The sequence below is a fragment of the Mastomys coucha genome, unplaced genomic scaffold, assembly GCF_008632895.1.
Source record: "Mastomys coucha isolate ucsf_1 unplaced genomic scaffold, UCSF_Mcou_1 pScaffold22, whole genome shotgun sequence".
Lineage (NCBI taxonomy): Eukaryota > Metazoa > Chordata > Mammalia > Rodentia > Muridae > Mastomys > Mastomys coucha.
In genome coordinates this window covers 31,179,483-31,250,433 of record NW_022196905.1, presented here as the reverse complement: position 1 = coordinate 31,250,433, position 70,951 = coordinate 31,179,483, and the positions used below count along the sequence as shown (strand labels likewise).

At 50.3% G+C, this 70,951-nt stretch overlaps 2 protein-coding genes across 3 annotated transcripts in view; one reads left to right on the top strand and one right to left on the bottom strand.

Annotated features, from left to right (window-relative positions):
* Ppp2r2c (protein phosphatase 2 regulatory subunit Bgamma) overlaps positions 1-9,580 on the bottom strand; it is an 89,677-nt gene extending 80,097 nt beyond the window's left edge. Inside the window, exon 1 of one of the 2 annotated variants that reach the window (XM_031341895.1) lies at positions 8,983-9,580. In XM_031341895.1, coding sequence (XP_031197755.1) covers positions 8,983-9,010 — 28 coding nt within the window. In that variant the 5' untranslated portion in view covers positions 9,011-9,580. The remainder of the gene's footprint in view (positions 1-8,982) is intronic. The other variant, XM_031341894.1, reaches the window with a different exon arrangement.
* Positions 9,581-44,219: 34,639 nt separating this feature from the next.
* Positions 44,220-70,071, top strand: Man2b2 (mannosidase alpha class 2B member 2). The gene is made up of 19 exons (XM_031341893.1): positions 44,220-44,422; positions 45,065-45,211; positions 46,842-46,947; positions 50,256-50,428; positions 52,706-52,821; positions 54,853-55,030; positions 55,842-56,040; positions 58,113-58,303; positions 59,095-59,236; positions 60,978-61,111; positions 61,584-61,858; positions 62,674-62,865; positions 63,227-63,479; positions 63,826-63,936; positions 64,026-64,239; positions 66,507-66,623; positions 67,834-67,946; positions 69,023-69,140; positions 69,775-70,071. The coding sequence occupies exons 1-19, from the start codon at positions 44,285-44,287 to the stop codon at positions 69,867-69,869; spliced, it is 3,012 nt and encodes a 1,003-aa protein (XP_031197753.1). The 5' UTR covers positions 44,220-44,284; the 3' UTR covers positions 69,870-70,071.
* Positions 70,072-70,951: the final 880 nt, after the last annotated feature.

Below are 70,951 nucleotides of genomic sequence, written 5' to 3'. Positions count from 1 at the left end.
AGAGCAGCCCAGCCTGGATCATGAAACACTTGAGAGGCCCAGCCAGTTGCAGGCATGGGCCTCACATCTTGCTCTACATCAGTCCACATGAGAAGGTTTGGGGGCAATTGTGTGGCTCCACATTTCCAAAGCCTCCAGCTGAAGCCTGGGTGGTTGGGAGCCCCTATGCTCTGAAAATAAGGAATGCATCTTGGAGTTCAATGGCAGCAGACTCCCACCAAAGCCGATATTCTGACGGCCACACTCTGGACAGACAGGATGCTGTATCCAAACTGGGTAATCCACTTACTCTGATTTTACCAAGGGGTAAACGGAGGCGTGGGCACTTGCCTAGCATCTTGAGTTTCATGGGGAATAAAACTGGAGTTTAAAAGCAGGCAGGCCATCTGCCCATGGGCTTGGCTACCACATTTAGTAACTGGGACCACCAGGGCAGGGACAGCTGGCCTGCTCACTTCTGATTACACGCCATGCCTTAGGAGGTAGAGTTCGAGAAGTCTGTGCAGCTTGGCAGTTATGGACTCCTTGGAGAAAAGGCCCCTGCGGTGCAGAGGGGAGGAAGGGAGGGTCTACAGAATTCTGCCTGGTAGCTCTGAGAGCTGCAGGGTGACCATCAGTCCCGGGTCTGGGATAGTGATGCAGTAAGCTCTAGGGCTTTAGTGCTCTTCAGGCAGGACAGCCAGCGCACAGCCAGTGTTTGTGCCTGGCAGTGTCTGGGCTCCTCTCCTGAACACAGAGAGCGGGACCCACCCAAAGAGCCACGGTGACCCTGACCCTGACACAGTAGGGCCATTGTCCTCCAGGACATGGGCTGAATGGCCCATTGAGGCAGAACAAAGGCTGCCCACAGGCTCTGGCTTGGCCGCGTGGGTTGCTCCTCACCACGGATGGGGTCCTCAGCCAAGGCTGCTTTAGGCTGAATACACAGGTGATCCAGTAAAGTGAACCTGGAGGGAAAATTGAAGCCTGGCCCAATTCTGCCACCTGCCTTCAGGAGTGACGGGGTTAAAATTTGAACTCTAAAATCAAAGAAGCTCTAAAAGCTGAGGCAGGAAGAGTCAGAGTCCAAGACCTGTCTGGGCTACAGAATAATGAGTTCAAGACCCATCTAGGCAACTTGGTGAACTGGTCTCAAAATGAAAATAAAAAACCTATTTTTTATTAGGTAGAGTATTTGCCTAGCATGTGCAAAGAAGAGAAAAAAGTGGGTGTCCCTAGCCCATGTCCTCACCCTTAGTTTCTTAAATGCTATTATCTTGAAGGTAGTGTTTCTGGATGTCACTGCTTAGACACAATATCTAGCAGAGCTGGCTCCTTCAATAGAGACATACTGCAGGCAGAGGGCCATGTAGGGTGACGAGTGGCCATGTGAGGTCCACAATGCTGGACATTGAAGGGGAGGAGCCTGTTCCAAACCTCGCCTCCTTAGAGTCCCCCTCCATCCCCCAGAGCCTCAGCTCCAAGAGACATGCTTGGAAATTTCAGGACAGCACAGCTAGATTGGCCCCACACACTTGGTACGGGGTCCTTGCAGACTGCCCAGGCTGTGCACCACAAGACCAGCCCTGCAGCCAAGCCTGGAAAACCACATGACCTCATGCTAAGTTAGAAAAGCAGCTTCAATTTTGTTTCTATAATGACATTACTGTTGTTACTCAAAACAGACCCAGGCGTAGAGACAGCCTCAGTGGAGGCTTGCAGGCTGCTGGCATGGACAGCTCCTATGCCCTTTCATCTGCCAGTCCCCACCTTCCACACCTACCACCCTCCCCGCGGAACCCCAGGACTTCACCTGGTAACACTGCTCACCTCCCAAGCCCCGGAACATCTCTCATCAAAATGTCCCTTAGACCCTGGAGCCTTAAGGACAAAATCCAAAAGCTAGAGGGAAAAAAAGCAAGAGCCAGGAGCCGGTGAGGGAACACACTAGAACTTGAGGAGGAAAAGGCACAAAGCTACCATTTGTGCCTGCTCAGCTCCAGCTGAGGGGACCCAGGAGTCAGGTGTGATGGTAGCACCTGTAGCCCCAGAGACATGGGAAGGAGGGTCAAGAACTTCCACTACACTCATGATTTGAAGGCCAGCCTGGGCTACATAAGACAGGGCAGGCAGAGACAAGGGTTTAGGGAAACTAGAGTGCTGACTTCCTTCCCCACATTTAACTGTAGTATCTACACAGCACTTTGATCACTGAGCATTATGACATGTAAGCTACCAGGCAACACAGGGAAACTGAGGCCAAGAGATGTAAAGGATGTGACCCTACCTCCCCCAATCCCTTAATGGGAGGCTATGGAGCCTAGGAAGGCTCACTAAGCCGCTCCAGCAGAAACAAGGGGAGCACCAATCTAGCAAACACTGGCTCTTCCTGGACTACATGTCAGCACCACTAACCCCTCCCCTGAACTCAGTTTCCTCATAGGTGGGGATGGAGCTTTGGCTTGCCAGACTGATGAGAGTTCTGGGGGGCAACTCTGGCTTTGGCCATATCTCATTTGCCGATGCTATTAGGAGGGGGCCCTTGAGCTCCAGTGCCTGGTGAGCTGGGAACAATTTTTCCAACGGCAGGGGGAAGCTCACAGAGACAGAGACATCGACAGCAGTCCATGGAGGGAAATCCAGGACCAAGCAGCCCTGGCTTGAGTTGCATAAAAGACACAGTAGGGGCTCCCCAGATAAGGAGCTGGTGCAAACTGCTCCAGGTTTTCCTACCTTCCGTCTCCTGAGTGTTAAAGGCTCCCTCCTGGGTTTCCTGACAGAAAGCCTGAGGGTCTAGACATCTCCCTCCTGACACAAACAATGCAGGCTTGACAGTCAGGGTGCCAAGATGGCTATGAGAAACTATGGGGCTTCTGTATTCTGTCAAGTGGGCCCCACTTCCAATATACTTTATCTTATACTCCTTCTCCAGAACTAACCCCTGCTCCCATTCTGGAAGCTTCTGGGAGAAGAAAATACCCTTGGACCAATCAGAGGAGTCACTGTCTGAAGTCTTCTCTTTCTAGGTGCACAGGTCAGGGAGGGGAGGCTGGCCAATGGAGGGATCAGCCTAGACACCGTACATTCGATGGATGTGCTAGACCCCACAGGCCAGACCCCTGCTCACCTGAACCCTCTGGATTCCTTCAGCTATAAAGCCAGCACAGTCCTGTAAGGACAGACAACTCTAACATCACACAGAGTACACAGGCACAGGTAAAGAGACACCTACATCCTGGAGTGACGCCTGAGGGATTTCAGGAACCAAGAGACCATGCTCCCTCAGTACGTACCATGTACAAACAGGACAACTGGTCACCGCTGGGACTGCCCCTAGGCTGAGCGCCTGGCCCAAGACCACAGCTGCGTGCTGTGGAAAGCCCAGAAGATATGCTGGACAGCACACTACGAGAAGGATGGGTGTGCGGACTAGATCTAGCCAAGCTCAGATATATCCATCTTAGTCTGTAACTGAGTCTTGGGCCTGTCTCAAACAGAGCCAAGCAGCATCCTTTGGGAGATCGATGTGGTTCTTGAAAATGTCTGATAGACACTTGCCAGTACCCCATTCTAGAGCTCTCCCTTTCTTAGGTTCAGATCCCTCTATTGCCCTGATAGCTTCTTCTTCATTACTTTTTCCTGCTTCCAAGCACCCCCATCCTACAACCTCCCTCTTCTTAGGCTCAAGGCCCCCCACCACCCTAACAGCTTCCATTTCCCAAGTTCTCTGTGCCCTGCACCCACAAGCCAAGAGCATACTAACCCTCAACACAGCTGAGTTCAGTCAAGAGCATACACCAAAAAACCCACCTAGCTATCCTAATTCACACGAAGGTGTGTTTGTGGCCTGGGGTGGGGGCTATAGTGCAGCTGGATACTCAGATGAGGTTCTGTGGCCCTCCCTAACCCTCTATGAGGGACATATAAACAGCAAACAAGCCCATCTGAGGTGATCTTTTGCAAGTGGGCACAGCTGAATGTCACAAGGTGGCTCAGAGTCTAGTCTTGTACAACAAAGGATAAGGGGATTATGTCCAGGGAAAAAGAGGTAAAACTTGTGGTTCTGACTTTAGAATCAGAGAACACTGAATGAGAAGGACACTTGCAGGTCACTGAATTTGCCTTCCCTTCACTAGATGAGAAGGTGGACCTGCGGCTTCTCCACACTGACAGCTAATTAGCAACACATGGCTGTCAAAGCCACTCTCCCTCAGACAGCCGAGGTCTCTGAGTCAACATGAAGCTCTTGAGTTTTCATCTCAGCAGCTTGTGAGTCAGGCTGACCCAAAGACAATAAAAGAAGTCATGGCACCGGGTTGTCTGGAGAGAGCTCTGGGAACAAGATTCCCAGAGCCGGGCTGGGGCTGGGGCTGGGGCTGGGGTGGGGTCTGGGACCTCTACTTCAGAATTAGAAGGATCTCCATAATTAGGGGAAAGAATGGAATCATCTTCCTAGCTCCTATATTCAGTTGGTAGAGTGACATGGAAACATGAGGGTGAGAATTCAATCTCCAGCGTGTACATGAAAGCCCAACATGCACACAGACATACAAGTAACCCCAACAGGGTTTGGGGAGCAGAGATAGGTGAATCCCTAGTGCTCACTGGCAAGTCAGCTAGCCCTAACAATAAGCTCTGGGTTCAATGGAAGATCCTATCCTCCCAAAAGAAATAACTACGGGGCTGGAGCAATAGCTCATCGGTTAAGAGTACTTGCAGTTCTTCCAGAGGACCTGGGTTCAATTTCCAGAACCCACAGAGTGGCTGAGAATCACGTATAACTACCGTTCCAGAGGATCCAATGCCTTCTTCTTACATCTCTGGGTAACAGGCACACCTTAGGGTAGCAAAAGAGCTAAGACATATGCCTGTACAAAAGAAAGAAGTATCTCTATGTGGGCAGATCATCCATTCCAAATGGAGGAGAGATGGCATAATGAAGAAGTGCTAAACTGAAGCAAGCCCTAAAATCAGAAGTGCAAACCCCTGACTCTGCATCTCCACACGCACACAGTGTCAATGCGCTCTTCAGAACTTCAGCTCCCTCTAGCTCTGTTGACTGCAACACACTCCATTCTTTTGGGCTCCTTTCACACCTGGTCTGCAGCTCCCCTCAGCAAGCATCACATGACCCTGGCATCTCCAACATCTTGGGGTTTCCAAAGCAATCTAGGCTTCACATTCACAATATCATACAATGGGCTTTCTGGGCCTCCACTCAGTGACACCCCTGATGCATGGCCTCAGTAGCTTTCCTTAGCCACAGAGAGACATCCTACCACTCTTTCCTTATATCCTTGGCTCTAAAGCCAGAGCCAGTGGCTGAAGCTCCCAAGTTCTGTAGTTTGATGGGGCTGAAACTTGCTCCCCTTGTTCAATTACATCTGTATCAACTTTCCTTCTGTTGTAGATGGTTTCCTTCTGAGCTTAAGCTTTTCTTTAATTCCTTTTTACAAATTGGAAGCTTAACTGGGTGGGTCTTGCTCTGAAGTCATCACTCCCTTTATTTCATTTAACATCAGACTTTTCTTTATTTTTTTTTTAATCTCCTTGAGCACTGGACTTGGCTCCATTACACTTCCTGGTGCTCCTTTTCTCTTCAAACTGTACATATTTTATATATCTTTGTCCCGCTTGATCCTTTTCATGATAGATCTGCGTAAGAGTGATTGCCAATAACCACACAACAGAGTCAATACTAGGCTGTCTTGAAATTTCCTCTGCTAATATCATGAATCAAAAAAAAAAAAAAGCTTCAATTTGGCTTCAGGCAGACTTTTAGGGCAAGAGCAAAAAGCAGCTACATTCTTTGCCAAAATATCACAAGAATGCTCTCTAGTCTCTAGGCCACTTACTAATAGTATTTTTCCCCTCTGAAACCTCTTGAGCTGGGCCCCCACAGTTCAAAATTGCCCTTAGCATTGCCTTCCATACTTCCATATTCCAATTAGGCCCTGCTTAAAGTGTTCAACCACCTTTTTAGTGCAAAGTCCCAGAGTCTTCCATTTCCCCCCAAACAGCATAGTGAAGCCTGTCACAGTAGTACTTGCTCCCTAGTACCAACCTCTGACTTAGTCACTGCTCTATTGCTGTAAGGAGATACCATGACCACAGCAACTCTTATAGAAGAAAGCTCACAGTTTCAACGGCTTGCTAAGTCCAGTATTGGGTGGCACACAGCATGGCAGCAAGTATGGCAGCCATGGTGTTGGAGAAATAACTGAGAGTTCTACATCCTGATCTGCAGGCAGAGAGATGGAGACTGAGTCTGGCACAGACTCGGTTTTGAAACCCCTAAGCCCACACCCAGTGACACACTTCCTCCAACAAGGCCACGCTTCCTAATCCTTCTAATCCTATTATATAGCCCCACTCTGGAATACTAAGCATTCAAATATAGGAGCCTCTGGGGGCCATTTTCATCCAAACTGCCACAGAGTGAACAGAACTCAAACTGTTCTGAGGATATTTAGGATTTGCTAAAGGACTCAGCTCTCACTAGCAAAAGATGACACTGGACTGGGAATTCAAGGGTTTTGTAGGAATTGGTCTTCAGAAGGGGTAGGATGTCTTGGAGAGAAGAGAGAACCAATGAAGCACCCCAGCATCAGGAAGAAAATGCCTAGCTTGAGGAATAGCAGTAAAGGACAAGGCTGAAGCGTATAAGTGAGCAAGGAGCCTACCTGGGGGGGGGGGGGGGGGGGGGGGGGGTCGTTTGTAAAGCAAGTCTCTAGGATATTTAGCAAATGCCTCCAGGAAGCCCAATCCTTTCTGTGAGCATTTTACACCCTGGGGGCCAGGCCACGGTCATCTCAACAATCCTGAGCTAGAGGCCACTGTGATTTCTCCCTTTACAGAGAAGCAAAATGAAGGAAGCCCAGTGACTCATCCACGGAGGCTGAGCAACTCGAGAGTCATAAGCAGGACCTGAACACAATTCCGTACACCAGGTGACAAATCTGTGACCTTGAAGTCAGGGTGTAAATCCGTCAGGATGCTACAGTGTGCTGGGGGGAGGGAGGGCTTCATTTAGGGAGATCAAAATTCCTAATTCCTTCCAGTTAGATTCTAAGGGAGTTTCACTCTATAACATTACTCTTCTACATCCCTGAAGGGTAGGGACATCTGAGTCCTGTATCCTACACACACTGCTCACTGCACAGGGCTCATGATGAGACTTCCCACCAGGCCCTATGTGAAACGCTAGGACACAGCAGGTGTTCAACACATTTCAGCTGTCAATCACTTCTACAGGTCGAAGATCCCCTCGGACTACTCAGAGCCTGAATGGGGAAGGGGGCCTTGTTTCCTCACATTGTACAAATAGGGAAACTGAGGCATATGAAAACAGGCTTCCCCACAGGTCACAGGGCTCTTTGCTATATAACACAGGATGAATGAGGGCAAGGGACCTCCACCCAAGCCCAGCATTGGAATTCGAAGATTCAGCGGATGGCAGTAGTAGCCACGGAACCATGAAAGTACTTCCTCCCGCGAACCATGCTGGGGTGAGTTTATTAAAGAAGAGGAAGTAGGATACGGATGGGAGCAACACTTTGAGCTGTCCTCCTGTGAGGTGGGCACCATGCGTTTGGGTTTGGTACACATAAGCTCGGAGGCCCGCTGGATCGTTCCCAGTGTGCAGATGAGGAAACTGAAGCTTTCCCCCTAGAAAGCCAGAGCCCTGCACACGATTCCCTGCCAAGAAGCCCCGCAGCCGACCAGCCACGCAGGCTGCCTTCTGCCGCTAGGCAGGCTGTGAGCAGAGATAATCATCTTCAAGAAGAGCGACCCTCCTCCGCATCACCCAGCGGGCGACAAAGGGCTGAGTTCTGCACCAGGAGCCTCCCAAAGCCCGGTTAGGACAGCGCCGCCACCCAGCCAGGGCTTGGCAGCCCTGCCCCCTCTCCCCGCACACCCCGCGGCAACGTGTGACTCAGCGGTTCTCCTCGGCGCGCAGAGCCCGGCTCTCAGCATCCAGCACCCGCACGCCCGGGTCGCACACCTAGCCTCTGCCTCCGGGGTCCGCGCGCCCGCGGGGAGTCGCCGCGCCCGCCTCATTTCCGGCGGAGCTCGGCACAGGGGAGGCCATGCCCACGCAGGTTCCTTGGAGCAGGCACCCACGCGCGCCGGGCCCCGGGTACCAGAGCCCCTCCCACCGGGCCAGCTACCTGCTTAAACCCTGGACACCCTCCCCACCGGGCCCGCAGCCCCGGGGAAGAGGTGCCTACACTGCCGGGAGAGGTCTCCAGCACCCGCGTGCCTGCGGGCTGCTGTGGTCAGGTCTGGTACTCCCTCACTGCAGCCTATTCACTTCTCCGGCCCCTAGCTGCGCGCTGGAGCTGTCCCCACGGTTCCTGTGGCCAGTCAGGGCCTGGGGACTCCGGAAGTTACTATCACATTAGCAAAGGACACCGATCCTCTGCATCCCAAGTAGCCTTTGGTGGGGGCTGACGCGCAGGGCCAACTTAGGGGGTTTTAAAGGCAGAGCCTGTTTGGGGGAGCATGCCCCACTTTTCCGGAAAACCATGACGGTCTGGCCCAGCTCCTGTCTCAGTAGCACTACCCAGGAATAAAATAGTAGCCTCTATGAGCCTCCTTCCCCCTCCCATGCAGGGGACCTGCCTCTGGAGGCCAGGGAGGTGCCAGGGCAGCTGAACCCTAGAGGATCTGGCAATGGAATTTTTCCCTCCTGGGTCCCTCTCCAGGGAGTGGACAATCTAGAAATTTCTACGAGCTTTGACCCGGCTGAAAGGGCAAATGAAGGATTTTTAAGCCTTTCCAGGTCCTGGAGATTTCCACACCAGATCTGCTGCAGCCTTAGGCTTTGTAAATGATAGTCAGGGCCCGATCCAGTGCCACCCGGCGGGGGAAGGACAGATGCGTTCCCGAGGGCGGCACGGAGGAGGGTGCTGGGCAGCCGAAGCCCCCGGGTTCCCTCCCTCCCGGCCCGGGGTCGGATTGGGGGTTGGGGGGACACGACACACAGCGCGCGGTCCAAACCTTCGGAGGGCATTCGGTGCGACGGCATCCCCACGCCGCGGCCGGCCGGAGGGGGTCTCAGACAACACGTACGTTACCTTCTGTCACATAGCTGTGGTCCCGCAGGAAGCTGTGGTTAATTTTCCGCGTGTCCGTGTCCTCGCCCATTGAAGGCCGCGCCCGGTGCCCTGGGCATGCCCCGCCGCCGCACACCGATGCAATCCGCAGAGGTCGCGCCGGGCGCGCGGGCCATGCCGCCGCAGCCTAGCAGGGTCTCGGGCCGCCGGGGCCCGGGAGGGCGGGCATCGCGGTCGGGTGGTCGGGGACGGGCGGGCGGGCGCCGCACTCAGGCGAGCGTGCGGCGGGCAGGCGGCAGCCGCAACGTGGGGCGGGCCGGGGCCCGGGCGCGCATCCCGGCCGCTCCGTTCGCGCTGCGTCCGGGCGCCTGGCGGTGGCGGTGGCGGCGGCGAGGGGACGCGCGCGGCGCTGAGCCGGGCTGCGCCGTGGCGGGGCCGTGTCGCAGGCCCCTCCCTCCGCTGCACGCCTCTCCGCCCCCGGCCGCGCAGCCACCGCGCAGGTGGAGCTGATGCGCCGAGCCCCGCCACAGCGGTCACCTCCGGAACCAGGGACACCTATCTAGAGTGGAGGCCACCTTGGTGGCCAGGTGTTGCAATTAGGGACAAGGCGGTTGGAGGAGAGACTTAGGGGGGTCGGGAGTGAGAGGACGTCGCGGCCCTTTATTAAGGAAAAGACGGGGGTTGTTCTGACAATTGCGGGGGCCGGGGGAGGGGCGCCCCGCCCAGCGCGCCTTTGGGGACGGAAGGTCAGCACCCCACAAGGCAGAGCTGGATAATTCGGCTGAGGGTGAGTTGCCCTCTGTCCTTTCTACTCAGGCACCTGTATGGGAGCATTGAAGCTGGTTGGCTGTGCTTGCTCCTTAGAGCATCTCTTCAAAGCGAGGGCTTCTGTCTTCCTCCCCACCTCTCACCTTCCTCCCCTCTAGTCCTCCTTTCTTCCTTCTCCCTTTTCCTCTTCTTCCTCCCCTCCCTCACCTTTCAGTATTTCCTTACTTCCCCTCCCTTTTCTCCCTTTTCAGTACAATTTCCTTGCTTCCTTCTTCTGTTCCTCACCCCCCTCCCTTTACTTAAGTCCTCCCTTCCTTCTATAGTCATCCAAGTACTTCCAGCATCCTACAGGAGCCAGGCAGAAGGGGCGGTTGCGTCGAGAGGGGTGTGTGCTCACCTCTTTAACCAAGCAGCCACCCCCTTCTACTGACTTCTAACTTGAGGAATTTGGAGCATGCATAGGCCTTGAGTGTGTTGATCCTTGGCCTTCCTGGGTTCTCAGTAAGTTCTGCTGTGACAGGAGAGCAGCTTCAGCCTCCTCTGGAAGAGGCTAGGCATTGAGGTAAGCAGGGAGAGTGGCCTAGAGTCCACGCCATGGTGTTAGGCACAAGCTTGGGAAGAGAGATACTGAGGCTGCTCCCGCTTTAGAGGTACTGTTTCAGGCAGCCTTTGGGGCCCCTGGCACCTCCCCAGTACAATCCAGAGGATGTTGGAAGGGAGGGGGCGGGCTAAAGGGACTCTGGTTTCCTGCAGGAGAATGAGGGCATCCAGAGCTAGAACTGATTCCACAGAAAGGCCTACTGAGGACTGCAGGGAGTAGCAAGTACCCCAGAGTCCTGCAGGGAGTCCGGGGAGGGGAGAGGGAGGAAGCCTAGACCCCCTGAGGCCTGGAGCTTGCCCCAGCCTGGAATTTTCTATGGTAGAGCAGGCCACCATTGCCCACCTCCTGGCCTGGGTTTAGATTCAGAGCCAAAATACCCAAACAAGCTCACTCCCAACAGGAAGGTAACTAGCAAATATATGGTCTCACCCTGCCCTGGCATATTCTCCCCTCCCAGCACCTGCTCTGCTTATCCACTCCACATCCCTACCCAGGACCGCACTCTGCAGCCTGCCCTCTTCTTACCATGGTGATGAGCAGCACCCTCCCTGTGTCCCATTCCAATCCCCTGTCTTAAAGAGATACCCACATCCACCCTTTTGCCTGGCCAGCTAGCATTACCTGCCTGGATGTGCTGGACCACACAGAAAACAGCCTGCCGTGACCTAATGCCACAGTCATGGCTCTGAGTCATGCTGAGGATCCCAGATCCCATGGGTTCTGAGCTATCATCAGCCCTTCTGCACCTGCAATATCTTTTTTTCTCAGGGCTCACTTGCACTGGCTCAGTGTTGGGAGAATTTTCGCCTGGGGAAGTGGGGGGGGGGGAAACTATGCAACATTCCCATCCTACCCCACAAGGTCCCAGTGACAAAAAGTTGGAGTCCACCGATGTTCACCCGGGAACCCTTGAATGTATTAGGCTTGTGCATAGAGCAATGAATGAGGGGTATGGACGACCTTCAAGCAGCCACACTGGAAGGTCTGCACCCAGGAGAGATGGTGGAGACCCATTCCTTAGTCCTACCCTACCTATATACTCCAGCCTCTCCCTGAGAAGCCCCCTCCCCTTTAAGCCACTAGAGTGGAATCACATGCAGCTGATTGGGAGTGGCAGCTGGATACACAGGGGAGGGTCCTAGGACTCTCCCACCCCTCATTTTAGGAGGAAAGTCAGAAGTCAAGCAGCCTGGGAGGGATGATGTTTTGAGAGCAGGCCCACAACACTCCCTGCACAACACTCTCCAGTACAACGCTCCCTGGCTCTTAGTCAAAGCCAGGCCTCCTCCCGCCCTTGGAGCTCGTGCCCAACACCTGTACTCCTCTGCCACAGAACCCTCTGCCCCTCTTTCACTCCTGTGCGTGTCCATCACTGCCTCTGGAAGAAGCATGAGCCCCACATAGTCTCTCCACAGACTAATGCCTTCCTGCATTCACAATGGATGCTGCTGTGCCCGTACTGTGCAGTCATGTCCCCATAGAGGCATGATAGGGCATGAATGGAACAGATAAACACCTTGTTTCAGTGGGTCATGACGATGAAGAGACAGCTGGCGCTAAGCTAGAGATGGGCCTACAAGGTCTATTTGAGCATCCATCTCCTCCACATTGAAGAGTAGCCTTCACTCCACATCCCCTTGAACGACAGCCTCTTCATGGCCCATGCTAGGAGAATCTATGCAGATGCCTTCTCTTCCTTACTCCTCATTCACTGTCACAGCTCTCCAGTGGCTCCTTCTAAGAAAGTGTCCAGTGTGTGTGTCGCCACCCAATGAGTGTTTCCTGTGTTCCTTCTGACATCCAGAGGGCCAGGCTGGGTCCCTAATCCTGAGGCCTAGATCCCAGAGGCAGGCATCAGGGGGTGGGGGGTTAGCATTTGTGATGTGGATAGTAGCTTTACAAGAAGAGACAAAAGAGCTTGCTTAGCTCCTCTCACCTATGGCCTTTTAGGTCACAGGGCACCAGGTAAGAGACATGAGCTACCTCCAAGCCAAGAAGAGAGCACTCTCCACAGAATCATATTGGCCAGAATCTCCATCTTGGACTTGATCTTGGACTGCCACCTCTAGCTGTGAGAAAATACATTTCTGCTGCTTGAGGCACCCAGTCTGTGGCATTTTGTCATAGTGACCCAAGTTGACGAACGTGCACAAAGGTTTTATGCCCCCAGTGGGCAATCATAAAGCGATTAGACTTGCTATGTCCTCTCTTCTGTAACTGGCCCCTCTGACCGGAGGGAAGATAGAACTAGCCTCTCCAGGCCTGCCTCATTCCACTCTCCCTGAATGTGAGGGTCTGTCTTGAGTCACCTGTTGAAACCAAGGGACAATATCAGGAAGAAGTGAAAAAGTTTAGGTCTGAAGAAGTGAATATTCAGTTAAGAGTATTAGCTGTTCTTCGGGAGGACCCAGGTTCAATTCCCAGCACCCACATGGCAGCTCACAGGTACCTGTGACTCCAGTTCCAGGGTACCTGACCTCCCACAGACACCTGCAGGGACAGGGTACACTTATAGAGAAGTGGGCACATACACGTTCATAAGTATCATGTTTTTAAAGTGATGAGGTGGGGGAAAGGAGCCCTTGTGGTAGGATTAGTGCCCTCCAAGGGACAGCATGTGGCTTCTTTTCTTTTGACCTAGAGCACAGCAAGAAGGCAGCTAGTCATGGACCAGGAGGCAGCCTTCTTGGGCATCAGGCCTACTGGCACTTTGCTCTCATGACAACCAATCTCTAGAACCTCAAGAAAATGTATGTGTTCTTTAAGTGATCCATCCCATGGTGGCTGTGTGCGTCTGTGCATGCCCACACACCGGGTCTTACTTCAGGACCACATATATGCTGGCTAAGCACTGCCACTGAGCTGTCCCCCCGCCCCCCATCTTGCGATGGTCTGTTTTAGTTTGCTTTTCTGTTGCTGTGATAAAACATTCTGGCCAGAAGCGACTTGTGGAGGGATTTATTTCCTCCAGGTCAAAATGAGGTAGAGAACACAGAGGAGTGCTGCTTGTTGGCTTGCTCCCCTCAGCTTAAAGTGTTATACAACCCAGACCCACCTGACGAGGGATGGCATTGCCTGAGTGGGCTGGTCCCTCTTACATCAATTAGCAACCAAGAAAGTGCTCCACGGATAAGGCTGCAGGCCAATCTGATGTGGACTATTCTTTCTTCATTTGAGGTTCTCTCTTCCCAAGTTACTCTGGGTTCTGTCAAGCTGTGGGCTGAAGCTAACTATGACAGGTGTCTTTGTTGTAGAGCCATAGAATACCCCAGAGTGACTTCTGGCTGCTTTTACTAGTTTGGGAGCTTTCTATAAATAGACTTAGGGCTCTGCCTCTCTTACTGGATGTTATGTTTCTGAGACTCACTGAGGCTCTTGGGTATGGAGCTGTAATTTGTTCTTTGTTTACTGCTGTGTGGTTTTTCCATTGCAGAACCACGCTGCACTCCGCCCAGTTTTAATGGGTGTGCAGGATGACCGTTAGTTTAAAAGCTGTGTTGCTGGGTCTCCTGTATCTCAACGCTGGCATGGCCTGTGAGTGTTTAGCTCAGTTGTGGATGCTTAAGGACTTTCCTGAGAAGTATGTGCCTGTTGCTCAGCCTCCTTCAGAGAGCTGTTGCCCTGGCTTCTGGGGTCAGCTACTCACTGCTTCCACTGCTGAGTCCAACACCCTCTGAAGCACTGAGGATGACCTGGGGTGACGACTCTGCACCCCACGTTGTCCCAGCCTCACCCTCCTCTAGAGAGCTTCACAGTCCTCTAGACTACAGGGTTCTCCTCCCTCAGATACTCCAGGCTCCAAGCTTCCAAATGCTGGGTCTAAATTCTGGAATCTCACGCTGTACATACAAACTGCACCTTCCTGAATGCCTCATTTGCTCCTTCACTAGACACTGGCAACTTCTGTGACAAGGTGAAAACCCCTCAGACTCTGAATTGTACAATCTAGTCACTGCCTAGCCTATTATCCCCGCATCCTCCCTCCTCCTCTCCTCTGTTCAGAATCTACAAGCCAAATGACTGTTCCAGTGGCAGCCAGTGAGCCCTGGGGAAGATCCTTGACTCTCCCTGAAGCTCACATCGAGTTTCTTGCCTTGTGCAGAAGTACAGCTTATCACTTCTTAAGTTAGGAGTGGCTGCAAGGCATGTGTTGGGCCAAGGGCCATGAAGCATTCAGTGTTTCTTTTTATTAGTCTTCTTTTTCAAGTCTGGGAATCTCAGAGGAAGTACTCATCCAGGTAAAGCTTCTATTGGACCCCAAGTGACTACAGATGTCAGGGCCCCCATCACATGTGTAGGGCTAGCAAATATAAACCAGGGATGTAGTCACTAAGTGGTATGTGGTATGGAGTCACTAAGTCCTGAGGGCTGTTTGTTTCTGCAGCACACCTTTACCTGTCCTGACTGCTATATCCTGTGCAGCAGGTAGAGGCTAAGCTTTCCCACATGTTTTTCCCTCCTGTCTCTAGGATGGACCAAGCTACACTGTACCAGGTAAAGTAGTTCACAAGTACCCCTTGGGTGAGCCACGGGGCCAGCCAAAAAAGAGTTGGTTTTAAGGACTAGGGGCATGGCTTAGTGGGAGCTTCCCAAGCAATGTGCATGGCCCTGGGTTTGATCCTCTGCAATAATCAAAACACAAGGAATTGGCTGCCAGTCTGGCCCTCACCATCTTCATCCAGGACCTAGGCTGCTAGGTCAGTGTTCGTTACAGCTCCTTTTACTTAAGATATAAATCCAAGACTCAGGATAACCCAATGGGTGAGAGTGCTCAACTGTGCAAGCATGAAGATCTGAATTCAAACCCCCCAAAAACTGTGTAAAAAAAATAGGTCTGGCTGTTTTCCAGCCTATAACCCCAGCACTCAAGAGGCCAGAGACAAGAGGAGATTGCTGGCTGCCAAGCTGGTTCTAGGTTCTAGGTTCAATGAGAGATGCTGTCTCCAGGGAATAGAGTTCTGGTCCAGTGTCTCTCCCCTGGCCTCTGTAGACACAGGGAAGCACATCTGCACACACATATATACACATACCATATACACAAACCACACTCTCTTATTATGCACACTGAAAGATGAGAGAGAGAGAGACAGAGACAGACAGACAGACAGACAGACAGACAGACAGAGATGGACTTTTACATGCCTCCCAGTCATATCCCTTTCCTTCCCTTCTTCCCAAAGGCAGGCACTGTTCCAAAGCTAATGCTACACTATTCATTTCTACCCTTTAACATATGTGCACATGGTTGAATCATTTTGAGTAGTTTTAAAATGTATGCAAACATTATCATATAGACCGACCTGAGCTCCAAACTGCTTTCTTCTTCCCATCTTCTGGGCATTGTTCCTTTAAGCCCTATGTAGCTTTCCCCATTGATCTTGAGTGCAGGAAGGAAGCAATCGATGGTGTGCTGTACTTGCTTTAAGGACCTTCTTGACAGAACTGGTTGCAAGCATCAGGCCTAAGTTTGTGTTCAGTGATGTCATGGGAATGTCAAGAAATCAGCCACAGTGAAGAATTTACATCCCAGAAGCCGGCCAAAGCTACAAGTTTAAGTGATTGCCTCCAGACGGAAAGTTGTTAAATGTTCATCTGTGACCACAGTAAGCTGTTATTTCCCTAGCCTGGCTTCCACCCACCCTGATGGATGTTCAGCTTGTCTCCAAACTCTCAGGGCAGCAAACAGAACACAGGTCTCCACATCTAAAGGTAAAGTTCCTGGGGACGTGGACGGAGCCCCGGAGTGACACTGGAGTACATAGTTAGCATCTACTTGCTGCCGAAGCTGAGAAATAATGCCTTCCTGCTGCAGGGCACAAGTCTCTTCCACAAGAACTCACAGAAGATGCTGATCTTCATGCAGTGAGATTTATTGGTGCTGTCATTTGTGTATGTCACCTTCTGTCTCCTGTTGGGTCGATACACTACATCCCTTGAGCTGTGAGGGATGTCTACAAAGTGTGTGTGTTCTGTCCATGTTGGGGAAGGAGCACACTAGCTCCTTCCCCATATAAAGAACCCAATGTCCAATCCATCCATTGGACAGTGCACATGCCTTCTGCACATACCTATGACATCACTTATCTTCTGCACAGGTCCCTGTATAGATGTGAGTCTACTTCTGAACTCTGTTCTGTTCAATTGCTCTTTTATTCTGATTTGTATGGCAGTACTGTAGAATTATAGTAGGTATGTAGTGTATAAGAGCTATATAGTACGGTCAATATCTGATAGACCAAAGGCTTCATCTTGGCTTTTCTTCAGAATTCTCTGAGCTACTCCTGGGCTTTTGCTCTTCGACATCAGTTCCTAACAATTCAGATCCCATTACAAGTACGTTTGAGGGGCTGGAAATATGGATCAGCAGTTACAAACACATACTGGTCTTGCAGAGGACACAAGTTCATCCACAGAGCCTAACTCCAGCTCCAGAAGGTCTGATGCCCTCTACCGGCCTCTTCAGGTACTTCACTCATATGCACATCAGCCGTACACAACACACAGAGACACATAATTAAAAGTAAACTAAGTCATAGCCATGCAGTGGTGGTGCATGCACTTAGCAGATAGAGGGAGATGGATTTCTGAGTTCAAGGCCAGTGTGACCTACAGAGCAAGTTCCAGGACAACCAGGGCTACACAGAGAAACACTGTCTTGAAAAAATAAATAAATAAATAAATAAATAAACTAAATCCTTTTTTAAAAATAATAAAATAATTTTTGCTGTCATTTTCATTGAAATCAATATAAATGTATAATTATCCAAAAGAAAGTAACTTTTAGGGCTGGAGAGATGGCTCAGCAGTTAAGAACACTGACTGCTCTTTCAGAGGTCCTGAGTTCAATTCCCAGCAACTACATGGTGGCTTACAACCATCTGTAATGGGATTCAATACGCTCTTCTGGTGGATCTGAAGACAGCAATAGTGTACTCACAGACATAAAATAAATACATAAATCTAAAAAAAAAAAAATAAGCAATCATGGAGAAGAGGAAAAACATCTCAGAAGTTAAGAGTCCTATAGAGGACCCAGTTACAGTCTGAACACCCACACAGTGGATTCAACATCCACTTTGGGCTTCTAAGGACATTACACACACACACACACACACACACACACATATGCAGATATGCATACAGATAAACACCCATACATATAAAATAAAAATAAATCTTTTTTAAAAATAGCACTTAGTTAGATGTCTCTTGTGTCTGGTACTGTTCTAAACACTTTACATCTCATTGAGTCTTTCCAACTCTCCTGTGAGATAGCGTTATGATCTCCCTCTACATATGAGGGAACCGAGGCACAGAGTGATTGGATAATTCGTGAAAGCCAGCAAGCAGTAGGGCTGTGACCTAGATCTGGGAAGAGAGACTCTGTTCTGACTACTGAAGCTCTCTCCCCCGCCTCCGCAGGAAGCTGGGACAAGCTCTGTTAGAGTTGTTCTAAGTCTCTGTGGGAAGGGGTTGGTCTCACCCTTCTCACTTGTTCTAATTGGTGACACTGTCCAACAGGAACACGGCTGATTTCTCTGTTGTGTAGTGCCCAGCAGCTATATTAAATTGTCACATACTGATAATGGCTTGAGAGTGAGGTTACCCGCTCCTTCATGCCCACCCTTTTTCTTTTTTAATGTTTGTTTGGTTTTCTTTAGTTTAAGACAGGATCTCTTGGAGCCATACCTGTCCTTGAACTACAGATAGATCACCTACTCCATCATCTCCTAAGTGCTCAAACTTCAGCAGTATATCACCAGGCCCAGACTCCTTAGGTTTTCTATATGATCGTGTTATCTGAAACAGAAGACAATTTTGGCTTTCCTTGGTTGCGGTGGTTTGAATAAAAATAGCCCCATAAGCCCATAGGGAGTGGCACTATTAGGACGTGTGGACTTATTGGAGTAGGTGCAGCCTTGTTGGAGAAATTGTGTCACTAGGGGGCGGGCATGAGGTCTCAAATGCTCAAGCCAGGCAAGTGTCTCACTTTTGTCTTCCTGCTGCCTATAGATGTAGAATTCTCAGCTACCTCTCCAGCACCATGTCTGCCTATATTTGTCCATTCTATGGTGGTTTGAGTAAAAATGGCTCCCAAAGGGCCATAGGGAGTGGCACTATTAGGAGGTATGGACTTGTTGGAGTGGGTGTGGCCTTGTTAGAGGACGTATGTCACTGTGAAGGTAGGGCTTTGACGTCTCATTTGTGTGTGTGTGTGTGTGTGTGTGTGTGTGTGTGTGTGTATGTGTGTGTGTATATATACATATATATACACATATATATATACATACATATGCTCAAGTCTGGCCAGTGTGATCCAGAGCCTCTTCCTGACTGGCTGCCTGTGTAAGGCATTCTCTTCCGCTGCCTGTGGATCCAGATGTAGAACTCTCAGCTCCTCCAACACACTGCCATGCTCCCACCATGATCATAATGGACCAAATGAACCTCTTAAACTGTCAGCCAGCCCCAATTAAATCTTTTCCTTTATGAGAGTTGCCATGGTCATGGTGTCTTTTCACGGCAATGAACGCTAACCGAAAGACTTGCCATTCTTCAACACTTAGCTATCTGCTCCAGTCAATTTAAAGACAACAAAGTACTGAGTAGTGGTGGTAACAGAGGAGCCTTTGTCTTGTGTTTAGAAATGCTTCTAATGCCTCACCATGGAAGGCGATGCAAGCCGTTGAATTTTAGTCCAAGGTTTTGTCTTAGTTAGCTTTCTATTGCCATGATAAATATCATGACCAAAAGCAACTTGGGGGAATAAAGGAGTTACTCCATCTTATAGCTTACACTCTACCATGAAGGACAATCAAGGCAGGCTCTCAAGGCAGGAACTGAAGCAGAGCCCATGAAGAGACACAGCTTATTGGCTTGCTCCTCCTGGATTACTCAACCTGCTTCAAGCTATCTAGGGCCATCAGCCCAGTGGTGGCACTGCCCACAGTGAGCTGGGCCCTCCCACATCAATCATCAGTCAAGAAAATGCACCAAAGGCTTGCCCATAGGCCACGCTGGTAAGTGTATTTTCTCAATTGAGGTCCCTTCTTCCCAAACGACTCTATATATAATAAATAAGTTACCCTTATGGGCTTTTTTTTTTTTTTGACTTTCTGTTTGGTTGGTTTTGATACCGTGTCTCCTGCAGTCCACAATAGACTCAAACTTGGTGAGGATGGCTTTGAACTGCTGATCCTCCTCTCTTTGTCTCCAGAGCTCTGGGTTAGAAGCATGCACCACCACGTCTGTTTCCATGTGATGCTGGGGACTCACCACCTGAGCTGCACCCTCAGCAATGGCAGGGACAGGGGAGTAAGCAGTTCACTGTGGCTTTAGTGCCTTGCTCTGTGGCCATCCTTGCAACAGCTTTGGTGAAGTGTCAGCTCTGGCATTTTGCCCACTTACTAATTATTCTTTGTTTTCTTGTTATTGACTTTTGAAAGATTTTTTTTCCCTATGGTTTGAAAACAGCTCACCATCAGATACAAGCTTTGCAAAGATTTTTCTCCCAGTCCAGCACTTGTCTTTTTGTTTGTTTGTTTGCTTGTTTTGTTTTGTTTTGTTTTTCGAGACAGGATTTCTCTGTGTAGCCCTGGCTGTCCTGGAACTCACTCTGTAGACCAGGCTGGCCTCGAACTCAGAAATCCACCTGTCTCTGCCTTCCAAGTGCTGGGATTAAAAGCGAGCGCCACCACTGTCCGGCTTTTGTTTTCCTAATATGGCCTCCAAAGGCCGTATCTTCATTTTGAAGAAGCCCAAGTTACTGGGCTTTTTCTTCATGTCTGGATCTTGCTTCAAATGCCAAATCTAAGAAATATTTGGCTAGTTCAAGTTCACAAAGGGTGTGTACCCTGTTCTCTTCTACAGCACAAATCGGCAAACTGTTGCCTAGGGATCAGCTGCCTATTTTGAGCTGTGGAGTGTCAGAGGAACACAGCTGTCCCCATCCATTTATGCATCTCTTACAGCCTCTGTGACAGATTTGTAGAGACCCATCAGCCACCATAAGACCCACAATCCTAAAATACTCTGCTCCTTTAAGAAAAAGTTCCCCACAAGAATGTGCTTTTAAGAGCTATGATTCATTTAGATTTCAGTTTAATATGGTACACACTATGAACTGACGCTCTGTTTATATTACCTACAATTATTTTCTAATGTGCAAGTGTATGTTCAGGTGTGTATGAGAGAGAGAGAGAAAGAGAGAGAGAGAGATCAGTGCTGAACATCTCCTCTATCATTTTCCTGTCCCTCCCCCCTTTTTTTTCCTTTTTTGAGACAGAGTTCTCTCAGTGAACCCAGAGTTCTCTATCCCACCTTGACTGGCTGGCCACTGAGTCCCCAGGATGCCCCTTCTGTGCCCTCTCGATGCTGGGGTTCAAGCACATTGGACTACCAGCTTTCACATGAGTTCCAGGGATCTGCAATGACACCCACACACTTGCATTTATCCTATTATCTTTCCTAAAAATCAGGCATATAAGGCACAGTAGCATTCAAATCCATTTCTGGTCTCTGGTCTCTCCTACTGGCCTAGTTATCTGTCCTGGCACCAGGAACCCTGGAGTTAGTGAGCAAGCACTTACAATTTTTAAATCGTTAGTCCTCTGGCTTTGGTTCTTTATTTCATTGTTAGAGTTCTGCCAGGACCTTTGTGTTTGTATACAAGTTCTAGAACTAGCTGTCAAATTCTCTTTTAAAAAAAAAAAATTCTCCTGTTCTGTTAACTTACGGATTGAAGACACATTTGACATATTAGCAATACCCTTACCCAGTCTTCCAATCCACTAGTATAATCTTTCTCCATTTACTCAGATCTTCTGCAACTTAAGTTCTACCATCCATGCCTCACAGTCTTGAATACATCACTCCTTCAAGACATTTGTGTCAGAAGTAATGTTCCCACTCTATGTAAATCAGGAGTTTTCTCTGTCTGGCTGATGGGAGGAGGCACTGTCCCAGTCAGGTGAGCCCCACACACCATTCCCTGGGTCTTTCTGGCTCTTCCTCCAGCTGATGCTAACAAGCCCTCAGAGAGCTCAGGCTAGCCCCACCACCACCACCTACCATTGGAATACTCACTCTCCTCCCTCCATCTGCCTGATGACTCTCCTATCTCAGCTTCAAGGCACCACGTGGCCCAGGTGGCTAACAGGTAATGTCTGCCTGGTGTTCAGCTGTTGGAGAATGATAGGAAGTTTCTATGCTGTTCCCTAAACTCTGCCCTTAATGGCCCCTCTTGGCCAGAAGCCAGAATTTGCATTCAGCTTTGGGTATGGGGGTAGCCAAGCACTCTGATTCCTCCTCCTTACAAGGTGAGATTCTAGCACTGCCTCTCCAAGTCGTACTCCCTCCAAACCTCCCTCATTGCCCCCTGAAGGCGAAAGGATCTTTGCCACAGCGCCAGCTTGGCTAGATTTCTTTGGGAATCTGATTTCTTCCTCTTAGCATTATCAGAGTTCATTGATTTAACTGAGAAGGAAAGGAGACCATGGGTGCTACTTGGGGGCCTAGGAGTGCCTGGCTTTGCCATATCAGGAGATGCAATTCAACTCCCCCTTCCCAGTCCTTGAAACTTAAAGCTCAAGGTGTCCCTTCATCCTTGACACATTGAGGTCAAGAAAAATGAATGGGCACATAGCTAATCCCTCCCTGAAGCCAGCCCTAGGGAAATTTGGAGAACCAGCCATTAAGCATGATCGAGCAATTTGGCCTAGGAGAGATGCCATCTCCGTCTATGTGTGCCTCTCTAGTGATCAATAGCTCACAGCACTTAATGGCTCAGCAAGCATGGAGCCTCCACATCCTGTCCGGCCTCTCAAGTGACACAGTAGGTCCGTGCTCACTCTGTTTGTCACCTGGGCCTGGTGACATCAGGGACACAAGACAGGTCCCCAAGGTAGGCCTCGTGGAGTTGGTACAATGGCCTAGGGCCCATCCTGTCATATGTGGTCACACTCTGCCCATTGATGAAGTGACCACTCTGCCCAGCTGCATCCATGGAGAGACATTTCTTCCTCTGAGACTTCCTTTATTACCTCAGTGCTTAAAGGCATTGCTAAGTCCTTACTAAATTAATTCTGTCATTTAAGTTTAAAATGATTGTTCAGGGCTAGAAAGATGACTGGTTCAGTGGGTAAATGTGCTCACAGTGTGATCACATTGATCTGGTGACCTGAGATCAATTCCCACATCTCACAGTGGAAGGAGAGAACTGATCACACAAGTTGTCTTCTGACACACACATACACACAACACATGCACACCCACTCCTAACATACATTATGACACATACACCACACACACACACATATACCATACACACACACACACACACACACACACACACACACACCATGGCACATGCATCCCCACAACCGCAAGCACATTCTAAATAAGTAATAAATACATGTAAAAACAAAACAAAACAACAACATAGTCCCTAGGGAGATTGCTGGGGTTCCAGAGGGTGGAGGTGAATAAAGGAACATCACAGATCATAAATCCCCAAGAACAAGGTGTGCCAAACCCCAGCTCAGCATCCTAGGGAAAAAGGACAGTGTTTGACAAGTGGCCCAGGCTGAAGAACCATGTCCACCCTATGAATGTGCAAATGCTCCAAGTCTCCCTCTGCCTTTAGGCCCTAGAGGCTGGACTCGGTATCTCCATGTCACTGATGGGAAACTACAGCCTAAAGACATTAGATAATCTCAGCCCCAGGTGAGCAAGGACCAGCTCTAAAACCAGGCGCCTGATTCTAGAGCAGGCGACAAAGAGGCAGGACCAGTCTAGACTTTCAGCCCCACCTTGGTACTATGCATTAGGTGCCCTTAAATTTCAAACCAGGGACAAAGGGTTGTGGTATCTATTTTACATATGAAAGCAGATCTGGCCACCAGGTCCCGCCCCACCCCTCCCCCTCTCCACCACATCCCTCAGTCCCTACCTGTTACAGAGTATGGCTGGCATATTCAAACCCTTCCCTAAACTCCATTCCAGGGGCTGAGCTGCCCTTCCCCCAGAGGCTCTTCTCTATATAATCCAGACATTTTGGTTACCTGGCTCTTTTGTACCTTTGACTTTCTAGCTGTTGTACCTCATTTTTCTCTATTCCCTCTCCCTTGCCCTCCCCATTTCCCCACATGGCTCAGCTCCGTCTCGTCATGTCCACTCTGGACTCTCTCGGATGTCTCTGCCTCTGGCTATGCTCTCCCTTTATCTAGAATAAACCTTCTCCGCCACACCTAGGAGCAGGCGTGGCTTTCCTTTCTGTTTCTTTTTTCATTCAGTGGCCTGCTCTGCTTCAGCTGACCTTCAGGGAGCAGAGTCAGGGAACAGCCCGGGTCAACTTCACGGGCTGGCTCTGTTATGGTGCTTGGCAGCACCAGAAACAATGAAGAAGCTTGATCTGAGCCAAAAAGTGGACACGGGCCCCAGAGAGGCCTGAGGCTTGCCCAGAACACCCAGTGTCTTTCCCACATCCGCTCCTAGGCATTTTCTGAGATCACTGGGTCCTGAGCATGTCCTGGGTAGACCATGAAAAAGCCAGAGCCTCCAGGGCAACCTGCCTCCAGCCTGAACCCAGAAGATGCAGAAGTCTGCAAACTTCTTGATGAGCCGGGCCCCCTATTCCCTAGATCAAGGACAGAGAGGTCCTGGGGTCATATATAAACTACCCACACCTCCACACTCTGGGAAAGGCAAACACCATTGAGAGATGTCAGCTGCTCTTCACAAGCAGGGCCTCTGCCTCAGGACCTAGACCCCAGCTGTAGGACTGGGCTTTGGAACTTATTTCTTTTTATTTTATGTGTCTGGGTGTTTTGAGTGCATGCACATCTGTGTGCCACACACAAACAGGCTACTGGATCCCCTGGAACTGGAGTTACAGATAGTGTGAGTCTCCATCAGGTGCTGCGAATCAGTCCTTGAGGCTGGTGCTCTTAACTACAGAGCCGTCGCTCCAGCCCTAGGAGACTAGATTTAGAAATTGCCATTCTGACTTGTCAAGATGACAATGATCTCCAGTGGCCTGGGAACCTTGTAGGACCCCCTCCTAATTCCTGACACACTGCTTCCCCAGCCCCATTATTCTTCTAATAGAACATGCATGCTCTGCCTCGAGCCTTGGTACCTGCTGTACAAAAACCCTATTTTATGTACCCACCCCCAAGCCCATTGGTAATCCTTAGTCCTTGCAAGGATAAGGACTCTGTAAGATATCCTTGGATGTCACCTAGTGAGACTAACCAGGTGATCCTACTTAGCAGTTTTCTCTTTTTAACAACCTAAAAAGGCTGGAGGGGTGGGGTGGCTCTGTGGTAAAATGCTTGCCTGATGTTCCTGCGGGCCCAACACAACAAAGGAAACACATTAAAGGACACCATTTGCTCTTTAACCTTAGCCTTCCTTGTTGCTGTGGTTCTCAACCTGTGCATCAGGACTCTTTGGGGGGGGCCACATATCAGATATCTTGCATATCAGTTATTTATATTGTGGTTCATAACAGTAGCAAAATTACAGTTAGTACATAGTTATGAAATAATATTATGGTTGGGGGTCACCACAACATGAGGGACTGTAGTAAAGGGTCGCAGCATTAGGAAGGTTGAGGGCCACTGCCTTATTGTCTGTCCCCTCTTCCCAATGCCAGCCTCATGTTTGTATATGTGACAGCCATATTTTTCTCCATTGTCCCCAGGCCAGTTCCTTTGTATTACCACCTGTCTTGCCCATGAATTGTGCTATGGGGTGGGAGCTGTGTTTGATGACAAGGCAGTCACCAACCCAACCATCAGAGTAACATGCTACAGATCAACACACTGGGGAGTGACATCGGAAACCTAATACATGGTGCATGGATTCACTGCAAAATAGAAGATGCATCCACACTGGGCTTTTCCAAGAAGCATCAACAGCCAACTCAGGGTACCTGAAGTTGAACTTGCCTTAGATGGCTTAGAGGATAGGAGGGGCAGAGACCCTGTCTCCATTCTAATGGTTTCTAACATCTCAAGTGCTCCGGGCTTCACTAAGCCCTCTCCCCTACCCCCCACCCCCATTAATGATTTTCATTTTGGTTAGGAGCCATAGCTTTAAAATCACACCCACTTCAGTGTACTCTGTTGCTTAGCAACAGCCATAAATCAACAGAACATGCTGGAATGTGCAGGCAACCCTGCCTGGCTGCTAGATGCATTGGTTTTTTTAAAATCCAAATATGTCATCCACCCTGAGTCTTGGCTGCACCTAGTTCTTGGGCTCCTAGATTCACAGAGCTCCTGTAGGCATCTTCCCAAACCATCTCTTGACTGCTGAACTTTTCACCACGAGTTTTTTGTGATTTCCAGGCATTCTGCCCAACACACAGGGATAGGACAAGTCAAACCCTCTGCCATGAATGGAAAGGAATCTTCTACACAAACTGAAGGCCACTATTTTTGCTCTACTCCTGACCCAGGTTGCCATGTATGTGTCTTATGAAAAGACACCATGACCAAGGCAACTCTTATAAAGAAAACACTTAGTTTGGGCTGGCTTATAGTTTCAGAGATTCAGTCCATTATCGTCATGGCAGGAAGCATGGCAGCACCCAGGCAGATGTAGTGCTGAAGAAGGAGCTAGGAGTTCTACCTCATGGTCTGAAGGCAACCAAGAGGCTCACTTCCACTGGCAGTCAGCAGGAAGGTCTCTCCTGTACCTGGTGGAGCTTGAGCAAAGGATCTCAAAGCCTACCACCACACTTCCTCCAACAAGGCCACACCTACTCCAACAAGGACACACCTCCGAACAGCGTCACCCCCTGTGGACCAAGCATTCAAACACATGAGTCTATGGAGGCCAAAACTATTCAAATCACTATGCTGTGGCTGTGCAACAGTTGGGCACAGAAGATGTTTCCTCACCACAGATCCCCAAATAGCCCATGAGTACAGTGCCCTGGGTCTATCATACAGGTGTGATCTGCTTCCTTGAGTAACCAGGGGTCCGCACATTGACCCATCTTGCTTCATTCACCCCCCATCCACTCAAGCACTCATTCGATCACCCCATCGGTTAACAGTCTAGATCACTTCCTGCACGCGGGACCCCTCAGAGACCTGACCCCAGAGAGCCTGGATCCCTCTTGAGGACAAAAACAATACTGATCCCCCTAAGTAGGGACCATGTAGGCCAGGGTCAGTGCCAGAAGCCCCAGCTACAGGGGAAAAACCAAGATCAGTCCTTGCCTGTGCATCCAACAGTCCACACCATGGCTAGCAAAGGTCCCAAGGTACCCAGCAGCACAGGCAAAAACCTAGGGCTCCAGGAGGCTAGGGTGGACAGGGACAGGGTGGATAGAGAGGCCTTCCTACTAGAAATTGGCTGGATGGTTTATATTCTAGGTATATAGGTGATATAGGAAGGAAGCAGCCCCCCTGCTCGGCCTCATCATGGTGGTGACTAGGGAGGTAGGGAACAGACTTAGCCAAAAAGCCATCCCTCTCTCCCTGCCCCTTAACCTCTGCCTGCTTAGCTTGCTCTGCCCAGCACAGCCATAGCACTGGGCAAGGGCAACTCAGAGCTCTTGAGTACTCATGGCCAGAGCCTGTGCCCATACCCTTCCTGCCATTCACACATCTGCCACTCCAGAGTGGCCTCCCCACCCCCTACCCACCGCCAGTCCCCAGGCAGCAGTAAGCTGGTCTCAGCCTCACAAATGCCACAAATGGCTAATAAGGGGCAACCAAGTATCGGGTGAGGAGGACTGTATTAGCCACTTTTCTCTTTGAAGTGCCAACATACCACAGAAGCAGCTAAGGGGAAGATGGGTTTCCTTTGGTTCAGCCTGAGGGCACAGTGATCCTAGCTAAGAAGATGAGGCAGCAGGAGCTTCCACTGGTCACATGCATCCACCCTTGGGAAGCAGAGAGAGATGAAGGCTGGTGCTCAGCTCACTCTACTTTGCATTCAGTCTGAGACCCCGCCCCATGGGAAGGTGGGGCCTACAGTTTCTCTTTGAAAGCATCCTTAAGGTAGGGGCCACTTCCTAGATGGAGATAGAGCATTGCTTTTTCTTTGAAAAAAGAAAAGAAAGTCTCGCCCCATCTCAAGCACTACACAAAAATAAATGATGGGTAAACTCAAGTGCAGACCGGAAAATCAAATCTCTTTTGGAAGACATTACGGAAAACTACCGCCAGGAGCCTGGGGTAGAGCAGGACTTGGCAACCAAATCCAAGGCACAAATGGCCAAGGAGCAATGGTAGCAAAGTCTCAATAAACAGGTGCAAAGACCAGCCTAGAGGAGGAAGAACACATTTGATACCCACGGACAGAGCAGCTGACAGACTGAAAAAATACGAGGGATTCTGGGGTCAAGTAAGAAATCCAAGGAACCAACTAAAACATTTGCAGGAACCAGAGCGTAACACTGCCCATGAAGTCAGAGAGAAACACCTAGAAACGGAGGAAGGCTGCCAAGGACTGGAAATAATGGTCCCAGGAGAGGTTTGTATCAGCATCCCAGACCTGTAAAAGCCAAAAAGCTGGCCAGGGCCGGGGCTGTAGCTCTGCTCAATTGAGGTTTCTTATTTTCAGATAACTTCACTCTCTCTCTCTCTCTCTCCCTCTCTCTCTCTCTCTCTTTCTCTCTCTCTCTTTCTCTCTCTCTCTCTCTCTCTGTCTGTCTGTCTGTCTCTCTCTCTCTCTCTCTTTCTGGGTTGTTAATATTCTTTGCTTTTATTGAAAATAGATTCTTTTCTCACATAATATATCCTGATTACAATTTCCCCTCCCTATACTCCTCCCAGTTCTTCCCTACTTCCTTTCTCTCCTGTCTGGGTCAACTTCTTTTTTTGTCTCTTATTAGAAAAGAACAGGCTTCTAAGAAATAATAATAAAATATAACAAAATAAAATATAACAAGACAAAGCAAAAAATCATCACTGAAGTTGGACAAGACAAACCAACAGAAGGAAAAGAGCCCATGAGAAGACACAAGAACCAGAGACCCACTCATTCACACACTCAGGACTCCCATAAAAACACTAACATGGCCAGGTGGTGGTGGCACACACCTTTAATCCCAGCACTTGGGAGGCAGAGGCAGGCGGATTTCTGAGTTCGAGGCCAGCCTGGTCTAGAGAGTGAGTTCCAGGACAGCCAGGGCTATGCAGAGAAACCCTGTCTCAAAAAAACCAAACCAAACCAAACAAAACAAAACAAAAAACCACTAACACATACGCTCAAGAGGCCCAGCAGCAGACCCATGCAGGCCCTGTACTTGCTGCTTCAGTCCCTGGGAGTTCATATGAATTTTGCTCGAGTTGATTTAGAGGGCCTTGTTTTCTTGGTGTCCTCCATCCCCTCTGGCTCTTACACTCTTTCTGCCTTCTTTCTCTTCCACAGGGTTCCCTGCACTGAGGTGAGGCACTTGATGGAGACATTGCACTTCGGAATGAGTGTTCCAAGGTCTCTCACTCCTGAGTAATGTCTGGCTGTGGGTCTCTGTATTTGCTCCCGTCTGCTGCTGGAGGAAGCTTCTTTGATGATGAATGAGTAAGGCACATGATCTATGAGTATAGGAAATTGTCTTTAGGAGTCATTTTATTGTTAATTCCTTTTGTTAGAAGACCAGTAGTATTTTGTTTTGCCCTAGATCCCTGGGCTATCTAGTCTCTGGCTCTTGGTCAGTTTTCTTACTTGAAGTTCACTCCTCTCCGATGACTTTAGCTCGGGTCAAGTTGACATAAAAATACCCAGCCTCCTTGCAGAGGCCCATCCCCTCTAACCTCATACCCCTCCCCCATCCTCTCGATTGTCCTTCCCTTGGTCTTCATGATTCCAAAGTGACCAGGCCAGTCACAGCCACAGGCCTTCACATACATCTCACCTCTGCGTGGAAAGCTCTCCCTATGGCGACTTTGTCCTGGCTGTGTTTCCTGGGGCATTAGGTGGCACCTTCCCAGACTCCTACAACTCTTCCCCCATCAATCCAGCATACTCTTGCATGCTCTAGCCTGCTCTGGATCCACAAATAGACATGATCAAAATAACGCTTCACTCAGCTCCTAGGCACTGCTCCTTTGTATAACCTAAAAACTGTCCCTTAAAGTCGCCACCACACCCAGATACCTGAAGGCTCCCCATCTCTGTAATACCCACCTCACGCATGAGCCACCACCACCTTCTTCTCCTTCACAGTGCTCCCAGTCATGACACACAGGAAGTTGCCTCCCCTCCCACAAGATGTGAGCTTCTAAGGTGAACCACTTCTGTGGATCTCTTCACTGCATCTCCAGACTAGAACTGTAGCCCAGAAGCTTGGATGACAGGGTGTTTTGTGGAGAGTCCTCAACAGGACAGAGGGAAGACAGGAAGACGGGGTCATCTAGGACTGTGCACTTCATCTATCCAGGGCTGTAGACTTCAACAGCATCATTTGCAAGGGACCCTACCCCCCCCCATAGGACCCCCATCACCCTAGAAGGGACACCAGTCATCTTCCTAGAGGCTGCAATCTGCCAAACATATGACCAGGAAGAAGGGGAGTGTGTGCTGGCTAGATTTATGTCCACTTGACATAAGCTCCAGTCAGTCTGGAAGAAGGTACCCCAACTTAGGTGTTGCCCCCATCAGATTAGCCTGTGTGCAAGCCTGTGATGCCTTTTTTTGATTGATGATTGATGTGGGAAGCCAGGCTCACTATGAGTAGCGCCACCTCTGGGCTGGTGGTCCTGGATGCTACAAGAAAGCAGGCAGAGCGAGCTGATAAACAGCACCCATCCAGGGCCTCTGCTTCAGTTCCTGGTGCCAGATTCCTGTCTCCAGGTTCCTGATCTTTTTGAGTTCTGCTCTGACTTCCTTTAGTGATGGAGTATGATGTGGAGCTGTGAGCACATGAAAGCCCTTTCTCCCCTCGAGTTGCTTATTGTTGTGGTGTTTCATCACAGCTGTAGAAACTCCAGCTGAGACAAGGTGTACTTCAGCCCGGTGCCCACCCACCAATGACAAATAGCCTAAGGGCCTGCATGGCCCCTGTTCTCAGAACACCCCGGGGGGGAAAGCTGCAGAATCCCAGACACAGGATAAATGGCTCTAATTTAGGAGATCATCTCTAATTCTGCGGGGTCCTGGGGGAGCTGGGTTTAATGGTGACAAAAGCTGATGCTGGCAAAATGGCCACATTAAGCACAGTCATCCAAAGGCACGCACGCATGCACATCCTTGTGTGTTGGGGGCAGACGTCAATAGAGAAGACGGCGGTGATGTTCCTGCTGCCTCCCAGATGAGCAGGACTTGTCTATGCAACTCTGGAGGAGGAATAATCATTGCGAAGGAGGCTTTTTAAAGCTGGGATAGTGAGCTATAAATTATTCAGCGATCCGGATGCTATTTTCTGACAAACGCTCAGACTCTGCACCTCTTTTTGCACAGGGCCCAGAATACTGGGCCTGAACTGCTGTGCCTTGTCTGCCCAGGGGCTGCCATAAAATGTAATTGGCTGGTCCTGGGAACAGAGAAAGTAATTACCATGGGGCCTGGGAGCTTCTCTGAAAGTGACATAGTGGATGGACAGAGTGCACCCCACAAGCACACGAGCCCCATCTGTACCAGGGACACCAGCCTAGCCAACTGGGAGTGAAGCTAGAGTCTCATCTCTTCCACCACCAAGGCTTACAAAGCCTCCACCCCTGCCAAGAGTGCTCCAGTCCCATCCTCAGGTTTGACTTGGGAACCAAGATCCCCTGCCCCTGAGCACTTAGGGCACATGTGTGCCCCTACCACCAACCCTGTGACACTCCATCATGTGTCCCTTCTCAGATATTGCTGGCACTGGCCTATATACTACAGATCCACAGTGGAGGAGAAGAGATGGTGTGCTCATCCCCAGGAGGAAAGATTGACCTACTCTAGAGTGGGGGAAGGCCCCAGTGGTATGGGACACTGAAGAATCATCATGGGTCACTGCATTGGTCGCCTGATGCACCTGAGCCTTGGGAGATGTTGGACACTAGAGTGGAGGACACACAGGGTCCAGGCCTCATCAAGCCATGACTGATGGCTGCAAAGATAAGTGTTTAGAGCTCCAGAGCTCAGCACAGGGCCTGGCACAAAGTGGATCAGGAATCTCCTGATGAAAAGAGAAATTCAGAGTCAAGAATGCCAAGAAGATGGGTCTAGGAAACAAGCACAGAGAATTTAAGGACTGCTACTGCAGCCACTGATGCTCAGGGGTAAACCAAGCAGTATCCTCACTAGGGGGTCCAGGCACCTCATTACCGGAGACTGTGGCACACAGTGGTGAGTGAAACCAGCTGTCTTAGTTACTGCTGTGTATTGCTGTCAGGTTGTTTTTATTATACAGCTATCACTGGGAAGAGACTCCATGACCAAGGCACCTTATAAATGAGAGTATTTAATAGGGGCTTGCCTAAAATGTCAGAGGGTGAGTCTATGACCATCATGGCAGGGAGCATGGCAGTAGGCAGGCACAGCACTGGAGCAGCAACTGAGAACTTACACCTGATCCCCAAGCAAGAGGCAAAGACAGACAGACAGACAGACACTCAGTCTGGTGTGGGCTTTTGATATCTCAAAGCCCACCCAAAGTGACACACTTCCTCCAACAAGGCCATACCTCCTAATCCTTCCAAAACAGTTCTGCCAACTGAAATGTATATGCTCCTATGGAGGCCATTCTCAGACAAACCACCATACTAGCTCTGAAGAACAATGTGTGGCCAGGAGCCTGTGGTTTTAACTGTGAAGAACCATTGTTAAGTCTTAGGAGAGGTTTTGTGGTCTCTAGACTGAGGCACAGGAGGACCTGTCCTACTTTTGTTTCTGTCTCTATGATAAAAACACCATGGTTCCCACCCCCAAATAAAAGGTTAGGGAAGGAAAGGTTAATTTAGCTCACAGTTCCAAGTTGTAGTTCCTTGTTGGGCAGGAACATCAGCTAGGCACATCACACCCACAGTGAAGAGCAGAGAAATGAATCTACAGATACTCTCTTGCTTGCTTGTGTACAACTAGTTTCCTCCTCTCTTACATAGTCTAGATCATCAAGCCCAGGGAATGGTGCCACCCCCAGGGGACTGGATCTTCCCATATAATTAACAATCAAGACAGTCCCACACAGCCATGCCCACGAGACAACCTGATCTAGACAATTCATTGAGACTCTCTTTCCTGGTAATTCTAGGCTGTGGCAACTTGAACAATTAAAAACCAGCTATGGCAGGCCTGAAGCCTAGAAAAGGGGGAGAGGGAGGGAGAAAAGGGTCATCTCTTGAAAGATGAGTCTGTATCTGCAAATAGACTGGCTACTGGCCTCAACAGAGAAGCTGAGTGGAGCAGCTAGACCCAGGTGGGCACTTCCTTTGTTGTGTTTTATAAAAGAGAAGGAATATATACTTGGTGGCTGTACAGTCAGGTGTAGAGGAAGGGGGTGCCTCTGCAGGCTCATGCTGAGGCATCCCTTCCCCCTGAGGAGCCAGCCACATGATGGTATAGTATAGAATAGAGTTTATTCAGGACACGGGGAGGGGAGTTGAGAGAGTAGTAAAGACAGAGAAAGGCAGAGAGAAAGAGAGAGTAGAGGAGTAGAGGCCAGCCATAAGCACGTGGATAGAGAGAGGGGAAAGGGGAATGGGGAGAGAGGGGAAGGGACTAGAGGACAGAGTGAGAGTAAGAAGGCAAGAGAGCAAGAGAGAGAGGAGGGGACAAGTAGCCCCTATTATAGTGAGTCAGGTGTGCCTGGCTGTTGCCAGATAACTGTGGGGTGGAACTTAAACAAAATGCTAACATCCTTCCTGAGGGCTGGCAGGGGTATCTCTTTCATGCATGAATATGAAAAAGAGGTCAGACCTGAGGGTGGACCAGACAGAACCCAGTTATCAGGGAATCCTGCCATACCAGGGTTCCCAGCTCCATCCTGTCTGTGATGCAGCTTCAGAGGAGAGGAATACAGAGTACCCCCTAGGAGCTCTGGAGTGGGTGCTAGAAAGGTAGGCAGGCCAGGAGGGCAACCCAACCCCCTTCTCTCTACTTTGATTGGGGGCCATCTCCCATACAGGAAGCCCCTGAAGGTACCACCCACTACCCTCTGGAATGATTTGCCTTGGTTCAAAAACAACATAGGAAAATATTTCACAAATCCCTGGTGACAGTAAATTAAGTCAACACTAGTTCTGAGACATGCTAAAAATATTCAAATACAGATGGGGTGTGGAAAACAGGCCTCTTAGACTAGGCAGCTTAGAAATACAAAAGCAGCCACATGAGCGAGCCCTGGATTTACTTTATGTAAGGAAAAAAAAACTCCTTTTCCTCCTTTTCACATTTCTTTTTTGTCTTTTCAGGGAATACAAAACCTGTTATAATTGAATTATTCTTGTCCTATTTATCTAAGTAGCAGGTGGAAAATATCCTGCAATTAATCTTCTCAATTCTCTGAACCTATGATTGTAAAAGAGGTTTAATTTCATCTGCTGAATGAACCAAGTGGAAGGTTTGGTATTCTATCCAATTGAAGAAGTATTTATTACAGGCTGAAGAGAGAGGTTTAAGAGAGAGAGTGATTAACAGCACTTGCTGTTTTTGCAGAAGACTGGAGTTCAGTTCCCAGCACCCATATCAGACAACGCACAACCACCTGCATGTAATTCCAGTTCTAAGGACGCTGGTGCCTTCTTATGGCCTATTCAGGTACTGCATGTTGGGGTCCAGGAAACACCTCATAAGCCACCCAATCACCAATCTCAGTCAAACAGGGCTAGTTTATATGCTCCAGGACTGATCTTCCAGAGCCACAGTCCAGATTCAGGAACTGAACCGTGGCCCCGAGTTAAAGTCATTTGGAGCTTTTTAAGCCTGAGACCTGCAAACATCTGTGCCAAGCTTTTCTACCAATCAGGATTTAGGGATAAGGGGATTTCCTTAGGAACGTGTCTTTGTTATACTTTTATCCTGCTCCCAGTGGTTGAGGTATTCAACTGTGGCAGGGGACTTGCCTTGTCTAATATTCATGGGTTTTTTTTTGGTTGGTTGGTTGGTTTTTTTGTTTTGTTTTGTTTTGTTTTTTTCAAGACAGGGTTTCTCTGTGTAGCCCTGGCTGTCCTGGAACTCACTTTGTAGACTAGGCTGACCTCGAACTTAGAAATCCACCTACCTCTGCCTCCCAAGTGCTGGGATTAAAGGCGTGCGCAGAAGACTTGGAGTTCAGTTCCCAGCACTCATATCACCACCGCCCGGCTAATATTCATGTTTTAACTTGCCAACTAGAATGTCAGTTACCCTGGTACATGTCTCTTTCTGCCAAGTAGGATGTGAGTTCCCAGGGAGGTCTTGGGAACTTAAATTTTACCCAACCATTACTCAAAATGGAAGTCTTTTTTTTTTTTAAAGATTTATTTATTTATTATATCTAAGTACATTGTAGCTGTCTTCAGACAGCCCAGAAGAGGGAGTCAGATTTGTTAGGGATGGTTGTGAGCCACCATGTGGTGTCTGGGATTTGAACTCAGGACCTTTGGAAGAGCAGTCAGTGCTCTTAACTGCTGAGCCATCTCTTCAGCCCCCAAAATGGAAGTCGTAATTTTAAATAGTTTATTATATCTCATATGTTTATTAAGCTCCCGGGGCAGCTTATAAAAGCAAATACCATAAAAACTTATACGCAGGTGCAGGATGTGCTGCTGGGTGGTTGGTTCAGGTCCAAGCTTGCTGTGGGATTTCTATCATGATTCGTTTCCAAGGGCACAAAGCATAACAGGATATGTAATCAACTTGGCGTTAGGAAGTTTCCTAGTAACCACAGAAGCATGTGAGAACGTTTCCTTACAATGGCTGACGAGCCAGGTAACATTTTACCTAGGCCTCAATATCTCACTGAGGCCTTAACACTGCATACATGTGGTATATACTCATATAACACATAAATAAGAGATACAAGTAAATCTTTACTAAGGAAAAACAGAAACATTTACCAGCTGTCATGGTGGGCCAGGCCTGCAATCTCAACTGTTTCAAGAGGCAATAGGATTGAAAAGGTTTAAGGCTTGACTGGACAACTTAGGGAGACCATGTCTCAAAAAGTAGAGTAAAGGCTGGAAATACCTGACTACATCTACAGATTGTATGCCTATTATGACTCATTTGTGGGTGTTGGGAGTGAGGAGGCCCCACACCATTTGGGGGGACACTGCTCAAACACAGCAGGTGGCACTGCTCAGGGACACCTCTGAAAGGAAGTGACGGATTTAAATGTTACAGGTGGCATCCAGTCAGCCTGGAGGGGGGCTCCACTGTTGATCAGCAAAGACCCTGCCCTTGGGAGCTGAGTGGATGTGATCTTAGCTGAACAACTTGACTTGGCTTGGTTTCTCCTGTTAGTTTTCTCGGGCATAAACTGAGGTCCACAGCAGAACTCACCCTTGATTGCTGGCTATGAGTTAAAGTCAGTGCTGCTACGGAAGTCACAGGAGTGCCTCCAAGGCATGGGAGACAGTGTGGATTCTGCCAGGAAAGCTGTCTGGGACCACTCTAAGCTGACATTGGTCAAGCCTACTACCTGTCACAGAGCAGAGGGTGCTTGTGACTAAGTCTCTATATTGGAAAACAGTGTATGGGTTGAACTACATCTCTCAGATCTGCAGGGTGGAGCCTGCTTTGCCCTGGGCCTTTCTGGCATATGAGGGCAATCCTCAGCACTCTCTGGTCTGGATCCACAGCACAGTTGTCTAGCTCTGTGGCTGTGTGGCCCTTCTCTATGACTCTTTGTCTAAGGTCCATGGCCCTGGCTTACTCTCATGACCTCAGGTTTACTAATCACACCTTCAGTGACTCACTTCAAAGCAGGTTCAAAGCCCCAAGGCCTGGGGATCCAGGACTATGACAATGCACCTTTGGAGGACACAATTCGTAGCACATCTGTACTGGGGACATTGATCTTGCAGGTACCCTTTACCTAGTGTGTTCCCAGTGACCTCCTTGTCTCAACACCTTCCCCCTGAGTTTTGCCCTAAGGGACCCACAACCCTGGGAGTGTCTCTTGACTCATGTGGTCTGTGAAGAGGATAATTACAAGGACATCTTATCAGAAAGCTGAGCATTCCACAAATCTCTACTGAGTCTCTTCCAGACCTCAGCACCCCTTCCAGGTGGATACCCCACTTGTAGATGAGCTGACTGCATCTCAGAGTTGGGTCTTTATCCCTGCCATGGATGGGATGCAGGCCAGGTCAGTTCCCAGCCCAGCCTACTATCCATCTGCCTGTCTCTTCGGGTGTAACACCCTCGACCCTAGCTCTAAGAAATTGCACTGCTAAGTACATGCTGTCTGTCCTAGTTTCCTTTCTGTTGCTGTGATAAGACACTGTGGAGGAAAGGGGGGAAAAATCAGCTTAGGTAGCAAAGGGCTTATATGGCTTACAGGTCATTGTTTGTCACCAAAGGAAGCCAGAGCAGAAATTCACAGCAGAAGTTTAAACCAACACCATGGAGGAATGCTGTTCACTGGCTCTCTGTCTCTGGCTTGGCCAGATACTTATCCTATACAGCCTAACACCATCTAGAGGAGGAATCCCTGACTTGGGATAGACACTCCCCACATCAATTAGCAAGGAAGAAAATCCCCCACCAACCAAAATGATGGAGGCAACAACGTCTCAGTAGAGACTCCTCCCCACATGAGCCTTCCTGGCCAGCCTGCCCCATGGCAAACAGCAGTCAAAGAATATGGATGGTAAAGCATCAAGCAGATTGCCTCCTGTAATGCCCTTTAGAGAGATTGTTGACACGTCATTTAAGAAAGCTCTATCAAGCTGGACGGTGGTGGCACATGCCTTTAATCCCAGCACTTGGGAGGCAGAGGCAGGAGGATTTCTGAGTTCAAGGCCAGCCTGGTCTACAGAGCGAGTTCCAGGACAGCCAGGGCTACAGAGATAAACTCTGTCTTGGAAAAGAAAGAAAGAAAGAAAGAAAGAAAGAAAGAAAGAAAGAAAGAAAGAAAGAAAGAAAGAAAGATAGGAAGAAAGATAGGAAGAAAGAAAGGAAGGAAGGGAGGGAGGAAGGAAGGAAGAAAGAAAGAAAGAAAGAAAGAAAGAAAGAAAGAAAGAAAGGAAGGAAGGAAGGAAGGAAGGAAGGAAGGAAGAAAGAAAGAAAGAGAAAAAGAAAGCTCTATCAAGGCATTTGGTCAACTTACCCAAAGTCTCGTTATTAAAGAAAACTGACTCTCCCTCTCCCAGCAATGATCAAATAAATGCCAATGACTCTTCAGCTAGTGGTGGGATTTCATGCTCATCTTCCTAACTATTCTCCATGCTGGATTCTTGTCCGGCTTGAGCTTGCTCAAAATAAGATACATACGGAGGTGAGGGCTGAGAGATGGTTATGGGAGGAGTTGGGGAGGTAAATATGATCAAACTTAACTGTATAAATTTTCAAAGAATTAGTAAAAGGATTTTTTTAAAAATCACTGCCCAGAGCTAGTGAAATGGTTTGGTGGGTAAAGGTCCTTGCCACTAAGCCTGGTGACCTGAGTTTGATTCCTGGGATTCACATGGTAGGAGAGAACAGACTACAGCAAGTTGTCTTCTGACCTCCACCTGCATATTGTGGTGTGCACATGAACACATACACACAGAGACATACACAGACACACACAGACACACACACACATACATACACACACACCTATGTAAAGGTAATTAAGAAAACACACTGTACCAGGGCTGGAGAGATGGCTGAGTTGTTGAGAGCACTAAGTGCTTTTTCAGAGATGCTGGGACAATCTCCAGCAACCACATAGCAGCTCACAACTACCTGTAGTTCCAGTTCCAGGGGATCTGACATCCTCACACAGACACATATGCAGGCAAAACCCCAATATAAAATAAAAATAAACAAATTTTTAAAAAGAAAAAAAATCACTGTACCAAATCCTTTTTTTTTCCCCTTTGGTTTTTCCAGACATGGTTTCTCTGTATAGCCCTGGCTGTCCTGGAACTCACTCTGTAGACCAGGCTGGACTTGAACTCAGAAATCCGCCTGCCTCTGCCTCCCAAGTGCTGGGATTAAAGGGATGTACCACCACCGCCCAGCTCCACTGTACCAAATCTTAACAAAGTCAGGCAGGATTCTTTGATGTGGGGCTATCTTTTTATGATAGCATGAGGTACAAGCAGAGAGCAAGCATCCATAAAAGAGGCTGTGGGTAAGGCAGGGGCCCTGGATCTCTTCCCAGGTGAATGCTCACTCGTTGATTCCAGATGAGGCTCTGCACCTCATGCTCCTGGTTTCTCTGGTGGAAACTGAGCTTTCAATTGTGGGCCATCTGGGGCTGCTGCAACAGTTAACTCCATCTTGAGAACCTAAGTCTCTTCCACTGTACACTGAACACAACGATCTCAGATGTGTTTTCATCTGGAGATCACCATATAGATTCCAATAAAGTATAGAAGTTGAGTCAAAGTGACTGGACACTTACCCACCGCTGACCACTGCAGAACCCCATAGTAGAGGTTTTCTCAGGAGACCAAAGGGGTAGAGCCTGGAGCCTCAGCAGCACAGAGTCAGCTGGTGGCTAAACAATAAGGTCCCTGGGGAAGATGAGCAGCTGTTGCCGACTTAGCATCAAATAAGTTCACAGGTCACAGTAGTCAGAGCTATGCAGACCCACCTGTGTAAATCCTGCAAGGTCCATCCATGCAGAAGCAGAGATCAAGAGAGTGGTCCTGCTTCCCTCCCAGTCAGTGGGAGGTCACAGGTTACCAGGATTAGTAGACACCACCTCTCCTGATGTCACACATGAAAGGATATCCCTGAAAGACTCTTAGCACAAAGGACATGCTCAGTACACACCAGTCATGGTCATAGGGACATAAATGACTGAACGGAGTGATTGATTACCCCATGCCACACCCCCTCAATGAGGGTCACAAGAATGGCTTAAAAGTGGCTATCCTTGGAGCTGGAGAGATGGCTCAGAGGTTAAGAGCACATTCTGATCTTCTGGAAGACCAATTGCCCAGCGCGCAAAGGCACATACCTGCATATAGACAAATACACATAATTAAAAACAATAAAAAGTAAGGGGGCCATGCCCATCTTACAGATTATAAAATCAAGAATCAGAGTGGTACTGTAACTAGTCTAGAGCTACAGAGCTGGTGAGTGCAGGTTCCAGCCAAGACTCCCAAGGTAACTCTTATTAAGCATTTCAGTGTCTCTTTGTACCTTTGTAGTTCAAAAGTCTGGAATGCTTGATAATTTAAGATTGTGTATCTGTTGTGCTTAGGCATGTGTTTTCAAAGGGAGAGAAAAAGAAGGATGAAGACCCCAAGAGCTGATGGATTTCTAAGGCACTCCACGAGTGGTCAAAATTTCAGCACCAAGAACAGCGGCCGTCTAGGACGCAGCGCCCTCTGGTGGCAGACAGAGAACAGGATGTGATATGGGCTGTTCAAGATTGAAGAACAGCTAAAAGTAGGAAGGGGAAAGGGAAAAAGAGAAAAGGTGGAGAAAGTGAAACAGATGATGGTGCTAGGTACAAGCATAAAGACGTCTAAAAGCACTCAAAGGCTCACATTCATCAGAGACCTTTGTGGTGAGGCTCTTGTGCAAAGTAGACTTGGGTTTACACCACTGGACAAAGCCTTATCCCCATTGTCCCCACCAGATGACCAATAAGGACGCCATCATTGGTCCTCTATGATGGCCATCTTTAATTGGTGACTCAACATAACTTAGAATCATTTGGAAAGAGTCCCAGAGAGGAATCATCTACATGGAATCGCTCTGCAGAAATTGTCTTAATTAAATTAATTGAGATGGAAGGCCCATTATGGGTGGCACCATTCCCTAGGCAAGGGGCCCTGAGATATATAAGTATAGAAAAATGGAGCAGAGAGCAAGCAAGCAAGCAAGCATGCATGCATGCACACATTCACGCTCTGCCCTTGACTATGAGTGTCAGGTAACCAGATGTCTCAAGCTCCTGTTGCTTGTCTAAACCCATTTTCCCTAAGTGGCTTTGGATCTAATATATTTACCACATCAACAGATACAAAATTATGACATCCTTCAAGTACAAAGATCACTATGGTGACACTGCCACATTTGTTTCACCTGTCCCATCTCCCTCCTCCCTATTTCTCCTCAGGTCCCTGCACATTAGCAAGCATCTCTAAAAATGCTGCACTTTGTACATAACTTCAACACTGTTGACCCTCTAATAAGCAAAAATAGTTCCTAGCTCTCAACCACCAGTCACTGACCTCTAGTAGATGGGCCAGCAAACCCTGGGTGTTCACAAGGAACAATTTGGGACATTTACCTCATCTATATAAAGTATTTCTGCCAAAATAACATGGCTGGGTTTCAATGTAATAAAACTCCCCTCAGACTCTGTATTACAAAATGCAGAGAAGACCAAAGAGCATGCTCTTGACACTGCAGGAAGGCTCTGTCCAGAAGGCAGGGAACCCTAGGGGACCAAAGACTTAGTGTCTGTCTGCAGCAGGTTCACTCCATGTACAGAAGGTTTGTCTTTCTAACCCTCTCATGTCCACAGGAATAAACACAAAGCCACTTGCATGTCTCTCATCTCACAGAGGAAGTTGTACAAAGGAGATCATAGGCGTAAGTGTAAACCAATAACTACGAGTCAATATTTCTAATCTAAGGAAGAGTGTCAATTAGAAGCCCAATAGAAACTAGTGGGGTGGCAGATGTCACATGACATTTAAGAGGACAACAGGAGGGCCCACGTGCCCTCCAGCTAACTGGAACTAAAATATGTGGCCTTCAGCCTTGAGGCTGCTCTGCTTTCCCACCCAGGATGTGCCATGGAGCAGGACTTGAATCAGGGTTGTCTGGCCCAACCCTGGCAGCTGTAACTTGCACATTGCCCAAGACAAGAACCCAGGCAGATGTTGGGAGAAACACACAATGATGGCCCTGCAAACCTGCATGTTTTTTAAAAAGTGACAAAGTAAGCTCTCATCATGCAAAAACACTTTACCTGATAGTTCTGGGTATCAGAAATCTGAAATCAGTGGACTTGTTGTTAATCCCAAAGAGGGGAGGAGAAATTTTCCTCACCAACCCAAATCATCATGGCCAAATTAATTACAGCAATCAATTAATTAAGGCAAGCTTTTTTTATTTGTGTACATGGGCTGTCTCCCCCTAAGGTGGGGTTGAGAGGTCAGCACTGGATGTGAGGAAGGCAGGACATTTATAAGTCAGGAGTAGGGGGTTTCTAAATGTGGGGTTTGGTGGGCACAGTAGGTGAAGTTATGGGAGCAGAACACATGCACTGCCAGTCAAGTCCTCCTGAGACAAAGACATGGTTGCAAGATGGGTACAGCATGGTAGTCATGGTCATATCAAGGCAGTCATAGGTGCTCACATAACTTTTTGAAACAGAGGTAGGTTTGCAAGATGGTTATAAAGAACTTCTTGAAAGGAAGACATGGTTGCCATTCCTGGAGCAGGCGGGACAGAGCCATTTGCAGTTAAGGTTCCAGGCAGGGCACAGCCCAATCCTTAAGAAATGGTGGTTTAAGCATAAACAGGAAGGAGCCTAGTTTGTCTTTACGATAAGATGGCTTTTAAGCCTAAGATGGGGGCAGGCTGGCTCTTCATATTCCTAGATCCCAGTGTGGTATGTGCAGGCCATCTCCATGGGGGATGTGTGCAGCTAGCTCTCCTAGCCTTCCAACTCCTCAAGGCTGCCCCCTCACCATAGCCTTGGCTCCTTCTCACCCTCTTGAAGCCAGCAATGGCTGTTACAACTTTGGAGACTCTCCCTTCCTCTCTTACTCATACCAGTTACATCACTGTCGCTGGGATAAGATGCCATGACAAAACAGCTTAGGGAAGAAAGTGGCTCAAGGTTCCAGACAGGAGAGCGCCCATCATAGCCAGGAAGGCGTGGCCATGGGCGCAGGAAGCAGAGCGGCCACATTTCATCTACGCGCGCGCGCGCGCACACACACACACACACACACACACACACACACACTCACACACACACATACACTCACAGAGCGACAGAAAGAACAGGAAGCAGGTCGGGCTATAAACCTCACAGTCCTCGCCAAGTGATACACTTCCTCTAGCAAATCTGACTCCCCCTCCTGAAGGTTCCATAATTTTCCCAATCAGAGCCAATAGCAATGGGTATCACATGGAAGTGAAAACTATTAAGAGAAGGATTGGCTCAGGACCCCAAGACCAAGTTCTCAGCACCAAGGAGATGTGTTTGCCCCAGAGAGACAGAGGGCACAGAATAGACAATCACAGGAGATAGAGGGTAAGGGAGAAGGGGAAAGGAACAAGGGAAAGGGGGCGGGGGCATTTGTCCCAGAGGACAAAGAACTGCCTCTGGATAGAGAGGAGACAGATGTGACACATAGGAAAATGGCCATTTATAGAAGTATGAGGGGAAACCCTGTGTTAGGATGAGGCGCTTAATTTTAATTGGGCATGTTAATTAGGTGAGACAAAGGGGGCTTTTGATTGCTGGACTTCAATACTTAGATAGTTGGACCTTGGTAGTCAGCTTCTGGAGGAGGAAGTGGCCAAATAAGGGAATAGACCTTGAGGGCTAGCTTTCGGAATGTAATGTAATAGTTTCTAGCAAGGCAGAGGGAATTAAGGAGAATGACAAGGACTATCAGAGTCATGCTCACCACACTCAAGCTGGTCTTGAGTCCCTTCAAGAATTATCCCCTGTTGTCACATGAGTAGCAGGGAAAAGAGACAACCTCAGGTTACGCAGACTCACTCCTCAGGTACATAGGCCTCCATATTTGTTGAGCTATCCCTGAAGTCAGAATTCACCCATGCTTCAGTTCAGGAGTGTTTTCACCTACAGAACAGACAACAGTGCTTTAGGGAACCAGTGAAGCATGCCGGTACTCCCAAAGATGAGTAATGAGAAACTGAGTTCAGATGCCAGCATCCATGCAAAAGCTGGGTACCGTGGTGAGAATCGGTAACCCCAACACTGGGATGCAGAGATAAGAGGCTCCTTGGAGCAACTGACCAGTCATCTTAGCCAATGAGCGAGCTCCAGGTTCCACGGTTACCGCACAAGTTGGTAACCGTGTGGAAAGGACTGACCTATTGTGGAATCTAGAGGACTCAAGACCATGGACAGGATAGAGAGGGGCCTGAGCTTGCTCAAATACCAACTTGTTTTCAGGTCGCATTTGCTGAAGGGCAAGTGGCCGAACAGGCCAGTCAGAGTCATACCTCTGGCCCCACCACAGCCCAGAAAACCCCCAAACCATAGACCACCTGCTGGCCATGGAGGGTCTACTGAGGTGGCTCAGGGAACTTCTCTCTCACCAATTGTAAAGTCACCAGTTTTAATTGGCTGAGAGATGGGAATTTCATCCATTCAGATCCCATGTCCCATTCCGTTTTATGGGCACCAACGAGATTAAACACCTGCCCCAGCTCACCATCCAGGACCCCAGATTTGATTCTGAACCTGCCAACCTTGGCCCCTCCATCTCTGTGTCTGTAAAAGCCAGTTTCACTCCCTTAAATTGGACTCAAAAGTTTCAAGTCAAGCCACCCTGAGGCTAGAGGTCTGCGTGAGCGAGCGCATGTTATCCTGGAAGGTTTCCCTCGGTGTAGACGACAGTGGTCTGGAGGTAGTGGCCTTGAGCTGCCAGGCCACCATCTGCAGACGAGAGCGGCACCATACACTCCAGCCGACAGGGGGCGCCGTACCACGTCAAGCTGGTGCCCTACCCGTGAGCTGGCTGCGCCCGCGCACTCCCGCCGATAGGCGGCGCCGCGGGCCCCAGACCCGGAAGTGGACCGCTCCACCCCGGACCCGCTGCCCGGTCAGCGTCCCACCCGCCCAGCAATGGGGCCGCTGCGCTGGCTGCCGCTGCTCGGCCAGCTGTTGCTGCTGTGGCCGCCGGCGACCCGGCCCGCCGGCCCCATCCGGGCCTTCGTGGTGCCCCACAGTCACATGGACGTAGGCTGGGTCTACACGGTCCAGGTAAGTGTGGGGAGCTCCTGAGCTCCTTGCACAGTAGCTGCCTCCTGCGGGGTGCACCCGGCCCAGCCGGGAAGAGGGTTGCAGCCCCCAGCCTGACCCTGCTGTCTGAGCCTCAGCCTCCGGCTGGCTACTTCCTGCCTCCGGAGTCCTGGTGTCATAGCTTATTAGATGGTCCCTGCAAAAAGTTAAGGCAGGGGAGTGTGTCCCCAAAGTTTGGGTTGACAGATAACCAAACTCGGGAATAAGCCTGGAGTAGCATAGGGTGGGGTTGGTGTCCAAGCAGGTGGATGTCAGCTGACTACAGGGAACTGGGCTGGCCCCTCTGTGGTGCTGACTTGAGGGCTAGCCAGATCAGCTTCCACTTTACCCTCCTTCACGGCCAGATAAGCTTGGTATTGCGCCTGTAACCTCATGGTTCTTTCTGTTCAAGACCTCAGTCGGAGGGGGCAGGGAGAGGCTTTCTGCCTGCTGGCTCAGGTTCCTCATTTGTCAATAGAGAGTGGTGATCCCTACCACAATACCCCTAGGCCTGAGGACACTGGAGGTGTTAGGGATCAGGGTACTTGGTCTCTGGATCTTCTGTTTGGTCCTTTGGGCTCACCACCACCCTTGGGGCTGTTGTGATGCCTTCTGCCTCCCCAGGAAAGCATGCGGGCCTATGCAGCCAATGTCTACACCACTGTAGTGGCAGAACTGGTCCGCGGGGAGCGGCGCCGCTTCATCGCTGTGGAGCAGGAGTTCTTCCGGCTGTGGTGGGACGGTGTGGCCTCTGAGCTGCAGAAACAGCAGGTAAGGCAGGGACAGGAGTGTCAGGACATGGGTCCCTAGGTATCCTAAGTGTTAGAGGAAAATTCCAGGAGACTAGGTAAGGAGTTCCAGATGTGCTCAGGGACATGCCAGCTGTAAAAACAAAACAAAAAACCCTAGTCTGGGGTCGGGGCCACTACCCATAGACAGGGTGATGTTATCTTTCTGCCTGTTCTTGGTAGGGGACCAGACATTCCCCCTACGCCAGCATTCCTCCCAAGAGGCATCAGGAGTTGGTGCTTAATTAACACCCAGGTGAACTTTGTCCCTCCCCTATCTTCACACACTGACTCTCCCCTGCCCCTGGCTGACGGTGTTTGGAATCCCTGTGGCTCAGTGGCAGCTTAGTGTCACACAGTACAGAGAATGTGGGCAGGTTGGTGCCTGATCCTGCCACTGGCATCTATAAGCCACAGCTTTCTCTTCTATAAGACAAGATAACCGGCTCCCCCCTCAGACAGCTCGCTCACGCCAAGGATTCTGAGGAAACACCTGGAGCTTGCCATTTGCATGTACCAGCTATGGGAGATTGTTGCATAGACTTACAGATGTGGTCTGGCAACTGCCTCAAGGTTTTACAGTTTATGAATAAACAGGTATGGCTCTGAACCAGTGCTATCTGACTTTAGAGCCTGCCTCTTCCAGTGAGGTCTATCTCCAACCCTCTGTGAGGGGTATGGCTTCTGCATAAAGCCCTAGGTAGAAATCTACTAGTGCAGTTCCCTGGAGGCCAAGATTTGGTCCGCTGGGAATCCCCAGTAGCTAGACACCTCCCCATATATAATCGGTGCTTTGAGGTAAGCCACCTATAGATTCCACCCTCAGCACACAAGCCAAAAGCAATATACAGACTGCCCACGCGTTCCTCTACCTATTCCTGAGTTCATTTATCGGACATACATTCACTAGCAAGACCACTTTAAACCCCACATAACAAGGCCTGTCTCCCTCTAAATTGCCAAACCTCCAAAAAAGACAAGATGAAGAGTTGTTCCCCAAAATAAAGGAGCTGAGTGAAAGATGACTGTTTACTGGGACATGTGGTCCCAGGTTGAATGGTGTGCTGGGAGAGGGCCTGGTGGGGCCGTCGGGAGGTTCACAGAAAGCCTGAGCTTATACAGTAGAGTCTTGGTATTGCTTCCCAGTCGTGGTGATGATACTAGGGTAAGCATCCCTCTCCCCCTCCCCCACACCCCCATTCCTCAGGAGCATACAAAAGTACTCAGAGTGAAGCAAGCTGCAGCCAGTTCACCCTAACTGCTCCAGACAAAATAGAGTGGGGGGATAGACGTGGAAGTGTTCACTCAAGAGAACCCCAAAAACGTGGCCAATGAGTGGATCTGGGGAGGGGTATAAGGAAGCACTCTGTTCTGTTCTTGCAGCTTTTTTTTTTTTTTTAAGTTATTTGAAAATTAAAAACACATTTACAGAATCAGGCATAGATCCAGGTCTCCAATAGGTACTGTGGGTTCTGTGCTTCTGAATGCCGAGCACATGGTATGAACCAGGACAGTGTTCTGCTTTTGTGGAGTGAGCCAGGGCGTGGTGTTTCAAGAAGGTCCCTGGGAAGTGCTGCAGGCTTGGGACCTATCTTCTGCCCACCCATGACCAGGTCCGCCAGCTCCTGGATGAAGGACGCCTGGAGTTTGTTCTTGGAGGCCAGGTCATGCATGATGAGGCCGTGACCCACCTGGATGACCAGCTCTTACAGCTCACAGGTTTGGATGCTGCATTCACTTACTTATCGCTGCTGATAAGTAGCTGAGAAAAACAGCCAAACTGTTGGCTTGGCCTATAGTTTCTGCGGGTTCAGCCTACAGTCCCTGGCTCTGTTGACGGTGGGCCTGTGGTAAGGCCAAACAGTAGCTGGACCATGTGGATGAGGACACTGTTGGTTTCATGGTGGGTAGGAAGGAACCAGAGACAAAGTGGAACTACCCCAATGGCATACATCCCACAGTAGGCCCTACATCCTGAAATTTCCGGTACCTCCCCATGGGAGCAAGCTCCTAGTCCATGTGTCTGTGTGGGATACTTCCTATTCAAGCCAAGCCACAGTGGCCACTCTGCCTGTCACTCAGAGGCCCGGAGTAGGTAGAAGTGTATGTCTGGCCTCCATGTCCTGAGTTCTGCCTGCTTCTCTTAGTAGAGCACAAAGGGAAATAGAGATCTTCTAGGTCTTGAGTAGAGGGGTTCAGAAACAGGCCCAGAGTCAGGAGTTCTAGGACCATCATGGACTCATAGACACATGGCCTTGGGCAAGAGATGTACCATCAAACTCTAGCTTCTTCACTGAGAGATTAGTTTGATATTCTTGAGAGAATTAAGTTGGGATAATTCATAGGAAGTACTTTAAGTAGAATGTATGGTTCCCTAAGAAATACCCAGTAAATGTTATCTGCCTTCACCACCACCATCACCATCACTACACCTCCTCCATCACCATGGTCACTGCCATTATCATCAACACTGTCTCGACCATCATTATCTCCATTGGTACTACCCTAGCCATTATCACTACCACCATCACTATTCTTATCATTACCAATAACACCATTATCATCACTGCCATTATCATTGTTATCACCACCACCATCACCACTATCCTCACCATCACTGATCTTCACCACCACTGCCGACCCATCACTGCTACTACATTACCATGTACCTTCTCCCTACTGTCACCTCCAGTTGCAGCGATGTACTTTGCTCACACAGTTCTCATGGAGGCCGAGGATGCCCTGAGATTCCTGGTCTTGTTTTGCATATGTGAAACTGAGACCCAGGTGACTGGAGAGATGCTCGGTGGTTAAGGATAATTGCTGTTCTTGTAGAGGATCTGGGTGCTACTCCCAGAATCCACAGGAAGCTCACAAGTGTCTGTAACTCCAGCTCCAGGGCGCCTAATGCCCTCCTCTGGTCTCTGTGGGCACCTGCACTCCCATACACTTATCCATCTACATACACATATTTTAAAAAAGTAAATCTTAAAAAATAGAGCTGTAAAAACTGAGACCCAGCAAGAGAAGCGGCCCCACCAAAGGCCAATACCCAGCATGACTGAGCAACAAGTCCCATGATCTCTGCATCCCAGCATTGGCCTGGCTTACCTGGTAAAACACAGAGGCATAACACAGCCCACTGTGAAGGATATTAGCACATTTCCTGGCTCTCTCTTTTTTTAACTTTGTTTTTTTTTTAGATTTATTTTATTTATTTTATGTATATGAGTACACCGTAGCTGTACAGATGGCTGTGAGCCATCATGTGTGTGGCTGCTAGGACTTGAACTCAGGACCTCTGCCGGCCACACTCACTCCAGCCCTGGTGTAATTCACTGTAGCTGCCTTCAGATGCACCAGAAAAGGGTGTCAGATCTCATTACGGGTGGTTGTGAGCCACCACGTGGTTGCTGGGATCTGAACTCAGGACCTTTGGAAGAGCAGTCAGTGCTCCTACCTGCTGAGCCATCTTGCCAGCCCTCCTGGCTCTCTTTTGAGAAAAGGGAGGGGATCTTGAAACACATCAAGCCTATTAACCCACACGTGTTATTGGCTGTCTCCATAATCCATACCCAAAGATAAATTCAGGCACAAAAAAACCTGTGAGGCTGATTTGAACAGGCAACAGCAGAATGCAAGCAATCTAGGGACACAGCGATGCGGTTGAAGGGGGACATCGAATGGACTCCTTGGTGCTTCCTGACTGCATAAGCTTATCTTTCTTGAAGTTTGTGCTGAGCTGGGCTTATTTGCACATTTGTACCCCTCCCCTCAGCCCCACCCCCAGGCTGTGAAGAAGTCATGGCCTCATGACTTACCAATCATTGATTGGGCTTACCCCATGGCCCTGTCAACTACATGATCAAATGTTGTATGGGAAGGCAGCATGTCTTTGACTCACTGCGCCCTTCACCACAGGCCGGCACTGTGCCCTCAACAGTCAGGGCTCTGCCAGTATTGGAGTGGCTTAGGGGACTCACCTGCCCGAGACACGATGCAGTGAACCACGTAGCCTTTTGCTCTATCCTCCCTGCTTCCTGCACATCCCAGCCTGCCCTGCTGGCAGAGTGATGCTAGTCGGTGCCCCCTTACCTGACCTTTACCTCCTCTGCACACCAGAGCATAATCCTCCTCCATCCCTCTTTCCCTTTCTGACCGTCCTTGCTCTCTGTACCTCAGCCTTGCTCATGGCTTCCTGCTCTGCTTCCAAATCCTATAATGTGGGCCTCAGTCAGAGCCTCGAGGCCTGGAGTGTCACTGAGCCCTTATATCATATTCTTGCCATGCAGACTGCAAACCCTTTGTGTTGTAGGAAGGCAGTGCTTGGGGCAAGGTTTGGGGGAGCTAGTCAGCGGTTCATTCAGCACATTGAGTTCCTTTCTCCTGTAGTCCTGAACCCAGTGACTATCCCACTGTCTTCTGAAGATGTTCAAGAAGACAAATGGCTGGAAGAGTCTGACCCAGAAGGCTTTGCTCTGTAACAGACTACCCCCAAACTCAGTAACATCCAACAACAAACGTTTAGTATGCCCACTTTCTGGATGGGGACCTCAGGGTCCCTTGGAGTGGCCTTCGGGGTGTCAGGCCCGGCTATATGATCTGAGACAGGAATATTCACCTCCAATCTCACTCACCTAGTCCTGAGGAAATGAGCCAGACACATAAGGACCAGTACTTTGGGATTCCTCTTACAGGAGGTCCCTAGAGCCACCAGGTTCACAGAGATAGGTAGATGTTGCTGGGGGCTGGGAAGCCATTGTAGTTGTAGTTTTGCAGACTGAAAGTTCTGGAACTGAATGGTGGTATGTGTGAATGTAGTTAACTCTAAGAGCTGTACATCTAGAAACTGGTGGTAAATTGCTTCGACGTGTACAATTAAGAGTTAATATAAAAACCCTCCTCCGCAGCCCTCAGGACTTACCCAGCCTCACACTGAAGCCTCACAGGGCACCCAGAGAGCCAGGGTGAGGGTGGTGGAAGAGGCCACCCTGGTGAGCCCCGCTAGGTGACACCTGTCTTTGCAGAAGGACATGGCTTTCTCTATGAAACGTTTGGAATCCGGCCACAGTTCTCCTGGCATGTGGACCCCTTTGGTGCATCAGCAACGACCCCTACCCTGTTTGCCCTGGCAGGCTTCAATGCCCATCTCATCTCTCGGATTGACTACAACCTCAAGGATGCCATGCAGGAAGCTCAGGTATGTCCCACACCATACCTACTGTCACCTCCTGCTGCCTTCCTGCCCTTCACTGGGGTTTTGTGGCAACTGCCTGACTCTAGCCTGACTCCTGTAGCTGCCTCCAAGAGTGGCCTCCTGCCCTCAGGCCTTTCTACCCCTTAGCTGGGCCTGGGCCTGGGCTGGCTCCTTTCTTTATTCATGAGGACTGGGGCTGAGCTGCACTCTGGAAATGCAGATGAAGGATTAGAGGGACACGGAGGGTGTGTTCAGCTGGAGACATCACACACAAGCAGCTGTAACAGGTTGATTGTGCCAGGATGGACCCAGCCTGGTGCCGGCTGCATTCACCAGCATCTCCATCAGTCATGAAGCTGCATTGGAGGTGAGGTGTCGGGTACACCTGGGGAGCAGACCTGTGCCCTCACAGCACTAGAAGCTATAGGGAATGGGCCAAGGGTCTGCCTAACCTCTCTCTCCTTTGCACACCAGTGGCCATTTTCTCCTCTTATCTCCACTGCAGGGTGCTTATGTCTATATTCCCCATCTCATACTTGCCTTTTTTTTTTTTCTTCTTTTTGGCTTTTCGAGACAGGGTTTCTCTGTATAGCCCTGGCTGTAGACCAGGCTGGCCTCGAACTCAGAAATCCGCCTGCCTCTGCCTCCCGAGTGCTGGGATTAAAGGCGTGTGCCACCACCGCCCAGCTCCATACTTTCCTTTAAACAACCTTTCCTCTCCCTTTTCGTCCACTCCTTTCCCTTCCTTCCCCTCTTCCTCACTGCCTTCCCCTCCTCATCTCTCCTCCTCTCTTTCCTTTTTCCTGGTCTGTTCTGTTCTAGTAACAATAGGAATTGCAGCTCGGCAAATGCTCTGCCATTAGGCTGTGCCCACTCCCTTTACATATGGACATACCGGTCCTGTGTTAGGATCCTCCCTCTTTTTAAGATTTATTTTATTTTTAATGACATGCAAGTACATCTGTGTGTGAATTATGTATAGGAAGTCCAGACGGTCACATGCTCTGGAACGGGAGTTACAAGCAGTCGTGACTGCCTGACATGGCTACTGGGAACCAAACTCTGGTCCCCTAGAAGAGCGGTATATATTGGTCACCATAGAGCCATCTCTCTAGCGCCAGTTAGGATCCTTCTCCATAGCTTGGTTTGTCACAGCCATTCTGCACAGTGTCACTGTGCTAAGAGAGAGCATGTCTTTGTGAAAGGCACAGTTATAGTTACCCTGCTGTCCTAGCCAGGGTTTCTATTCCTGCACAAACATCATGACCAAGAAGCAAGTTGGGGAGGAAAAGGTTTATTGAGCTTACACTTCCACATTGCTGTTGATCACCAGAGGAAGTCAGGAACTCAAGCAGGTCAGGAAGCAGGAGCTGACACAGAGGCCATGTAGAGATGTTTCTTACTGGCTTGCTTCCCCTGGCTTGCTCAGCCTGCTCTCTTATAGAACCCAAGACTTCCAGCCCAGGGATGGCACCACCCACAAGGGGTCCTCCCACCTGATCACTAATTGAGAAAATGCCCCACAGCTGGATCTCATGGAGGCATTCCGCAACTGAAGCTCCCTTCTCTGTGATAACTCCAGCTGTGTCAAGTTGACACACAAAACCAGCCAGTACACCTGCCTTGCAGATGGGAAGAACAGAGCTCCAGAGGGGAAGTTGCCCCATGCAAGATTGCCCAGGGAATAGTGGTAGAATAGGCCAGCAAAAGTTACACATGGGTCCCCTGGGCTGCAGGAAAGCATGATGAGAAGCATTTCCTGAGCTCATGCACACATATCGCTAAATTCCCCTGTGAATGGCCCTAGAGTACTGGGTATGGCTTCTTCCTGTTTTTCACTCAGACACAAGGTGGTAGATGAGTCTAGGAACTTGTACGAGGTCCCCAAGGCAGAGCTGAACAGAACTGGCTCTGGAGCCCCAAGCCTGTCTTAGGCTGTGTGAGACTAGACTGCATGGTATGAACTCTCCATGGGGACTCAAGCAGATCAGAATGAGCTTCTCTGAGGCCTGAGAAGTGTAGTCGGGGCTTTCCGTGTGCATCTCCAGAAGGCTGAGCTCACCGCTGCATGTAGGCTGATCTAGCAGCATGTGGCCCTGGTAGCACCTGGCTTTGAGGGAATCTTACAGAGGAGGTGGAACAGGAGCGCTTGTCCCTGAGCCTCTGAAAGAGGCTGAAGGTGTGTGCATGCCATGGACTTGCAAAGGGGCTGAGGGAAGAGAACCAGGGTTTCAGCAAATACTGTCCTCCTTGCCTTACCCCATTCTCCTTGGCTCACAGGGGCTGCAGTTCGTGTGGCATGGGTCTCCATCCCTGCCGGAGCAGCAGGAAATCTTCACTCATGTCATGGACCATTATAGCTACTGTACCCCCTCACACATCCCCTTCTCTAACAGGTAGGTGCCCCTGTGTGCAGCTGCCCTGCATGTCTGTAGACATCACCTGCTCCTGGGAACAGCTGTGCAGGCCCTGGACCCTTTGGATCAGGAGCAGTATTTTAGTAGTAGCTTTCCATGTCCACACATGAGGTTTCTCATGTGCAAGCCTCCTGAGTATGAGGGTGTTCATATAACCCCCGTCTGCTACTCTAAAAGCCAGGGCAGTTGACATCTCAGAAAAGAGAGATAGCTCCCGAAATGTTGTCCCCAACACTGTCCTCTGCCTTCCATATGCATGCACATACGTACATATACAAGATGAAGGGTTTTTTATTTGTATTGATTTGTTTGTAGGCATCAGTTTATGTGCACCATGTATGTGCAGTGCCCAGGGAGGCCAGAAGATGGTGTTGGATCCCCTCTGGAACTAGAGTTATGAGCCAGTTGTGAGCTTCACAGTGTGAGTGCTGGAAGCCAAACCCGAGTCCTCTGCAGGAGGTGCTCCCAACTACTGAGCCCCCTCTCCTGGCCCAAGGATGAGGTTTTGATATAGCCCTCACAAGGACATTGCACTTGACTTTAATGGGACCCTGCCCACTCCGGGCCTCAGCTGAGAAATGTGAGCCAGCGGATACCCAGGAACCTCACAGCACTGTGCCTCCTATTTCAGATTTGCCTTCATAGTGCCTCAGAGCTCCTTCACCCTCCAGCTATCCTTCCTGCTTCAATGGGATTGTCCATTGCCCCAGTGACCAGCTGTATTCCTGCCTCCGACTACCTGGCCTGGAAGAGAGAGCTAGTTACAGGGCAGGGATTTCTCGGCTGTGAGGACAGTTGTCTCCACATGTGCCTGGCTGGCCTGGCTTTCCTGTGGGGTCAGCTGAAAAGCCAGTTGTTAGCTAAACCTGTAACCCAAAGTCTTCACTCTGTCCGGGATTACCATGTGCAGGTGTCAGGGATGGAAAGGGACAGAGTCACAGCACAGAAGTAGGACACCATCTCATAGAACCAGCTGTCCTGTGCCCTGTGGTGAGGAGGCCCCTGCAGGCTGACAGCAGGCTGCCTGTGCTCTGAAGTCTGGCAGGCCTGGGTTCAAGCCCTGGCTCTGTCCCATGCATCTGTGACTCTGCGTGTGAGCCGCTCCGGGAGTGGCTATCAAGCAGACAGGAGGCAGGAACAACACTTGGGAGCATCCTTGCCATTTGCCAGGCTGCTCTGCAAGGCACTGTGTCCTGCTTTTACACCACGAGCTGTTTCTATTACTCTTCCTCTCAACTCATTGTTTATCAAGGAGAGACATTGTTTATCATGCCATGGCAGCAGGTGGCCCAAGATCTCCTGACTGCCACCCAGCGCTTCGTGGCATGAGCAGTCATGGTATTTCCTGGGGTTCTCCTGACCTTGGAGGCCAGGAGAACCTGTTAGGGAGTGACCCTGTTGCTATAGAAATCTCTGATGTTTGCTCATCACACATTTGGGGGTGGGCTTTGAGAGAGGATTTTTTTTCTTTAACTGTTTGATTGTTTGGGCGGTTCTGGTTTGGTTTGAGCTTTTTTTTTTTTCTTCAGATATTTTTACGTGTCTGGATGTCTTTACTGCATGTACATATGTGTACTGGTACCTACAGAGGACATTGGATCCACTGAAATTGGAGTTACAGACATTTGTGAGTCTTTACATAGGTGCTGGGAATCGAACTCAGGTCCTCTGCAGGAGATGGCTCAGGACTCCTAAGCCATGTCTCCAGCCCCTAATTCTGTTTTTCCTGATGCAATTTCTCTGTGCAGCCCAGGCTGGACTTGAACTTATGTGAGGTTTCCTGTTTCAGCCTGGTGAGTGCTAGAGTCACAGATGTGGGCCGTTGCTCTCAGCTCTGATCTTTACTTAATTGCATTACATTTTTAAAATCTTAACTACTGCTATATGGGGCAGTTTTCTACCCAAGATGAATTTCATCCCGGCCTCAACCAAGCAAGGTGACAGACCATGCACGCGTAGCCTTAAGCCTCTTCCTCGGGTCTCTTATGCTCAGCCTCTGTCCTCCCTCAGGTCTGGATTTTACTGGAATGGTATAGCCGTCTTCCCAGAGCCACCCCCAGATGGTGTGTATCCTAACATGAGCGAGCCTGTCACCGTAGCCAACATCCATCTCTACGCCGAGACTCTGGTGGCCAACATTAAACAGAGGGCTGCGTGGTTCCGGACTCCGCATGTCCTCTGGCCCTGGGTATGGCATGCTCCACTTGCGTGTCCTCAGTCCTGCCAGGGCCTCCCATGCAGCCTTGGGCAGGAGCAGCCTGCACATGAGGAAGGCTCTAATCTAGCCCATCTCTACCCAGTTTTCAACCACTCATCCATCCCTGCAGATCGCGGGGCCTCACTCACTTTTCTACCCTGCCCCTGCTCTGCCTCCACACTGATAGATAACCTCCCAGCCGTTCCAGCCTCCATCCCCACCACACATGTTGTCTGGGACTGAAGCCAGGCTAACCTGCTTGGTTCTACATGCTTTGGGCTCCTCATCAACGCAAGGGATCTATAGAGCTATCTGCCGTGAGGCTGGAGAGGGGCATTCCCGGGGACAGCACCATACCCTATCAGTATTATTAAGCTCACTGCTCTGCAGGGTGTCTCATCCATCTAACTGGTACCACTATACCCAGGAGTAAGGTATTTCTGGAATCCATTTTGCAGCAGGGATCTGGGGCTCAGAGATGTTAAGGAATTGTCCTGAGGCCACACAGCTACTTAGCTGTACAAGTAGAAAGGGGTGACATTCTGTTTGGACCTGGACAGGTGACCCGCAGCCTGCCTCCCTGGTCCTGCTTGTGTGACGGGTGTGTAAATTGGGGGTATGCAATAATCATTATCACAGTCAATCCTAGTGATGGTTACTTTAGAGAAACCTGACAGCTACAGGAGCCTTTCTGGTCCGCTTGTTGGCCAAGGAGAGTGGATGGGCTGCTGGGGCGGGGGGAGGGGGTCTCGGGGGCTCTGAAACTTCCCAGAGGTTCTGATGGCTGCTCTGTGTTCTGCAGGGATGTGACAAGCAGTTCTTCAATGCCTCAGTGCAGTTTGACAACATGGACCCTCTGCTGGAGTACATCAATAACCGCACGGCCCAGTTTGGCATCTCAGTGCAGTATGCCACACTGAATGACTACTTCCAAGCCCTGCATGCCTCCAATGTGACCTGGGGCACCCGAGACCACCATGACTTCCTTCCCTATTCTTCAGGTAGGATCCTCAGCGTCAGGGGTCCAGACCTACCTCCCAGCTCAGTGTAAGTTCAGGGGGTGAGCAGGGCCACACCTGTGTAGTCGTGGGTATGGCCCATGACTCCTGGGAGTGCCTTAACCCACTCTTCCTACATACACTTCCCCTGGGAAGCCCCTCCTCACACCAAGGGTGGGCAGTCCGGTGCCTCCTCTGTGTTCCAGCAGCCACCTTTCCTTCTTGCTCTGCTCTGTCATTGCCATTGTGAGGGATGTCATCTACTTCCTGCCTGCTTCCTGGCCTGGGAGCCATCCAGCCTCACAGTAGGAACATTGATGGTTCTATGGTGTCAGGCAGGGACCATGACCCCTCCAGTCCCTGCTCTTAGTCCTCTGAGATACAGGGAAGGTAGCCAACTTCAATACCACCAGGCTGGTATGTACCCACTGCTGATGGTTACAGTTTCCACCAGAGAGCCAGGGCATGAAGAAAGTGCCCTCCCCACTCCATGCGTAAGCCCTGCCTCACAACATCACAGAGGATTGCCTTCTTGTGCCTTTGTTGTGGGGCTGGGATACAGCTCAGCATGTGAAAGTCCTGGGCTCTATCTCCACACCAAAAACCAAAGGTAACTCTCTTCACTGCCTGTGTCACCGCCTGTAAAGGGCCCCACGGCCCTGCTTTTTGTCCTTTTTTGCCTTTTGCTTTTGCTGGAGGAGAAGCCCAGGAAGTGTGGGTAGGATGCTGGTTGGCACCCCTAAGCAGGACAGCCCAGAGACCAAAACACAGCCGTGCCTGCCTGTGAACTTTGCCCAGCCATACACTCATGCACCAGCTGATCAGTCCAAGGCTGGAGGAGGAGCCAAGCTTGGATCAAATCTGCTGACTGACCTTTTAGTACCATGTGATCACGGTGCCTGGAGCAGGGCCTGCCCTCGCCTTCCCGTGCCACAGTAATACCTGTGAGCCCAACCCCACCTGGTTTCATCAATAAAGGATTAGGGGAGGAGACACCTTGAATGTTGCTCCCCTTCTCCCCATTTCTTTCCCTTCCAAAGAAGCTGCACACATAAGCTCCAGCTGCAGGGTCAAGCCCTTGAATACCACACTGTGGACAGACATGGGGGGAACGGGGTAGGAATGTGGGCCAGGGCCACAACAAGTGTGGGATGGGATACGTTTTTGTGAGTATGGAGTCTGCAAGAGAGACGTCTGTGGTTATCAGAGCTGCGTGCATGGGAATGTCATGTGTGCAGGGCGAAATGAAGATGGCCTGGTATAGGACAGCAGTTGGGGGGGGTGTGGTGCCAGGCTTACAGCTTGGGCAGCCGAATTGCAGTGAATTCCTAGCTTTCTACCCATTCAGTTTGCTGGTGCTATCTATTTGGCCACCTAACTGCGTGGCCTTTCCTTGGAGCCACGGGACCGACCACTCACTAGAGTCCGGTTCTGCTGGTCCTATGAGGAAAGACTGGGAAATAAAGGCAGAAGCTAGACCTGGAAGAGGCAAGAAAGGAGAAGTCACAAGGGCTTAAGACCTGCCTTCTGAAACAGCTGGCTGCCACCCATCCTATTCCCATACCCCGCCTCTGTCCTGAGTCCCTAAGCAACCTACCCTGTGTCTCTTGGCTCCCACCTCTCTACCTCTGCCTCCCTCTGAGGGCCTTGGGAGGAACTCTGCTGATATCCAAGCTGACCCAGGGCTCCCTGAAGCCCACAGAGTCGCATACAAAAGTGTCTGACTGTGGAAGGCTCTTCGTTGCTGCTGCCCACATAGGCCCCATGTCACCCCGCTTCCCCACCTCTCCGGCCTCTTATGTGCTGCATGTGTCTTAGGTGTGCTGTAAACTGTCTTCCCTTCTGTTTCGATACTGAAGCACCTACCTCATCCCAGTCTGCCCAGCCTAGCATGCTGCTCCCACTAAGCATCAGACCCTGTCCAGAAGACCTAGATCCTGGTCTGGTTGTATGAGCCAGAGGTCCTGAGTGCTTCCCTGGTGGCCTGGCAGAGCTAATGCCCTCAGCTGTCCCCAGACCCTCACTCAGACCTACGGACTAGGCCTTCAGCCTCACTGCATATTCTTACCCTCCAGAGCCATGGCAGACCTGGACCGGCTTCTACACATCCCGGAGCACCCTCAAGGGTCTAGCGAGACAAGCCAGTGCCTTGCTTCATGCTGGGGAGTCCATGTTTACACGCTATATGTGGCCAGCCCCCCGTGGGACTCTGGACCCTACCTGGGCCCTGCAGCAGCTCCAACAGCTTCGCTGGGCTGTGTCTGAGGTAAAGTCCCTCTATGGCCATAGTGTGACTGGGTCCTCTCATGGTGTGTGTTTCTCCGTGATTAGAGGCTTCACCATATAGAAGAGGTAACCGAGGCCTCTTCTGGTCACAAGACTGGTGCCATGTGAAACCCGGGCCACAGCAGAAGGTCTCAAGGCACCCACCCATTGGGTAGCCACCTTAAGCTTAACACCTGATTGGACAAAGAATAGAGAATAGACTGGCACCATTGCCCTTCCTGAATCCAAATCTTTGCCCTCTGATGGCCCTAGGCTAATGACCTTTCCTCTCTGGGCCCCATTTCCCTCCCTGTATGTTCACCCCACAGGATGGTATGGCAACAGAATGACATGGTGGCCATCTCCACTCACCTCCCTTCCCTGTATCCATGGGGAAATGGAAACACAAGAAGTCTTATAGAGAGGCAGAGGGACTTTCAGTGTGCAGCAGAGCCGTGGACTATGTGGCTTCGGCCAGGGAATCTTAGTCTCCTGCTCCACAAAGAGACAATCCACCTCCCTCTGGTGCAGTGAAGCTTCACCCCACACAAAGCACCAAGAGGAGCCAGCATGCACATGGGAAGACAATGATAGAGGGAAAGCTGGGACTCTGCTAGAAGGAGGACTCAGGCAGGGCATTCTATGACGTCACGAAAAGCCGGACCAGTACTTTAGCCTGTTGCCCTTCTGTAAGATAAGAGGGACGCTTGCCTTCCACCCCTGATGTTCTGGAAGCTGATGCCTCCCAGTACCAAGTCTGACACCCATCTTCCTTGACTCTGGCGGTAACAGGTCCAGCACCATGATGCCATCACAGGCACTGAGTCCCCCAAAGTGAAAGACATGTACACGGAGCATCTCAGGACGGGGATGCTGGGCATACACAAGCTGATGGCCTCCATTGCCCTGGACAGGCCCCCAGTGTCTGGCACAGGTAAGCCAGGCCCCTGCAGGGAGGCAGTGGCTTTGCTTTGAAAAGAATCTAGGAGCCGGGCAGTGGTGGCGCACGCCTTTAATCCTAGCACTTGGGAAGCAGAGGCAGGTGGATTTCTGAGTTCGAGGCCAGCCTGGTCTACAGAGTGAGTCCAAGACAGCCAGGGCTATACAGAGAAACCCTGTCTCAAAACACCAAAAAAAAAGAAAAAAGAAAAAAGAAAAAGAAAGAAAGAAAGAAAAGAATCTAGGGCCAGGAGTGATAGCACATACTTATAATCCCAGCATTAGGGAGGCAGAGGCAGGTGGATTTCTGTAAGTTCAAAGCTACCTTAGTCTACATAATAAGTTCCAGGACAGGGAGAACTTAACAGAGAAATCCTGACTGAAAAAAAAAAAAAAAATTTTAAAAAATGAGTCTGGGACAGGGATGGAGACCAGAACCTCACACGAGCCTGAAGCCCTGTGATCCCAACCATGGTGTGATCTTGCCAGCTGGTTCAGTGCTTCGGTAGTTCTTCATCCTGGAATCTAGGACAGACTGGTGGCACAGTTGGACTGAGGAAGAACCACTGATGAGCTCTGAGTGTTTGCTGAGTCTAGAATGCTCCTTGGCATTTAATGCCTTGCATAGCCCACGACAAGGAGGCTCATCTTTGAACCGAGGAACCTGAGGCTCTGAGAGATCACAGTTCGGCTCAAGCTCAGGCTCACCAGCAAGGGAGGGCAAGAGCCAGACTGAACCCACCACCCTGGGCTCCCTTGCTATATTCTCTGCCCCAGGCCTGCCTGGTCCAGCTTTTCCTCTCAAACCCAACTGAACCATAGGTGACCTCCAGACAGCCATGGCCCAGCTTCTTTGTCTACCAAGTGTCACGAGTATAGAATGACCATCATACAACAAGAATGTTTGAAACCAGGGAAATCAGGGGCAGTCAGGGACAAGGCCCCAGGTCCCCAAGCCCTGCCTTGTTCTTCCTGTACATTTTGATGACTTTTTTTTTTTTTTTTTGGTTTGTTTTTTTACAAAACAGGGTTTCTCTGTATAGCCCTGGCTGTCCTGGAACTCACTCTGCAGACCAGGCTGGCCTTGAACTCAGAAATCCTCCTGCCTCTGCCTCCCAAGTGTTGGGATTAAAGGCATGTGCCACCACCGCCTGGCATGACCCTTTCTAGCCTCTCTGGTCTTCTTCACCTCCATGACAGGGCTTGGGCTGTGTCTCCCACCTGCCCTGCCTTTCCAGATCTCTGTATGTGACCCAATCCAGCCTGTAGGTCCCATCCAGGGCTGGCACAGACCAACCCTTGCCCAGCGGACACAAGTCTGATAGGATCAACAGTTGCAGAAAGAGAACCTGGCTTGTGACATCAGTGCTGGGTAGGGCAGTAAGGTGACCTGTGCCTTCCCGTGAGCACACAGGCAGGTTTCCTCCAGCAGAGAGGAAGAACCAAAAAGTAAACTGAGTAGAAGGGGCGGCTAGGCCTGAGGAGGGAGGCTGGAGAGTGAGCAGTGTGTTCAAGGGTCCAGACATAACAGAACAGAAAGGGACCAGGCACGTATCATAAGAGCCTCTAGTACTGGTCGGGGCACTCAAAAGCCTTGGATCCAGGCCACAGCCCTTCCTCTTTACATCTCCTCTAGGGACTCTGGAAGGCCAGGTCTTACCTACCTCATTCCCCCTCCTATCCATGAGCTCCCAAAGGCATCAGGGGGCCTCAAGTGACCCTCGTTCTCTCTGTAGACACAAGGCCTGTGGGATACTCTGCTTCTGTGTACAACCCACTGGCCTGGAAGATCACCACCATTGTCACCCTGACTGTCGCTTACCCCAATGTCAGCGTCACCGATGAGTTGGGCCACCCAGTGTCAGCACAGGTATGGCCGAGAAGTCCAGCTGGAGAGTGTTTGCTGTCTGCCACTTGGTAACCTCGTTCCACTGCACCTATACAAAGGCCCTGAGCGTCTTAAAGATGCACTGTAACAAAGATGGCAAGGTTGGGGTGAGTTCTAGGCTGCCCCCTCGGCACCCATGGGCCATTCAGCATGAGTCACATGGTCTCCTGTCATTGTTGTACATCCCACCCCTACCCCCCATGCACCACTGGCAGGATGGGGAAGGACAAGACAGAGAGGAGAAGTGAGAGGAAGGAAAGGCCCCAGAGATAGTACATTCAGAGCTGGGGAGTATCTCGGAGAGCAAACCCACAGCCTGTAAAGATGTCACGGGAATCCTCAGGAGGTAGAGGGCCACCTCAGCCTGGGCAGACAGTGAGCACCCACTCCATTGTGTGTGGCCAGAATTATGAGGTGACTAAGGAAGCATCCTTTCCGTGCTGCTGGCTTGTAGATTCAGAACTCTACAAAGGACCCTTCTGCGTACGACCTGCTCATCCTGACCACCATCCCAGGCCTCAGCTACCGGCACTATCAAGTCAGGCGCGCCCGAGGGGACCAGGCAGGCACCAGGGAGCTGGTCGCCCCCAGGGCCAGCACCCTCAAGTTTAGTCTCAAACTGAGGAAGCAGACCAGCCAGGAAGGCAAGCGCCTGGTCCCTGTGACGAATGACTGCTATACTCTGCTGTTCAACCAGGACACCAACATGTTACATAGCATTCAGGATAGGTAAGGTGAGGCCAGCGGCTGCCTCCAAAGTGTGCCTAGGGCCTGGATACATGGGCAGCATCCTGCAACTCCTTCTGTGCTCACCCTTCCCAGGGAAGGACTAGGTGATAGCAAGGGCCCCTCCTGTTCTTGTGTTGTTAAGAGGGGGAGCCTGGGCCACTGCAAAAAGGCTGCTTCAGCTGTCTCTTCTCAGAGCCCTGAGACAAGGGAAGGCTAAAGGGTTCCAAGAGAAAGGTGTTCATGTGGTCTGCTTCTCTAAGTACAAAAACGGAGTTGTTGTTCAGGAAATGCCTACGCTGTTTACAACAGAAAGGGCCTTTAAATACTCTATTCCCACCAGTCCTCACCTGTCCATCTATACACTGAGCCAGCCAGCCACTGCCCTATGTATCTATGTGTCCATACTCACCCATGGGTCCGTCTGTCCACCCACTCCCCCACATCCCTGGGGATAAAGGGTGTGAAGAATCTCTGGCATATGACACAGGGGTGGCTTGGGTCAGCATGATGCAACTCCACTCTAGTGCCAGTGTGGCTGCTGAAGAGCAGTCTGGGGACAGTACTTCCTGATGACAGCCTGTGAGTGGTGACAGCGCTCCCTAATAACAGCCTGTGTGCAGTCTTTGTCTTTGACATCACCTGACAGTTCCTGGCTGGGTGTGCGATCAGAGGGTTTCCCCGAGGCCTCTGGTAACTTCTTCAATCTCCTCCACGACATTTTCCTCACTCCTGATAACCAGCCACACACCACCCTGCTGCAGGTGAGTGATCTTGCTGAGGGTGACACCAACCATTCTCCTCTCTCACCCCTGCAGACAGAGCAACCACACGGTGCACATGACCCAAGAGTTCCTGGAGTACCATGCCAACGGGGACGTGAAGCAGGGCCCCATTTCTGACAACTACCTTTTTGCACCCAACGATACTGCTGAGCCTTCCTGGGAAGCAGTGGGGATGGAGATAGTAGCAGGTACCCTGGCAACGGACATAAAGCAGTATTTCTACAGGTGTGTTTCTGGGTGGATGTGTCAGTTAGCCTGTGTCTTCCCCCAGAGTCCCTGTCCCTGTACTTGGGTATGGCTCTGGCACATGACTAGTCACTGATAGCTACATGAGAGAATTGCTCTCCTCTGCCCATGTTTTTTTGCATATACCTGAGCCATCATGTTGTGGCTAGCTGAGTCAGAGCATGGGAGAGGGGCTCTTGTTACTCCATGAATGGTCCAGGGCTTACACGAATCTCCACAGGGTCCATAGTTCTCTCTGGGTTGCTGTGCCATAGCTGCCTCTTGGCACCTGGCTTCCTGTATGGAAGAAAGAACCTCCAGCCAAGGCCCTACAACACTCTCTCCCATGCCCTCTTCCCAGGTACATAACAGACCAGGATTACATCTATTCGATCCACACTCGGCTGGCCCACGTGCATCCAAGCCTTGGTGGGGAACTGCTCTGCCAACGGATAGAACAGCAGTACCGAGTGGGCCCCCTGGACCTAAACCAGGAGGCCATCCTGAGGACCAGCAGTGACTTAAACAGCCAGCAAGTCATCTACTCTGACAACAATGGCTACCAGATGCAGCAGAGGCCCTACAAAGCTTTCAAGAGCAATCCCATCCCTCGGGTATGCCTGTAGCAGCTCCACACTGTACCCAAGCATGTTGCTCCTGACCCTGTTAAGCACCTGCTCATAGCAATAGAGAGGCCCTTGGGGAGAGCTGTTTCAAAAGCCCTGATCAGGATCTGCCCTGTGGACTCTGCATCCTGGCAGCGACCTATTTCCCTGCTACCTCTTGGCTTTGTCAGGGGTCGTTCTTGGTGCCATGTGTGTTAAGCCCTTAGCAGGGGCCTAGAGTCCCATCAGTCAGGCTACATGGCTCGCAAGCAGCTCTGCCACTGTACCTAGGAGCCAGCTGGTGTCTGCCTGACCCTGTACTGAAGCTGCCACTGCTTTGCCCTTGTGTCTGCAGAATTACTACCCCATGGTCCAGTCAGCCTTCATCGAGGATGACAAGAGCAAGCTTGTGCTGCTGGCAGAGCGAGCGCATGGTGTCTCCAGCCAACAGAATGGGCAGGTAGAGGTAAGAGAGGTCTGGCTGTCCCCCATGGGCCCTCACAGCCATCCACAGCATGGCCAGGGCCAAGGAAGGACCGAAGGTGATTTCTACAGGTGATGCTCCATCGGCGGCTGTGGAACAACCTGGCCTGGGACCTGATGTACAACCTCACGCTGAATGACACCTCCGTTGTCCACCCGGTGCTCTGGCTCCTGCTGGGGCCTAAATCCACCACGACTGCCCTGCACCCGAGGAGTGGGGTGGCCCTGCAGCACAGGCCCGTCGTGTTGTTAAAAGAGCTAGCCGACGAAGAGACGCCCGTTCACAGTGAGCATCACGGATGCCTAGGATGCGCACACCCTCCAGGAGTAGTGGCCTGGAAGAGGCTCCTGCCTCAGAATGCTGTGCAGCTTTGGAGCAGGAAGGGAACTCCAAGTCTCACAGAGTGCTGTCTGTGGCTCCCTCAAGCTTACCCTGCTAGTCACACCTGTCCCCACCCTTCCCCTCTCTCCCCTCAGTCTCCTCCATCTCCTTCCTTGCTGCGACGTTTTCTTTCTTAACATGACCCTGTAACACCATAGAACTTCGAGTGTTGGAAGCACACCACTTAAAAGCCTGGCTGTCTGACTCAGGGTAGGCCGTCCATACCTGAGTGCTTCTAGTCCAGGGGTGTCTAGCCTTTTGGCTTCTTTCTCGCAACATTAGACAGAGAATTGTCATGGGCACACACATTAAATCCAGGAGTATGGACAACCCGTGGCCCACGGCTTGTGAGAGCACACATACATATTTCATGTGGTGTTGCAAAGTGACTGTCATCCTGCAATGCCCACATCTGAGAACCTTAGTTCGTTTTAAAAACAAACAACAAAACCACTAAACAAACTCAGCATCTCCAGTGACTTTATGATCTTACAATGGCTGCATTCATAGCTGTCCTGGGCCACAGGTTAGACCCTGCGGAGCCTACCTAGCCATGATCTAAAGGCAGTGTCTGTGCTGGGCCTCCCCTAGGCCTTCTGAGAATGAGTAGGGGATACGCTCGTTCAGAGAATGTTTGATGGGAACATATTGCCAAGGGCTTGGGGGAGCATGAGATACCCCACACATACACCTGGGGTTACCAGGGACCAGGTGCAGAACTGGAACCTCTAGTTGAGCAGAGCCTGGGGAATTCATTAAGTAAGATCCATGCCTGTGATCTCAGCACTTGGAAGGCAGAGGCAGCACTGCTATGTGTTCAAAGCCAGCTTGGTCTAAGCAGTGTGACCTCATCTTAAAAAGAGAGAAAGGGAAGGGAAGGCAAACAGAGAAAGTGGGGGCTCAATGAGAGGGCAGGATGGTTGTGGATGTCTAGGGAGCAGGTATTCCTGGCCTGGCTTCCACTGTGTCTGTCCTCACCCTGCACACTGCAGAGGCCAGGTGGGGTATGTGCTCCCTCTGGTGGCCAGAATCTTTACTGCAGGCAAAGATTCAGTATGTCTGAGAAGTATCTCTCTCTCCCCGTTCTCCTCCCTTTGCCTCTATCCCTCTCCTCCTTGAGCAGCTGAGAGTCATGCTCTGATGTCCAAATACTTCAGGGCTGTGATTGAGCTCAAGACCTAGAACCTCCATAGGCCATCCCCTCATCTTACCTGAGCTGTCTGCCTCTTCCCCCTCCTCCCTCTACCTATACCTCCTTGGCTACTCTCAGAGAACACCTGTCTCCCACTGTGTGAATCAGATGCCTGTCTCTGTCACAGAACACCTGAGATAATCAACTTTAAGGGATTTAATTTGGCCCACAGTTTCATGGACTTAGTCTGTGGCCACTTGTCTCTGTTACTTTTTGGTGGCAGAGTATATTGTGATGGGGAATACAGGGCAGAGAATGGTTCATCTCATGATGGCTAAAAAGCAAAGAGAGAGAGGAAGGGGCTGGAGTCCCAGTGACCTTTACAAGGGCACAACCTAGTAACCCAACTTCCTCCCCTAGGCCTCACCTCCTAAAATAGCCCACAGAGTGGGGACAAGGTTTTTAAGCACATAGGAAACAGGAGATCCAAACCTCACACCATGCAAAAGGAGCTGAGACTCCAACTTTGTAGATCTGACTGAAGCAGTCCTTGGGATGGACCCTATCGGTCCATCTGAGTCAGATGACCCATGCCTAGGCCAGTCCATGTGACTTGAGTATGATGCGAAGGTGGCAGCGCCTGTTGGAAGTCAGATTGGAAGGAGAGGTCAGAGGGCCTCTGGTGGTGAAGCAAGGGGGAAGGCTTGCAACATGAGTGTGAGCCAGTGTGTCCCTCTCTGTGCCTTAGTTTCCTAGTCTGTGGTCTGAATTGGCAACGTGGCAAGTTCAAGTCCCTCCATAGCTTAAGCTGTGTAACAGCAGCTGGATGTGGAGGGAGCAGCTAGGGAGCAGAAAAGGCCTGTGGGGGTGAGGGCAAGGGTAGGATGGGGCCTGAGATGTGAACTTCATGATCACTGTGCTATGGGTTGTGCATGGGTGACTGGGAAATAACTGGAAGGGGCAGAGGCCCCATGTGGAAAGCTGAATCCCTAAAGGAGTTGGTTCCAAAGCCCCTCTTCACTATCTGTCTGCCTTGCAGGACCCCATAATCCCTGGCCTGTGACATTGCCCCCAAACCTGCACCTGCAGATCCTCAGCATACCTGGCTGGACGTACAGCAGGAACCACGCCCAGCACCTGAAGAACCTTCAGAGAGGTGAGGCAGCCGACCAGGGTGACTCTCTCCACTAGTCCACCAGGCAGTCCACACAGCTCTTCCAGGTCCCCTGTGCCCTCATCTGTCACATAGGAGACCAAGGCCTGCAGAGGGTTGGAGAATGAGCAGTCAAGTCAGTGAGCTGGGGCAGAGTGGTCCCAGCTCTGGCTCCCAGCCCAGGACCAGCCACACCCCTCTGCAGATGGATCCCACAAAGTCCCCAGTGTCCTCAGACTGCCCTACCCTCTGGCTACCCTGCTAGTCAACCTTTCGTTTCATGACAAAGCACCTGGGGAGTCAACTCAGGCAGCCAGGGCCAGTGTAAGGAAATAACTCAGGGAGACATCTGATGCAGCACACAGCCACAGAGGTTTCAGCCCATCATGACAGGGATGACGTGGAAGAACAGCAGCTCAGTTCATGATGTAAGCAGAGACAGACAGACAAGTCTACATTCCCTGCCTTTCTCCTTTCCTCTTGTTGTCTACTTGGGCCTCCATAGGAAGATGGCGACATTCCCAGTAGGTCTTCCCACCTAGGTTGATCCCCTTGGAGGACACTGAGAAAGTGCTGTGCCAATCTCCTAGGAGACTTTCTCCATCCAATCAAGCTGTCAGTCAAGATCAGCCACGACATGCTTCCTTCAAACAGTCCTCCTGCAGCCTCCAAGTACCTCACTTCCACTCACCCTCAAGTTGGGACAGCTTGGTTGTTGGGGAGTTTCATTGGTTCATTCAGCAGATACCCCATGAGGGTGGGGGGGTCTTAGGGTCCCTGGTTTCTGGGCCCATTAGACAGTGAGGACAATGAGGAGGGAAGCAAGCATGGGGGACTTGCCACCTGCCAGGCAACAACACACCTCTTGTGCCCTTTATGTTGAGTCACGTGGCCACGGCAGCTCGTGACCACACCCAACCCCAGAGCGGACAGGAAGGAGCAGGCTGGAGGATCTGAGGACACTGGCATCTGCCCCTGTGACATGCTAGAGGCCCAGTGTTGGCACAGCCCTATCTGGATCCTGCCTCTGCTGTACATGAGCCTTATGACCATGGACAGATGACTGTCCCTCTGAGTGACAGCTGCAGGTGTGGGTCATGTTGCTATCCTGCAGGGAGGCTGAGATACGGAATGGAGGCCAGAGAGTAAAGTGCATGGGTAAAGCCTTGAGCTTGCTTGATGGGGGTCCTCACTGCCATGTCCACACCCACAGGCCACCCAGAGAAGCCACAACCCAACCTGCAACGTGTGCTGCTGCGCCTGCGCCACCTGTATGAGGCAGGGGAGGACCCAGTACTGTCTCAGCCTGCCACAGTGGATCTCAAGGTTAACTGCCCATGCTTACCCCACCCCTGACCAGTCAGGCCTCCATGAATGCTCTACCAAGGGAAAGCGACCCTGCCTGAAGTCCTGTCCTGAGCTATCCCTTAGTCAGAGGACCACTGGGCATGTTTACAGATGACGCATGTTGGACTCCCAACATATGTTCTCCCTTCAGGGTACATGAGATTTCCCCAACAGCACCACAGACCACATCTGGTTCCCTCTTGTTTAACTTTGTACGGGGAGTGGGTCTAGGGGAGGGCATGTGGCACACATGCATGTTTATATGGCTGTGTAGACATGGGCATGCAAGTGTACATGCTGTGCACACACATATGTACATGAAACCAGAACACACTATCAGGGTGCCACCCTCTTGTTTCCCTACCATATTTTTTGAGACAGGGTCTCCCATTGAACCTGGAGCTCACTGGGTGGCTAGACTGACCACTGAGCTTCAGAGAACCCCCATCTCTGCTCCTCATCCCCAGCACTGTGGTAACAGACAAGGCGGGCACTTTACCAGCTGAGCCACCTCATTGGTGCACTGCAAAGCCTTTCAAACAACATGGACAATCCTTTGTATCATCAGAAAACCTGTTCTCTCTTTGGACACCAGTTCTCCCTGGACTTTGTGGGAAAGGTGACTTAGAGTCAGAGAATCTAAGGTCTGTGTCCAGGTGCATGAGTGATGTCAGGCTCCCTCAGTCCCCTGAGGCTCAGCCTCCCTGCCTGCTAAGCTAGGGAGGTACAAGTTCTTGGCTCGAAAGGTGGCAGAGAGGCTCTGGAAACAGTGTGGGCACTGTCCCTGCCATCTAGGGGCCTGCCCCCCAACCCACAGGGGCTTTCTCATCCAGCAGGCCATCAAGGGAGGCACACACCCCAAGTCTTAGTCTCCTTACTTGGAACAGGTTGGCATCTGCCCTCGCAGATGAAATGAGCCAGGTGTGAGAGGTGCCGAGGCAGAGACCTAGGACCCACGCCGTAATTGGTGGCTACTCTTCTGTTTTGGTTAAATGAACTTCCTGGATCTAGGGCATCAACAGAGACCTCCCCTCCCTTTGCTCCTGCCCCTGCAGGTTGCACTTCGAGGACTGGGGTCTATAGTGGCCGTGGAGGAACGCTCACTCACAGGGACCTGGGATGTGCAGATGCTGCAGCGCTGGCACTGGAGGACAAAGACTGGCCACCTAAAAGGTTTGGGGCCCCTGGATATCTCTGCCAGGCTGGGGAACAACACAGACCCGTCCTATGCCAGGTGGCCTCATGTGGCTACTTTCCCTCTCTGAATCCACAACCGTTGTTAATTACCAGATTGGGTTAAAGCAGCTTTGGGTCAACACCCCTCCTGCCAGGGCTCCACAGAGGTGTGTGGGTATGGGTGTGGATGTGTGTATATGTGTGTGGGTGTGGGTATGGATGTGTGTATATGTGTGTGGGTGTGCCTGTGCCTGCGTGCCCGTGTGCACACCTCTCTGTGTTCAGCCATGCTGGGAGAGAACAGGCTTATAAAGAGGCTTCCTGCAAAGGCTGGAGCCCACGCCCCCAGCGGTGAGGTCAAGGTAGGTTTTTTGGATGGTCCCACTCAGTTCTTAGATGCTCAGTGCTTCCCCAACAGGGAAATCCGACTGGTAGGCGGTACACTGCTTCAGGGTAGCCACAGGGAAAGCTAAATGATAAGACCCACATCTGCAGGACTCCTTGGGGGGGAGGGGGAACAGCCAAGGGCCATCACCAGGAGGGAGCCATAGCAGACTGTAGGAAGCTGTTGTGCTCTGAGGGGAGTCCAGGAGGAAGAGCCAAGCAGACAGAATTTCCTTGTCATTCTCAGGTCACCCGGCCTCTTCACCAAGACCACCAGGAGGCTCCATCATTACTGTGTACCCCAAGGAAATCCGGACCTTCTTCATTCACTTCCAGCAGTGACATCAATGCATTTGGCCCCAGGGACATGGAACTGGAACCCACCCACCCCTACTCATCCCCCCAAAAAAACAACAATGAAGACCCAGACAGACCCAGAGGGAGGAGCAAGCTGCTCATTGGACAGCTATGTGGCAGAAAATGGCCGTGTGGGGAGAGGAATAGCTCTTTTTTTTTTTTTTTAAATAAAAAATTAAGGACTGGGCTCTTCCTTCCCATGTTTAAGCCAGCCCTCTCTCTCTTCTTGTGTGAGTCACCCCTCTCTCCCACCCACTCTCAATTTTTATTTTTTTAAAATATTTTATTTATTTGATATATATGATGAGTACACTGTAGCTGTCATCAGACACACCATAAGAGGGCGTCAGATCTCATGACAGATGGTTGTGAGCCACCATGTGGTTGCTGGGAATTGAACTCAGGACCTCTGGAAGAGCAGTCGGTGCTCTTGACCACTGAGCCATCTCTCCAGCCCCCACTCTCAATTTTTAAAAAGAGCCTTTTTTTTTTCCCCAAAAGTTAATGTCAATGAATTATAGAAAATTCAAAGCCAGCAAAAGGAGGGTTACACATAGGACGTGGCTCACAGCAGACCTTCAGGTCCCATGTGTGAACAGGTATGCCACAGTATGTGCCTGAGGTGTACATTGTGTGTCTGTCATGCCTCCCACACATTTACCAATCCAAACCCCCATTTTGAGAATACTTTAATGACCCAAATACACTTCACTAATTCTGTTTTATAGAAAAAAAATCTGGCCTCTGACTTTCTGTGTAGCAGACATTGGATACAGTACTGGCGGGGTGGGTTAATCTGCTCTGTCTAGACAGAGTACATAGCATGTTGTGATTAAGAGTATCCAGCACCATGTTCATGCTGTTAACAATGCTGCTGAGGGAGTGCAACAGCTGTAATCTTAGCACTGGGGAGGTTGATACAGGATTATGACTTCCAGACTGGCCTGAGCTACAAGGGCAAAACTTTGTCTTAAAAATAAAGCAGGGCTGGGGAAAACAGCTGGCAGAGTATTTGCCTAGTATCCACAGGCCCTGGATTCAGTCTCCAGCATCCCTTAAGTTAGGTG

What these genes read in the sequence shown, in the direction of transcription:
- Man2b2 (XM_031341893.1), top strand. Translation starts at nt 44,285, where the DNA reads ATGGGGCCGCTGCGCTGGCTGCCGCTGCTCGGCCAGCTGTTGCTGCTG. An exon ending in GCCCCCAGTGTCTGGCACAG is followed by an intron (nt 59,237 to 60,977) that starts GTAAGCCAGGCC and finishes TTCTCTCTGTAG; the next exon opens with ACACAAGGCCTGTGGGATAC. An exon ending in ATAAAGCAGTATTTCTACAG is followed by an intron (nt 62,866 to 63,226) that starts GTGTGTTTCTGG and finishes CCCTCTTCCCAG; the next exon opens with GTACATAACAGACCAGGATT.